Source organism: Parasteatoda tepidariorum, chromosome 5, assembly GCF_043381705.1.
Source record: "Parasteatoda tepidariorum isolate YZ-2023 chromosome 5, CAS_Ptep_4.0, whole genome shotgun sequence".
In the NCBI taxonomy this organism is placed as follows: domain Eukaryota; kingdom Metazoa; phylum Arthropoda; class Arachnida; order Araneae; family Theridiidae; genus Parasteatoda; species Parasteatoda tepidariorum.
The window spans coordinates 85,997,595-86,069,683 of record NC_092208.1 but is presented as its reverse complement, the minus strand read 5'-3'; the positions used below and the strand labels follow the sequence as shown (position 1 = coordinate 86,069,683).

At 30.8% G+C, this 72,089-nt stretch overlaps 1 protein-coding gene across 1 annotated transcript; it reads left to right on the top strand.

Annotated features, from left to right (window-relative positions):
* Positions 1–26,573: 26,573 nt before the first annotated feature.
* On the top strand, positions 26,574–54,086 carry LOC107457265 (ras-related and estrogen-regulated growth inhibitor-like protein). Its single transcript, XM_021145972.3, has 4 exons — positions 26,574–26,879; positions 46,647–46,703; positions 47,601–47,677; positions 50,084–54,086. The coding sequence occupies exons 1-4, from the start codon at positions 26,810–26,812 to the stop codon at positions 50,543–50,545; spliced, it is 666 nt and encodes a 221-aa protein (XP_021001631.1). The 5' UTR covers positions 26,574–26,809; the 3' UTR covers positions 50,546–54,086.
* Positions 54,087–72,089: the final 18,003 nt, after the last annotated feature.

Genomic DNA, 72,089 nt, shown 5'->3' with positions numbered 1-72,089 from the left:
GAACTAGCAATATCAGACAAATGAAGGAATTTACTATCTATGGAAGATAATATGAAGAGTAAACGTTTTTTTTTAAAGTAAACATAACAGTTGAGTGGAAACATTATCTTCGATGATTTATCTCTGGGTTTAATGTTGATATAAATAACGGAACAACAAACTGTGAAGCAACGAAAAAGAAGTTTCAAAATTAATTTGCTATTCTCAATGCAGCGGAACCTCCAGGATAGAGCACCTCTATGTAGCGATCACCTCGATTGACGACCACTTCTGGGAGGCAGGGAATTTTTTTCATAGACTTTGTGCTGAGGAAAACCTTTAAAAGTGACCATTAAAACCTCGCCCTGCGAACGGGCAAACATCTGCAAACACATGGGGTTACAAACTATCGCAAACACAAGATCAAAATATGAGAACACTTCTATGTTATCACTATGTAAACAATCTTTCTTTTAGCAACTTTTTTGTTTCTTTCTAGTTTTTGGAGATTTTTCATGGCAAAACTGTTGACACAATTTGTAAAATCGTGCTTGAACCATTTTAGAAATGTAAAATTCGGTAAAACAAAAATGACAAGATGAGTTTTAATACAAACAATTGTGAAATCACTTTATAGGATTGCTAATAATATCAAATGCATATAAATAAATATAATCCATATCGCCCCAAAATGGATAAGTACCCTAATATCATCATCCTACACATTCATGGCACTTAATGAACAACTTTATTTTTGTTATTATTTGTTACTCCGGTGTTGATTTATAGATGTATATACTATTAGATTTTCTATAACCTGAGTTAGAAGTTCAACTCATTAAAAGAAAGAAATATATAAGTATCACTTAAGAATTTTTAGTTTATTTAATTAGTTCTTGCTGAGTGTGGTGACCTGCCTACTACAACTCAACGCTGCCAGTCTCGTATCCCATAGCAACGAGGAACACAAAAAAAAAAAAAAAAGAAAAATAATGTTTTCTTTCTGCTGCTTAATAATTCTCCTGTTTTTAATATGTACGTTATTGTTATTATTCAAAGCTGTTAATATATTATATTTTATAATAAGAAGCGAGTCTACTTATTTCTCACAAAAAGTATTCCTTCACACAAACACGGGTAAAAGAGAATATAAGAAACACGTGATTTGAGATACTTCTTTTATATACTTTTGAAATAAGAATACGGTGACGTCACTACTAGGAGTTGAGTAAGAACGTGCGAAATTTTTTCTTTTTTTGTTTTGATTGGGTAGAGCTTCAAGCCAGCTTATCATTCATACTATAAAATATAGATTTAATCGAAAGAGTATCGAATCCTATGAAAATTTTTTCTTTCGAGAGCGCGGCAGAAAGTTTCAAAGTGGAAAATTAGATCAGCTATATTTTTGATCGCATTTATACCAAATTCGGTGCGGATTGGTGCAGAATTGCTGATTTGTATTGTATGAGGTACTTACTTACACATACACATAAACATTACAATAAGAAAACATATCTTATCTTATATTACAACAAGAAAACATACTTTATAATTACGCTAATGTTTTGATGCTGCCATCTATGATATAAATTCTGAACTCTAATTTTCATAATTTTTGAGTTTGCCATTTAATTTAACACGTTATAAATAAGAAAATATTTTTACAAGTGACATTGTAACACATATATTTGCCATAACAATAAATATGCAGATAATAATATGATAATACATGAGAAATGTAATATGTAGATAAATATTTAGATATAATGTACTGATAGATTATATGTTTCATTACCATAATCAATCTCCGAAGGTTTCTTTACAACTGTAATTTCACATTCCTCATAAAATTATAGATTTCATTGTACGATTTGTAAAACGAAAATTTCGAAGTGTTTAAAAAAAAATCCAAATTAAAAAGAAAAAAGGATTTATTTATCTTAGTGAAATGAACTAAAGAAAAACATCTATATTAGTGCTGCCATCTATCATTTAAAACTGGATTTCAAGTTGACAGAGGACGGAATGGCATCGTGTATTCTGGAAATATTGAACACATATTTCAATTGAAGTCTGTAATAAATTTAATTTTGTGTACATTTTTATTAAAATGAATGAAAAATTAATTGCGCCTTTTTTAAATGAAAATGAGGTATTTATTTATTACTTTTTACTGCTACTTTTTGAAAGAGTTATTAAAAAAAGTATGTATTATGTAATTAGTTTATTTATCATACAAAATGAAAATAAACGTCCAAATTTTAATAAAAAAAAAAGTCTAGATATGTTCTAAATAAACGTCAGTAACTTTTTTTGGGGAAATTTATAAAAACTGTCCCCACTTTACCCCTTCCCCTTGTTAATAACTATGAATAAGTGTTACATCTATATCAAAAGAACTTGTGATAGCAATATACAAGGATTAACCATATAAAGGAAATATAGGAGCAATTTTACATGGTTCTAATATAATGTTAAATTCTTTTTAATGAGACTTCATAATGCTATTTCATAATTTATTTCGATCAAGCAATCAAAATGATTTGTTTTATAAATGTTAAGATTTTCTTGTCAGTTAAAAATAAAATTCGGTAATTATGATGTTGTATTCTATTTTACTTATTTTTGTTGCTCCTTTGAATTAAAATGCAGCGATTTTCGAGAAACTTAAAAACGCTTATTTATTTAATTTAAGATTTAAAAGCGATGCAAAAAAANAAAAAAAAAAAAAAAAAAAAAAAAAAAAAAAAAAAAAAAAGACCTTGATAAAAATGCGAAGTTAAGAATTCAATTAAAATATTGCAAAAAATAATACTGCAAAAAAAAAATAAAAGCTATTCTATCCATGATGATAGCCCGTTGATGTAGAATTTTTATTAAACATATTTTTTCATACTTTTTTTTTCATTATTTTGCTCCAACTTAAGTAAAAATAAGTGAAAAATAATATGTTTTTTATTTTAATGATTGATGGTTATAAAATACAGCAAGAAACACCGGTAACTTTTTTTGCGTTATAGGTAAACTTTTCGAAACACGGACTCACTTTCAAACAATTTTTCAAATTTGCACTTATTTTCAGTTATTTAAATATAAGAGAAACAGTTATTCATAATTGAAATTTCTTTAATTTACAAAAACAATCATTGATAAACTTTTAAATATGAATGGGAAAGAAAATCAAACTACTTATTTGGATTTTATATTTTTGTACAAATATAATACCGATAATTTAACCTATTTTTTAAATAACTATCATAATGTCTTTTATAAAAATAAAAAAATTTTTTACTTGTAAATAGAGAGCAGAAAAATATATATTAAATGGTCACCGGTGTCCCATTTCGTCAAAATTTTAAAATGATCGAGTTGTCAAATAAATTAGATCGAGTAGAAAAAATAGTGCCACATGAATTAGCATCACAAAATGAAGTGGCTCTGTGGCCAAATTTGAGACATCCAAATAATTCTTCATTGGAATGCTTGTACAGTTTGAAGATTTCAAAAACTTTTGTCTTCATTATGCCAGTACAAGGGCCTTCATCTATAGGAGTGTCATAAAGTGCCGGTCCATCAAATTACATTGCATTGCAGGCCGCGATAGCCTGGTTGACAGGACGTTGGGCTCCTGTTCAGAAAATGAGTTCAAATCCAGCCGGTTGAAGAATCCCCATGCATTAAATGGTGACTGGTGCACGTTAAATCTGTCGGGGTCTCAAAGTCCTCCAAGTTCGGATAACAAACCAATACCTCTGGGGGTACTAAATCGAAGATGAATCGTTCTTTTGTTCAGGTCAAAATTTCGTTTTCTGCAAATGAATGATTGAAGTATGAATGGGTTCTCTCTGTAAAACGGGCTCTGACGTCTGTGTAGCTGAAATTGCATTCTTAATCATAGATGGCGCCACTGAAAAACAAGACATTTGCTTGGATTCCCATAGCAGGCTTGCTGATATTGGAAATTGGCATTATTAACAACAGCATTGTATTGCGACATTCAAGGCGCGGCATTTAGTGATAAAAAATTGGGTTCATAATTTCGCAAATCTTTGGCTAAAAAATATTTTTCTGGGTTTAAATATTATTCTGAAATGAAGTTTCTCATCTAAATGTTAGTCTAAACATTGTGTTGTTAACAGGTGACATTTCTGCACCATTGAGTGATTATATATTTATACTGGAAAATAAGCGATTTTAATAAGTACTATTTAGTTTTTTGATTATCTTTGTTTGTTATTAAATATTTTAAGTCTATCGCTTATCAAATGTGTTTTAAAAAATAGAAATGAATTGTATTGTTAAGATAGTAAACATAAAGTAAAACTGTAAACATTGCTTTGTATTTTAACTTAAAATTTATACTACTAAGTTTTGTATTTTTAACTAATGATGACGAAATGTACTCTTATAAATAGTATCGAAAACAGTATGCTTCAGAGAAACAAAAATTGTGTTATGTATATAAGTAACTGGGTGTAAATAGTTTTCTCAATATCACATTAATTTTAATTTCTGAATGGAGCATTTTAAGTAGATAAAATAATATTTTCTGTAAAATGCATTATTTATAATTTAGTAATAAGCGGTACTACAACTAATATTGTTGTGTCGCAACTTACAGAATAATGTTATGACATTAAATCTTTACATATCCGATACATATCCGTTCTTACGTTACATATCCGTTATATATGTAAATGTACCTACGTAGCTCTAGAGTTAACATGTTTTATATACTAGTGAATTGAAATTAATTAATTGTGGAGGTGCTCTTCAATCTGCTGCGGAAAATTTACTTTCTTAATTTTGTACGTAATAATCTTCAAATTTTGTATTTTTTATGAATTTTAATGTATTTTGAAACAATAAAGTTCCCGAGATTGGTGTATCTTTCATGTGGAAGATTCTCGTGCTGTTGTGCGTGTACACTCTGGATGTCAAGTCTTATTGGTCAGGGAGTCGTAAACAATTCTTTACCCAATGCAACTTTAGAATGTTGCCCAATTTTGTAGTTGTTATTGTCAGGCCCTGCTATAAAAAAGCAACTTATTAAAATCTCTAGGTGAGAAATGATGCAAAAATTACACCTCTCTCTCTTTTTTCAATTATTTTAATAATTTAGAAAATACACGATATTTGTAAACATTATTTGTGAACGTAAGTTATCTTTAATTTTACATGACTCACAGTAAATTCCTTAAAAAAATTTAAGTATGACAAAGATAATCCATTTAAAAATTCGTTCTTCTTCGTTGTCAGCGCAACAACCCTTTGCAGGCTTTGGCTGCCACAACAGCTGATAAATGTCAGCGCCTCCTATCCACAGACACTCCCTTCCAATTTTTAATCTTTAGTGTTTTCGGGCAATTTTCGATGTCGTTGAGCCATCTAGTATGGGTGTCCCACCTTTGGGACGTGACCACTCTGGGTTCTTAAAGGTGACAATTTTCATGGTGCTATTTTCTGGGGTTCTCCAAAGATGGCTCAGCCATCTCAGCCTATTACTGCGGATTATTTTTTTTTTTAATTACGTGGTGCTTATAGAGTCGGTAGAGCTCGAAGTTATATCTGGTTCGCCAGCATCCCCTTTCTTGAATTGTGCCGAAGATGGGATTGAGAATCTTTCTTTCAAAGGTGTCCAGTGACTGCTGTATATCTGAATTTAGGATCCAAGTTTCACTGCCGTAAAGCAGTATAGCAAATATTAGTGTCTTATAGAGCTTTAACTTTGTTTTTTGACTGAGAAGATTCGATCTTAGCTGTCTCCTCAGTCCAAAGAAACACTTATTAACCATTTGGATTCTATTGTTGATTTCCGCTCTAAGTATGTTTTGATCGTTAACAACAGTGCCAAGGTATTTGAATTCGTTAGCCCTTACAAAGGTATAACAATCAATACATAAAGGGGCACTGTAGTTTACAGTTGAGCATGTTGTAGTTTACAGTTGAGTTTACAGTTGACATTCCAAGAATTTCGTCTTTTCTTCGTTGATAGAAAGGCCCATATTTGTGACAGCAGCTTCGAGAGCTCGAAAAGCCTCTTTAAGATCCCTTTCTGACCTTCCAATCATATCGATGTCATCAGCGTAGGCCAAAACTTGAAGAGACCTATTCCAGAGAGTGCCTCTTCGGTCCAACGCACTATCTCTGATACGCTTCTCCAAAGCAATATTCCAAAGTAGGCAAGCAAAGGGAATCACCCTGTCGCAAGCCTCTTTCAGTTACAAAGGGTTCAGAAAGATGGTTTTGAATTATGGTTTGGAAATTCGTTATTAATGTGAAAAGTCATCATTTTACCAAAAACTATTTAAGAATGTTAAATAAAGTTTTGTTGCCTAGTTTACTTCTTTTGTTGTCTGGTTGCGAAGAAAAATAGTTGATAAAAACTTTTGGTCAAAAAAGTACGCAAGAAATACTGCTGGGCAATTCCACGGTAACTTACGTTACATTCACATAAACTTTTTTGCACTGAGAACTTAGAAGCGAACAAATAATACTAATACACATATTAAAATAAAGTGATTTCTTAAAATTACAATCAAAACCAAAAGGAACCTAATTGAAACAATTAATATTTCTCAATTTAAACAGTGTAAAAATGTAAAATTATTGTGGTAACTTACGTTACCGAAAAAGGAATGGCATAAATTTGCAATATGCTTGAAGGCAAAATTCTGTTCTTATACAAATGTTACATAATTAAGATTATATGTATCATTTTTCTGACATGTTTAAATATTTCTTATGACTAGATTTAAGATTTTATTTCAAAAGTTAAATTAAATATAATTTTTTAAATTGGTAACTTACGTTACGAAATTCACTTTGTATCAAACATTTATTCCAATAATGTAGAAATGCAAATTAAGATATTTAAACAGTATAGTGCAAGGGAGAAAAAGTGTACATGAAGTAAATTCAGAAACTTGTGATTTACACACTTGATTCACACATAACTACAAACTTATTAAGTCCTCTGTTATTAACTACTTGTAGTATAGGGGACTCAATTCTTTTCACCATGTTTTCCTTCTGATAAAATATTTCATTTCTTTTTTCTGGCCATTTACAATAAATTCTCACAGCAGCAATTACATTTACTTTAAATTCTTGCTCTTCAACAGCCATTGCCACATCAGGATATAACATGTCCTCGTATCTAACCATATACAAATCTCCAGCTTTTATCTTGGATTCATCATTTTGTTTTTCAACATCTTTCACGTAAAAAAACCCTTCTGGTATGCCTTCTTATACTCTTTAATAGTGGATCTGCTTAGTCTTTTTAATCTGTGGAACTTTAGAGAATAGACAATCCACTCATCTGTTACAGAGACTCGGTTTTTCTGAACATAAAATAAATTTCTAAGGAATTTCAAAAGATGGAACATTATGGAATTTGCTGAAGGCTTCCGTAGTCAATCCGAACTTTTCGTGATACTTACAAACACAAACATTTCTAGGAAGTTTGCTACTACTTTGGACGGTGACAAAGGTGACGGTGACGGTGACGGTGACGGTGACTTTGGCAAGACATACTTTGGACGGTGCTCAAAGAATTTAGTTTTTCCAATTTTGAATTCCATAAACATTTGATGCCTTTCTCGAACTGAATGAAGAAGATGTCATGCTTGTACTTTCTTTTTCCTACCATTAGCATCTCTAATTATAACTGCATCCGTAACTCCTGATGCGTGTCGAGAGATTTCATCCAATTTTAAAAACATATGAATCCTAACACCCAATTAAATAACTTAATGCAAAGATTTTCATTATAATTAATATCTTAAGGCAGTGATAATTTATTTAAACTTTGGTATTGTAACTGGATACATNAAAAATAATTGATAAAAACTTTAGGTCAAAAAAGTACGCAAGAAATACTGCTATCTCTTTTTTATAATTGCATTAAGTTTCAGAAACTGCAAAATCTTCACAAACATTGTTTGTAAATATTGTGGAGTTTTAACAAACATATAACCAAGCATTGCTTAGTAACAATAAAATGACTTAAAATAAGTAACTTTAAAATGACTGTTATAAATGTAAACAGTCATCATTTTATCAAATACAACTTAAGAATGTCGAATTAAAGTTTTGTTGCATAGTTTGTTATTATATTGTGGAGTTTTTAACAAACATATATTCAAGCATTGCTTCTAAACATTATTTACATAAATTGTTTGTAAATATTGAAAGTTTACTTCTGTCAACTAATTTGAATTTTACATGCTTCACTGTTAACACCTTAACAATTATGATGATAACTATCCTTTAAAATGTCTGTTATAAAAATAAGCAGTCATCATTTTATCAAATACAACTTAAGAATATTGAATAAAGTTTTGTTGCATAGTTTCTTATCTTATTTTTAGGTTTTTAACACGTTGAATGTCACGCTAATTTTATATGGCTTGCCCGTCTGGCCAAACGGTAATTAACTACAAACAAAATTTGCAAATATTAGACAGATTTTGCTGGTTTTTTTTCAAAGGTATTAGCATGACATAACTGAAGAAAGTGGTGAATTATATAAGCCTACGAATTGTTTAGAAATGGTGGTGAATAACAACCTACTCAATTGAATTTATTAAACCAAGAATCACAATTAATAAACTACCACTTGAAAATATTTATTCGTTGTCCGGAGCAAGTTGGCATCTTTGTGTATATAAATAAAACTATTTTTGTGTGTTCTATATTGCATTCATTTCTTCAAACCATTTTAGTAACGAAAATTTAAAAAAAAATTTACTCGAATTATTTGTTTCTAATAATCTTGGTTTCGCCGGTCACCGGTGACCCCCGTGGTGATGCGAACAAACTCAGTGACGGTCACCGGTGACCCCCATGGCATTCCATGTGTTAAAAAAATACTTATTAAAAACTTGAGGTGAAAAAAGTATGTTAGGATTGCAACTCTCCATTTCTTTTTTTAAAAATATATACATTTTATTTTTCATAAACTCCAGGTTATTTACAAATACTGTTTGTAAACATTGAAAGTTTACTTTTGTGAACTATTTTGAATTTTATGTGACTCACAATAGACTCCTTAACAATTGAGGTCAGATGGGCGACGCGAGAATTCTCGTTCAAGTGGTTCCTGAAGAGCGTCGTCCACTTTAACACACACCTTGAAATATCCATTTATAATCTCACTTCCTACCACAATTCTTTTATCACTACAGACATTTGACGTCGCCAAAAATCCTATGCCATCTATGGAACCTTCTTTTCAATTGGCGTCGCCAATGTGGAAAAAAAATTGTTTCTGATGAAAAAAAATGTCGAAGCAATTGACACCTTTTGCCTGATTCTCGTTGAAGAACAAGGAACAGTTCAAGGAAAGTGAAAGTGTTATGTTAAATATAGAACCAGAGACCACTTCAAAATCTGAGACGGGCAATTGGAAAAATACAAGAAAAAAAGAAGAAAGAAAGAAAGCAAGAAAAGAATAAATCACTTATCTGAGGTCACTATACTGTATTATTTGTTTATAGTTTTTATTAATGTCATAATTTTCGATTCATTCCAAAACAAAATGCATTATTTTCTTAAAGCAATATCTAATTTGAAAATTTTTTGTATCAATTTTTCTGAATGATATATATAAGTAGGGTTGGCACGGGCAACTAAAAATGCAAAAAGAGGTGATTCATAAAATTCAAATTTGTATTAAAATAGATAAAAATGAATAAATCTTTCAAGCATATTATTTTCAGTTTACTATTGAAAGTGACAAACTACAAAGATTTATTGGAATTACATGCATTTGCAGGCTTGTGTGCTCAATTTAGGCTTATAAACTTTTGTCAAATAAAAGGGTAACACGAAGTATATTTAAGGTAACAACGGGATTCGAACCTATTACCTGCACGCTTTACACAGCGCTTGGCAGACGACACCGCTCGGCCAGGTAAGCTCCCAGACTACAAATACCGGACGTTGGATATCATACCTGCCAACTTTTAATTCCTTCCATTATCATTTTTCCCAGTGGTATTAAAATGGAATTAAAACTTCAATTTCAAGCAAACAAATACGTTTGCATTTGAAAAAACTTAAGTTGACAACCATGACTGTAACGCATATTAATATATGTGCTTAATTTTAGTAAGAATAGTGGTGATCAATATCATTTAAAAATTATGATTATAAAAGGAAAAATAGTATATAATTACTAACACTTTAAATATGAAAATAAAATCTTCCGGAAAATCCGGAAGAGTTGGCAGGTATGCACAGGGATGCGGTGGACGACAAAAAATGTAAAAAGTGGTGGAAACTCATTTCATTTTTATTTATTTATCTCTTTAATTATTCAATCGTCACTACCAGTATGATTTACATTTCAAATTATTCATATTCAAAGCAAATCCTGCCTAGCTTTACGATTGGTCAATTTCATAACTTGTAAATACATGGTTAACAAGTTAAGATGAGTCGGTTGGGGGCGCTCCATGCCAAATACCGAGCTCCCACCACTGTGTGATGATTTTTTTTTTTGTATTTCCGTTAAAAGCTCTAGTTTTTTTATGCTAGTAGTACTGCACGCCTTCTGTGTCAGATTGGTCAATCGATGAAAAAATTTTAAAAAAATGTTTGAAAATGAATGAGAAAACTATCGGTAATAACTAATTTCCACCTACCTTTCTGTAAATTAAATGAGAGTTAATTAAATAAGTTAACTAAGTTAGATAACAAAACTGCCTCACTGAATGCTTAAAAATAAAGTGACATTAACTTCTTCAGACCTGATATGGCACGTTCCAAGCATAACCTGGAAGCTGAATTTGGAAAAATATAAATACTTTGTAGTATTTATATGTGCTAAAAATAATTTCATTTCGCTTATCGTTCTGTGAAAACTTCAAAACTGTAAATATATAAAAATGAAACACTTGTATGTTAACTTTATGAAACTTTAAGCAGTCTTGAGAAAAGTTTGTTACCACTCTTTACTTTTTGCAGGTAGAGGGTACTTCATAAATTGGTCATGTATCCTTACAGAATACCTTGAGGCTGAAGAGGTTAAAATAAAACTTCCATCTGCCTCATGAAACACCTGTTTCAACTTTTAACCTTTTCTGGAGTTGAATACCCGCCGGCCGAAGACTAATTATGTGTGCTAAATAGTGATTGGTTCACATTAAATCTGTCGGGTCACAAAGTTTTCCAAGTTCCCATAACATATAAATACCTCTTGGTGTACTGAATTGATCCTTCTTTGATTCAGTTCAAAATTATGATTTATGGATGAATGTATGAATGCGTCCGCCCTTTAAAATGGACAATGATATATGTGACTGAAATCGTATTCTTAAATAACGCACCTGAGAAACAAGAAAAGCAACTTCTGCTTTAAATTCGCTAGATTTCACCAATCAGACTTGCTGGTATTGGAAAGTGGTATTAGAAACTGCAGCAACATCTATAGATCCGAAGGTGGTGGATATGAAATTTTAATACGATAATGGAAGCTAATATTAAGAAAGTTTCAGCTTTTTTATAGCAAAATGTGATTAATTTTTTCAAGTGCGTACGAATCATAGTAAGTATATCAAAAAGTAGTCTATGCATAAAAACATCTGCATGAAGAAAAAGAGGTAGCATATATTGGTTTCATTTCGTTATTACCCATTTTAGTTTTAAAAATGCATTGTGGGTTGACTTCAGATCAGAATATGAACATTTATAATATTAATTTGTTATGGTAGACATAAGTTGGCCAGCACTATCCTCTAGCTGAAAAACTAGTTACAAAATTTCTAAAATAACATTCGAAAACTTAAAATTCTTTTTCCTTTTAAATTCTTTTTTATGTTAGAGAATCCTTGCGAGGGATCTCAGTTTTAAGAATATTATTTTGGAAAGATGAAGCACTAAATTTTCAAACATTTGTATCGAAATTTTACTGTAAGTTTTTTTACGATCTTGAGGACGATTTGTCAGCTTCGATAGGCAGAACTATCTTGTTTCAACAAAATCCTAATAATCAAACGCTAATGTTACCATTTTTTCCCTTCAATCGACCTTTCAGAATCAAAAGAAATCGACCTTTTAACCCATTCCGGAAATTAAAATTTCGATCGAAAATTCTAGTCAGGACATTGGCAAGTGCAACTTTACACTGTACATTCTAAGTGAAGTGCCATACTTTTGCTCTTTGTTGTTTAACCCTTTCCAAGGCCGTGGGAAGTATACTTTCCACCCCCATTTTACCACTTTTAATTTAGGTTTCCATTTGTTAATAACTTTAGTTTCCTTCATTCAGTGCGAACATTTTTGCCACCACAATGTAGCAAAATTTCAAAATGTTTTTAAACACAATGTATATATGTCACGATGTATGGGATGCCCAGTTCTTTTTAAATAAAGCAAAGCAAAGCATTCAGTGCGAACATACTACAACTTCAAAGATATTTAGGACCTCCCAGAATACGACAAAACAGAATCAATGAATCGGTTAGTGGCGCTTTGCGCCAAACGCTGAGATAACCCCAATATCCAGCATTCAGTGCATTTAAATAAAATTGGTAATCATTTCTTAGTTTAAGAAAACGTATGTAAGTTATAAGATATATAATTCCTTTTGAAGTTTGTAGCATTTATAAAGTTTATTTTATAAATAAAGAAAAATAAAAGTCAATAAGTTCCTACTAGGTCGTGTTAAATATATTTACCTAAAGAAAAGAGCATTTGTATAAACTAAATGAGTTTTTTTTCTCATATCAATTACTATTCTTAGAATAATTTCAATTCCAAAAATACTTTAATTTACCTTTACTAGAAAAGAAATGGTTCATTAAAGGGTTAAAGACTAGTGGTTGCAAAAACATTTAAAAGCAATAAGTTTAAGTTTTCTAGTGGCTTGTAACATTTGTTAAATTAGTGTTGCCAGACTGGCTACACTGCACAAGCGAAGGGTTAAAAGGACGTTAGGCAGAAATGGGTCAAAGTAGTATACCTTAATATGAGTTAATTTTAAAAAAAAGTATCATAAATCTTCCATCTTATCATAATGATTTGGTAACATATTCATAGAAATATCACATCTATGATGTAAGAATTTATTTAAATTTATATGGTTGCTAAGACAGGGAGATCTTTCACTTGCTTTGGTGATTGGTTTACTAGAAGTTGAATATTTTTGACCGATTACGAGGAGCACAGTGTCCCTTGAATTCTGAATTACTTCATGTCAATGTTTTAAACATTTTTGAATGTTTTCTTGCCCCAGTCCAGTCAGTCTTGTTTTAAATTCAAGACGCTAAGCAAATTCCTTTTTTTTTCAATGTATATGTATATCTGTATGAATCCTCTTCAATAAAATATTACCAAAAAGACTTTTCTTAAACCTTTTGGCAATGGCTTGAGTCCTTAAATAATGCACCCACCTCAGCTTTTGTATCCATTGTTCTAGAGATTTAAGGTTCGAATCTGTAAAAACAATATTTAGTTAAAGAGCAGTTTTCTAATAAATTCTAGAACCTTAAGTAAACGGTTGGAGAGCCAAGTTCTTGCGAAGGCGGAAAAACATCGGTAAAAAAAACTGAATTTTGAAGGTCAAATACCAAATGATAATTGATTTAAATGATACTTATTTTACTCTTCTCTCATTTGACAGAAGTTGGCTTCCAGTTCAGTGGCGCCGGACGGGGAGGACTTTATTTATACCAAGTGTCAGAAAGTTAATTTTTTGGTATCGCACCTTTACTAAGTAAATAAATAATGCGACTGTTTAACGTTCCTACTTGATTTTTAACACGTGTTAAAGCGAGAATTTGCTTGTGCGAAAGATACATGGATTTGGGTTTTCTTTTCAGCTTGGAGAAGGGTTGTTGGTGTTGAAAAGTGATGTTTACTAGGTCAATCCTTTTTTATGTGTCTTTCTTCAAATACATACATCAGCAAATGCATCAAATAGTCTACAAAGTTAAGATTTTAAACATAATGTTAAAAATAGCGGGGCTTTGAGAGATATGTTTATAAATTGCTACTTAGTTTTGATTTTCTTACTTCCGTGTCACCAGATATGTAGATCATGTAATGTTATAGGAGTAAATCTATGTAAAATTTTCACACACTTAACGGCATGTTACTAGAGTTATTTATGACCCCGGTAGCTGAAAACCTCCAGGACAGCAGCGGGCCTCGCATGTGCAGATAACTTTTCACTGCACAGAATCTGCAGATCACTTTTCACTGCTCAGAATCTGCAGATTTCTTTTCCATCTCAAGTTTTTTAAAAAACAGAAAGAAAATGAGAAAAAATCGCTGTTAAAAAAAGAACCGAGAACAAGTAAAAATTAAAGATAAAATGATAAAGAACAGACCGGTTGTATGGTGGTCAGGGAAATAAACTCATGTCAGATAAGACCCGGGTTCGATTCCCGGACAAGGCATGAGTGTTTTTTCCTTGTTTTGTCTGCACTATCTGCGCTTTTTTTTAAATGTGGGAGTAACATTGGACCACCTAATATGGCGTCCCTGAAAGAGTGATCAACAAATCTGCTCTTCTGATAACCGGCTATTAATATCAAGTTGGCATAAACAAAAAATGAAAACAAAAGATTTTCTATATCTTTTTCTTCACCATCTTTATTCAAGATATTGAAGAAAAATGAGATTTTTTCTTCCCTTTTTCAATTTTAAACCGAAAAAATACAATGCTCATTCTTCTGTTTATTATTTTATTTGACTGCAAAGTACCTGAGGTGGTATGGTAATGAATTTCATTAGAAGAAACTTTAAATAGGCAAAAATCAGAACACCAATTGGTAAGGTAATGAATTTCCTTAGAAGAAAATTTAAATAAACAAAACTCAGAACACCAAATGGTATGGGAATGAATTTTTTAGAAGAAACTTTAAATAGGCAAAAATCAAAACACCAAATTGTATGGTAATGGTATTTCATTGAAGAAACAATAAATAGACAAAAATCGGAACACCAAATGGTAAGGTAATGAATTTCATTAGAAGAAACTTTATATAGGAAAAAAATCAGAACATCAAAATTGCAATCCTATTGATTTTTTCCTTTGAAATGAAAAAAAAAATATCTTATAAAAGTTAAGCATTTGATTTCTTTATTGGGCTTAATATAAGTGTTCGTGTTTGCCTTTTGGGCAAAACTGAATCATATTTTTATGAAATGAAAAGTAAATTTAAACAATATAAAGTTTTTGTGTATTACTTTATTATATTTGATATATGTAAATTGAGCAAAATATACGTTAGATTAAGTTTAATTTTTAGAATAAGAATCTCTACCTGACCGCGTTGAAGACGCCGAGATATTTAAATCTTTAAAGGTAGTGGTGGAGATTAATTTTATAAATTCTGCTACCAGATTTAAGAAAAATTATTGTACTTTACATAGCTCCTAACTTTACGGGAAACGCAATAAACAAAATTTCATCAAATGCCAAAATTTCATCAAATGATATTATCAAATAATTATTTGACTTCTGCAGAGATGCCAACTGCTCCGGACACACCAAAATAATTAAAAAAACGGTAGATAATTACAAAGCAAATTTTGAAAATATATGACTATTATTGCTTGTTCTTAAAAAGGTGCAGCATGATATTAGCACAATAAAGTGGTGAATGATATAAACCTACGAATTATTAAGAAATAGTGGTGGATAAAAATCCACTAAACAGAATTTATTAAACCAAGAATTGCAATTGATAAACTACCACTTTAATATATATATTTGCTGTCCGGAGCAAGTTGGCATCTCTGCTTCTGGGATGTATCACCTATTTAAATGTCATTACGGTAATTAAAATTTTTTGAACTTAACCCTTTGCACTCGGAGTTTTTTTAAAAGTTGTCTGATCTAATATCAGCACAATAGCATAAGTGCCAACTTTTACGCATTTGGCGTAAAATTTTATTTCCATATTTATAGTGGTAGTAAAATGTATGCTTTCTATATATTTTTTGCATTTGAAAACTTCATTTACAATCTTTTTGATCCACCACTATTTTAAAAAAAATTAAGCATATATATTAATGTGTAAAACTATTATGGAAGTACGCATAAGCTTGATTTAAACACAGCGAATGTTTCTGTCCAAAATTGTAATTTAAAATCCATTTAACTACCTCTGGGGTAAATTATCCTTGAAAGGAAGGATTAAAAGTTGGCAGGTATGCAATAGCATTTAAAATACACAACATAGTATTATTATACAATTTTGAAATTCTTAAAATAATGTGGTTACTAATTATTAAGATATAAAATTTCTTAATTTTAACGTGGTGACTGCTGATGGTGCCTCCGTGGAGACATCGGAGTGCAAAGGGTTAAATTATAAAACCGAATATCAAACATTAAGCTTTTAGGAATGAGGGTTCAAATATAGATAAAATGTGACGAAAAGAGAAGTTTTTAGAGGACGTGAACATTGACAAATATAGGCATTGAAAAAATTCGCCTAGTGTTTAGTTTGGCATATTTAGCATACACTGACGTATAAAAAATATGTAATGATCAGATTGGCATTTCTTGGCCTATTCTTTCATTGGAAAAAACATACAGTTACAAACAAGGAATGAAAATAAAAGAAAAACTGAAATGCACCGACGTATGTAGTGAACAAATTGGCATTTTTGGCACATACTGGCATTGGAAAAATATGTGTAGTAATTAGTTTGGCATATTTAGCATAGACTGACGCATAAAAAAATATGTCATGATCAGATTGGCATTTTTTGGTCTGTACTGGCAATGGAAAAAACATACAGTTACATACTAGTAATAAAAATAAAAGAAAAACTAAAATGCACAATTTTTTGAAATACATAAATAAAGTGTATATTATTAACTGTGTCAAACTCTTCTAAGAAAATTGAGAAAAAAATTGACAACATATAAGGTATTCCTATCTTCTCGTATTTGGCCTCAATCGATTCAGCTTTAAAGATTAGATCGGAAATAATGTAACACTTGGCTATGTAGGGAATTTTCTTCACCCCTTATCACATCTCTTGAACAAATAAAAACAATTGAGAATTATCTTTACCGAAGAAAAAGTATAATTTTACTGAACTATGACTTTTCCCTTTTACCTTCTGCCCACAGTAATCTTATCTGAAGTTATATGGATAAAACCTCAGTCAGGAAAATTCGATTCTCAAAAACACATAAATCGGTATTGAATTATCAGATTTATAGGAAATTGTGTTCCATTCTTATAAACGCAGGAATTTACTTCTCTGAAACTCAGGTGTTCATTTCTCAGAATCACTAGAAATGACGTATGAAAATATAAGAATAGAACAGCAGGATAAAATTGTTTATCAAAAACAAAGGAATCGGTATGGAGTTATCAGACTTAGGAAATTGTGTTCCATTCTTATAAATGCAGGAATTTATAACTTCTCAGAAATTCAGCTATTTATTTCTCAGAATCACTGGGAATGACGTCTGAAGTTATAAGAATAGAACCGCAGGGAACGGAATTCTATATCAAAAGCACAGAAATCGGTATTGAATCATCAAACTTATAGGAAATTGTGTTACATTCTTATAAACGTAGGAATTGCTTACTTCTCAGAAACTCAGGTATTTATTTCTCAGAATTACTGGAAACGACGTCTGAAAATATAAGATTAGAGCAGCAGGAAACGATAAATTGTATATCAAAAACACAGAAATCGGTATTCAGTTATCAGAATTACTAGAAACTATGTTCCATTCTCAGAAAGGCAGGAATTCTTACTCACACCTCAAAAGGATGGAAACGACGTTCTAAACTAAAAAGCAATTGGTGTTCTCTTTCCAGAAACACCAGAATTTATATTCATTAAATACAAGAACTAGAATTACACGATTTAGAATTACAAAAATTGGTGCTCCCTACTCAGAATAGCTGAAAAATTCACTCCTTTTTCAGAAAAAGAACTCTCTTTTCGGGATATTAAGAAATGGTTTTCAGTTTTTTAGACTCACAGGAATTGGTGTTCTATTCTCAGAATCACAAGAACTGGTATTTACTCAATGAAATGTTCTCTGAATAAAAAGTCACTTGCTTTTAAGCTGCTAATTCATCTGTTATTTTAGCCAACGACTTTTTTCGTAATTAAAATTGCTTCCTTTCAAGTTATAGAAGCATAAAAATTTTAAAATGCGGACCTTCTTGTAAATAGATATGAGAACTTTGTATATAGAAATGCGATATGCCGGGTTAGCCTGGTTGGTTTCCGCGTTCTCACGAACACAAGTTCAAACCCAGCTGGACGAAAAGTTCCTGTGTATTAAATGGTGACTGGTTCACGTTAAATATGTCTGGATCACAATGCCCTCTAAGTTCAGATAGCAAATCAATACCTCTGGGGTTGCTGCGTCAGAGATTGATCGTTCTCTGGTTCAGGTAAAATCTTTGGATGAATGAATGGAGTATGATTGGGTTCTCCTTATGAAACTGGCTGCGTCGTGTGTATGGCTGAAGTCGTATTCTTGGCCATAGATGGCGCCACTAAAAGGACACCCAACACCCTTTGTTTTGCCTGATTTCGAACAGGCTTACTGGTATTGGTAAGTGGCATAAGTAACGACAACAACAGTAAAAAATAAGTGCAATATAAATCAAAAATAAGCATGTGCAGCTTATTAGCTAATTTTTGACTTTTCTAAATCGGATTATTTTGCTTTTATTGGAGTCATTTGTTATTTCTACTACGCATTTGTTATCATTACTACTCTATTATACCGGGTGCTTTTAATTCACTTTGTCTGTGTGAATTAATTCAGGTTTGCATACTCTCAAACATTTAGGCTGCGGTTATGAATTAAAGCAGAAATTTTTAATTAAAATAGAACTTTAATAAATTTTTCATTAGATCTTAAGATCATGACTTAAAGTATGCCTGACCTTTTATATGTCTGTTGAAATTACTTATATGTAGTGGTGAACAAAATTATTTTATTCTACTTTATTTATTATTTTTTCTTATTATTATTTTATTCTTTATTGAGTTTTTTCATTTTGAACGAACGTTTTTATTATTAATCAAAATATTAATATGTGACCTTTTCTACCACTGAGAAAAATATTTTTTGAAACTGCGGAGTTTTCGAGGTATTTAAAGGATTTTTCGGGTTTCAATAGTTTTCGCTTAATCAAAAAATTCGCTATATCAGAATTTGTTAGAGTGAAATTCCGAACGGAAACAAGAATGCATGTGAACGGAAATGAGTCTTTAGTTTAATTAAAACAAAAATTTAAAACCAAATAAATATGTTCGATATTTATCGACATTTTTAATTGTTTTTATCGAATTTATTTATCAAATAATAATTAAAAGTATCAGTATGTTTACATGTCATACGATTACATATTTTCAAAATGTTTTATTTTAAAAACTAAACATTGTTTTTAAACATTCTACTCGAGCCCAAGCAACGAAAGGTTAAAAGATAACTAGACTCGTTTATATTTTTTCATCCTTCCCAGAATTGCAAGGCGACGAACGAAAACGATTTATCATTCCAGAAATGAGTTTCGAAAGATATAGTGAATCTCGGCAAAAAAGAACTTTTGAAAATGGTTGTTTACGCTCGTTACACACTCGCCAGATCCGTTATGACGAAACGCCAACTTAAGGGCGCCAAGCTGATCACCCCAAGAACATTGCAAAACAAATCAACAGTGGCGAGAAGAGGTCTGCTTGGCTTGTTACTTCAACTGAGAATGTTTGTTGGCAAACTTCACTGAACTATGTTCGTGTTAAATGGCGTGAAAAAAAATGAAAAGAAAGCGTACTTTCAACTCTTGACAGCTGTTTGGTAAGGATATGCAAACGAACACTGTTTGTTCAGAATTGTCCATCGATAAAAAAAAAAGTTTACTTAGTTTAGAGTTATTGCCAGTTCAAGACGTTAACTTTCGAGATTGGAGACGTAAACTGATTTGACTCGTTTAATTAAATTTGGCTGTTATTTGGGAAGTTAAATTGAAAAGACAGAAGTCAGATCTGTTGTTGTATATTTCTTTCTAATTGATGACATAATGTACTGTATAATAAATGGTTCGCGTTGATAAATAAGGAACATACGCGTTGGAGCAATTTTTCAAGGGTAACAGGTTCTATAATGAGCAACTATCGCGTTGAACTGCTATTAATATTAAGCAAAAACAAAAAATATCAAATAAAAACTACTGTAAATAGAAGATTTCTTGTTCGAAGTGAAAGGAATTTTTACGTTTTGGTTAATAAAACGCAAAATTTGAAAGAAATCAGTTGAATACCTACCCCCCAGATAGTTGTTTTTAACACTGCTTTTAATAAAACTGTCATTTTGTTATGATATTTATGAAAAGTCTATATAAAAATAACAATTTATACGTTTTGCTATAACTTTAAGTAGTCAGAGAAAATCTCGCGTGTAAATCGATATTCGACAGTTATGGTTCCTAGAATTATTTGGTAATCGATAGATTTCGTGCTGCTTGGCCATGTTTAAGTTACTACCAAGGCTGAAATCTTCCTACATTATAAATCAGCTTCGAACTCAATGACTATAAAAGATGATTTTCCATTTGGCGGTGAAAAGTAAATCGTGGCAGCCCTTGATAAAAGCTATCCTCGAGTAAAGGAGGGTAAAAAAAAAGAAAATGATTTAGATTACCCACACGATCTAGAGTTTTATTTGCATAATACAGTGTGCTCTCGATATCTCGAACTTCGATGTATCGAAAACCTCGTTATATCAACAACAAAAATTTTCCCCTTGGCATTACATATCCACCTAATGTTAATTTGAATTTCTATGTCGAAGGGTTTCTTCTGAAAATTAGCTATGACGAATTTTTTTTTTCGAAATGGAAAAAGAATTTTTTCTCAAAAATAACAATGTAAGTTCGTTGTAAACCAATTATTTTCCATTTAATACATACTTATTTTCGTCTTATTTTTAAAAATACTTATGACTTATAGTCTAGTCAACTATCATTACATACATATTTAATAGTTATTTTTATGTTTCATGACTACTTTTTAGAGTAATATTTTAGAATATATTTTTCTACTTTTTAGAACAAATTCAGTTTTGAACTTGTTATCTCGAAAACTCGTTATCTCGAATTTTTCTTCGCCTCCCTTCAACTTTGAGATCCCGAGAGTATACTGTATATAAAAAAAAAAGGATTTCTTCTCCATTACACAGCAAGGTGGAGATTTATTTATGGAGAAGAAAGGTTTAGATAGAGTAGTAAACTTAACCTGACTTTTAACCCAGGCCACATGGAGACTACCTATTACCAAAAGGACTTGAAACCCATTTGCTGCCATTTACATAGATAACTAGTGAAATTCGTTGGATTTTCCAGCAATATATTGTTTCCATCGAGAAAGTTTTATAGTCGCAACATTATCTCGTATTTTTGACATTGCACGTTGTTTACAAACCACACCATAAAATTTTTGTAAACTGTAGAGAAAAAAAAACATGATGCTCCCGTTCCCCTGTTACTAGAGAATATACAGACTTCCGCTTTCATAGATAATAGAATATCCAGATATTTAATAGAGACGAAACAGGAGTGGGACAGAAATATGGAAACGCTTCTATACTAACTCTATATATACAATCTTTCTCTAAGCAGAAAATGTTTTTGAAGATTTTTCATGGCACAATTTGAATGAATCTTTCAAGAAAGTCGGTGTCCTTTTTATTCATGCAAAATTTGGTTAGATCCAATTGAGGAAAGGAAGTCAATGACTCTTTTTTTAGTTTTAATACCAGCTAGTTTGCAGTCATTCCAAGGATTGCAATATTTATATTAGAATGCTTCTTTAATTATAGTGACATTGAAAAAGGAAGGAATAATTTAACATTCTAAACTCACTTTGGTTTATGCAAATTATGTAAAGAGGACCTCATGTCTAAATCCCACAAAAAGGATCTTTCAAACTGTGCCTAAAATTTAGCCATGTAAATTCTTCCAAAACATTTGTTGCTGAAATATTGCTTACAAAAAAAATTGCCTACATAGAGTTAAAATAGAAGAGTTTCCATATTTTTTTTCAACTAATGTAGATGTTAATGATATTAATACATAATGGTGATTACGATTTTTTTTAAAAACTATCATCAAAAATGTAATAATTGATTCAGCAATTTTTTCAATTTGAAAAAAGCTAATGGAAACTTGGGTCTTTCATGGGTTAACAGAGCAGCAGTTGCAATCTGTAAAAAAATATATAGTGGTAGTAGGAATATTTCTCTGTTACCTCTTTATTCGGGAGGGACAGGAAAGTCTGTATCAACCATTTCTTCTGTTGAATTTATGATATACCAATAAAATTAGTTTAAATTTAACTCCAGGGCTGAAAGTTAGTCGGGAAAAAGGAGAAGCAGTCAGTAGAACCATTTTAAATATAACTAGTTTTTGGGTGGAGTAAATCTATTTATTTTTTCAAACTATTCAACTTCTGTAATAGTAAACATATTCGATAGCGAGGTAGTACCTCTTTTTCCTGGAAAAACGAAACGACATCTTCCTTTCTCCTCGGTAGATTAAAAACCTGCAAAAATTTTTTTTCAATGTTTGAGTTGGAAAAAAATAAATTACAACATCACGCGATTTGAATGCAAAGCCTAAATGGAACCATAAATGAAAGTGTGTGGTTACTCTTAGTTTGGCTACTTTTGGCTGTTTTTTCAACAGGATTTGGCAATTTATCGCAGTAGCCTTGAAAATCAAGTAATAGTACCCAAAAATTTTGTATTATAAACTGTTTAAACAGAATACGTGATAAATCAGTCAATTTTGTAAGTATTTATATGATTTGTCGTCTTGACTTATTAACACCTGACATTTTAATATTGTAATGCTATAAAAGTGAAAATTCAATGAATCTTAAATTAAATGGCTATTTTTTTAAGTTTGTTTCGATTTTTTTTTATTAATATTCCATAATTATATATTTGCAATTCTCTGTTGAGAAGGGTAACTACCTTCATAAAAAATGGATATTAATTAAAAGTAGATATTTTCTCATTAATTTTCAGCTTTAGTTTTTTAAAAAATCGCAGTCTAATGTGCTTTAAGATTAAAGTGACCACATTTTTTTGAGACAAAGCGGGACAAATATGGGATGAAATGAGAATTACAATTTAGTCAAACTTTCAACACGCACAATATATATATAAAAATACGAATAAATGTTTGCAAAAATATTTTCAACATCAACTGGAAGTAAGTCAGATGCTATTTGAATAGTATAGGTATAGAATGTGCGCTGCACAACTTACTCCAATATTTTTTTGCTTCAAATGTTCGTTAAGTTTCGTAAAAACGTTATTGATGCCTCTTCTAATCNTATTTTTTCAAACTATTCAACTTCTGTAATAGTAAACATATTCGATAGCGAGGTAGTACCTCTTTTTCCTGGAAAAACGAAACGACATCTTCCTTTCTCCTCGGTAGATTAAAAACCTGCAAATTTTTTTTTTCAATGTTTGAATTGGAAAAAAATAAATTACAACATCACGCGATTTGAATGCAAAGCGTAAATGGAACCATAAGTGAAAATATGTGGTTAGAGGATTTGGCGATTTATCGCAGTCGCAGTGTAAATCAAGTGATAGTATCCAAATATTTTGTATTATAAACAGTTTAACCCGTTTTGTCCCGAATTTATTTATTGAAATGATACAAAAAGTGGTTTTATGGATAAAGTGGTAGAATATATTATCGAAATTAATTGGTTTTTCTACTGTTAGGGCATTCAAAAAGTCATTGATAGATCAAAAAGTACTTGTTCCTTATAATTCTAGATCTAATCAGAAATAACTGAGTCATTGTGGTATCTGAGAATCTTTTAATTCACCCAGATAAATGAAAATGCTGAAAAAAGTTTCCCGCCACAATGAATGTCTTTGAAAAAAGGAACTGTCCTATATATATGACGCTGGGCGTTAACCGGTTAAGCAGAATACGTGATAAATCATTCAATTTTGTAAGCATTTATATGATTTGTGGTCTTAAATTATTAACATCTGGCATTTTAATATTGTAATGCTATGATAAAAAAGTGAAAATTCAATGAAGCTTAAATTAAATGGCTATTTTTTTAAGTTTGTTTCGATTTTTTTTAAAATTAATATTCCATAGTTATATATTTGCAATTCTCTGTTGAGAAGGGTAACTACCTTCATGAAAAAATGGATATTAATTAAAAGTAAATATTTTCTCATTAATACTTTAGTTTTTTTTAAAAATCGCAGTCTAATGTGCTTTAAGATCCATATAAAGATATTTTCACAGGGAAACCAACTGCTACGCTTTCTGCAAAGTTTTTTGAAAGTGATAAAGTGTTAAAAACTGAAACTTGCAGACATTTAGATTTTTTTAAACGTTTACATAAGATCATTATGAGATATTTTACGGAAATGTGCATTTTCTATGAACTGTTGAATTGTTTATACGTAATGGTGGGCAAAAAAACTTTTATTAAAATTTTCTAAGCAGAGAATAATACGAGGTTTACAGGAAATATCTGATCGCGAATGTGCACTCCTCATTTTACAGTTATGCAGAAGGTTCTTTTATAAAGGAAGTGGATTAAGTATTCGTCTATTTGGTTTTATATTTATCTGTTTAAATTATTTGCAGGATTATCGATTGCTACACTTTTTACAAAGTATTTTATAAAGTGATAGACATTTAAAAACCAAAGAACTTTTGCTAATTTTGGCAACATTTTAAAAGCCTCACTGCGATAGAGCTGGAACCAAATGACGTAACATGCGAACTTTTAAACTATTTATGTGTAGTACTGTGGAAAATAAGTTCAAATGAATAAATTCGTATAACATTATACTACATTAAACATTACATATAACATTATAATACATTGAACATTACATATAACATTATAGTACATTAAACATTACATGTAACATTATAATACAATAATGCATTAAAAGATAAATTTAGATGTTATTAGAATAATTTTTTACAAAAAGAGTAGAAAGTTGGCAGTCCCGTATTTGTGCTTAATGGTGGGCCTAATTCTTTTCTAATTCATAAAATTATAAATACACTACTCTTGCTACCACTATGAAAAATATTTTCTGAAGCTCCGGAAATTTCCTAGTAGTTGGAGCATCTGGGTGCCGGCAGTGGCAGGGTTGCCACTTTTCAGAAAAATGTAAAAAGTGGTAGCAAAATATCAAAGAATCAAAATATTTTAACTGATTATCATTGATTAAAAATATTCGAAAATTAAATATTTGTGTTACAACTGACAAACTGAATTCCTAAAATTGATTTGAAATTAAAGTAAAATTTGCAATAGTTTCTTAAAACCATTGTCACCATTTTTTAAATTCTTTCCAGACCGTGGCAAACCTGATCTGTAAATAAGCTACCGCTTTTTATTATTATTTTTTAAACGAACATGTTCCCCCTCACGCTGTGTGCATAGAAAGGGCCGAAAGGCCTCAGACGCCCAGTTCCATTAAAACGAACGAACGAACGATGGGTGCATTGATGATTAATATGATAAAATTAGAAATTTTATACTAATAATATATATGGGTAAACAGGCATTTTTTGTTTCTTCATTTTCAAAAATAACAACAAAATCGTTTTTATACCAATTTTTATTTTTCAGTAAAAAGAATTCGTAGGTTTTTTGGACAACGATGAGCAAATGTGAGACAGTTCTAAAAGTAGTAAAAATAAAACAAGTGGAAGTAAATGTTTAACTAAGTGTTTTGAATGGTTTATCATTTTGTTTATCAATTGAGGTTTAATCAGTTATTTAAGAAGAATAACAAACCTAAATTATTCAATGTTTCTATTTAAATAACTTATCTTTATATTTAATGTGAAAGAGATAAAAAAAGCAGCTATCAAAATACTTAATATAGTTTTCTATATTACCTCTTTCAATAACTGAATTTAGAGACGACAAATTATAGTTCTCAAAACATTCACAGTTTATTAGATAATTATTTCATCACCCTAGCTTGAAATTAACAATAAGTCTGTGATAAAGTTAAATGAAACGCTCTCCCAAAATAAACAAATCTTTTTCCCAAAATATAACATGCATAAGAAAAATATAATTTGCTTTAAAAAATACATATTTTTCTTTTTTTCAAAAGGCTCTATATTCAACTTTAACCTTGAAGCTCTCTAATATTTCATCGGATACAGATTATTTGTTGAGATCAGATTCCCATTAGTTGATAGCTTTTTATTAATGGGGAAAATAATATATAAGAATATATGGGAATGAAAAAAAATCATAACGATATTTGTCGCCTGCAATCAATCATAGACGCTTAACTCATAAGTATTATAGTCGCCAGCAAAATTAAACAAACGATTCTCGTCTCGCTTCACTTTACTTCGAAATGACCAACGGCAGACGATTCTGAAGAATCGATTCGGGGTCGATCACAAAGGCCTCTCTGTTTCACTCGCAGCCTTAACCGACGTGGGAAGAGATGTCGAGGGCGACGTCTGGCCCGACACCAGAAGCACGCGCCATGAAGTCGCCTTTACACCCTACCTCTCCTCTCTCCATCCCTTCTTCATCCTCATCTTCATCTTCTCACAATCCGGAGATCATTTCAGTCAGCTGTTTATCATCGTTCGCTGCAGACGATTATTCCCTCGTTTCGTGCTGACGATAATTTTTCCACATTGTGTCAATGCTGTATATTTCTTTGAAGGATAATATTTGGTTGTTTAGTGGCAACGTATTGTGAAATAGTTCGTTACATTCTTCCGTGGAAGTTATTGACTGTAATAGTGCGACTTTTTTATAGACCTTTTTACTTTTTTGCAAAATGATGCAAAAATCTCCTCCTCCTTGTATAAGAATTTTGGTTTTAGGGGCTCAAGAAGTTGGAAAATCTGGTATGTTTATTTTTGTTCACAAATTCTTATTTATTAACAATTTATAATAATGATTTATTCGTAAACATAAGAAGTCTCTTCTAAAATTCGATAAAACAGATGGAAGTATTACGTATCCAATATGTGTTATCTTTTCTTATTTAAAACTCAGACTAAGAAAAACTTTTTAATTTTTAAACTTACTTCTAGAGGAAATACCATAAGATATTTAAGAAATAAAAGGCATGTATACTGTTAGAAGTGGTAAATTTAGGCTAAAATATGTTACAACTACGTAATTTTTTATTTCTATCTTTAGCAATTTAACTGCAAATTTAAAATTGGTGAATATTTTCTTCTGTTATTTACCACTTTAATTGAACATTTAAAACCATTTCAAATTGCTATGATTCTTAAAATAATTTTATGCAATAAATATTAAAATCGAAACAGTAATAATTTGTCTTTTTTTTGTACTTTTCAATGTGTGCACCAAATGTTTATCTATTTGTGCTTAGCTTTCTTACGGGTGCAGTGCCTTTTGTCAAACGCAATGAATAAATGTTTTATTACTAATATTTATTTTTAAATAACAAGCTAGTTTTGTTCGCCCTGCTAGATTAATGGTATAAAGATTCATATTTTGGAAAGCATGATGCTTTTTTTAAATTTAACAGAAATAAATATCCATTTGCTATGAAAAATTATATAATATCTGTCATTTTCTTCACTTTCTGATTAAAAGTCTTTGCTATTTCTATATAGCATTTAAATTTACAATTGTAAGCAGGAATTTATAAGAACATTTAATAATTTTAAAGAATATTGTTAGGAATTTTGTATATTAATTTGAGATATATATGCAGTGATGGTCGAAATCATTATAATTCAACTTTGCTAAATGAAGATAAAAAATATTAATAAATATATTTCGTTACCACTTAAAAGTTACAAATAAAATCGTGGCTATAATTAGGAGATTTGACACTTTCTATTTTCACAGTTTCGAACTAACTCATTAAGCTTATTTTTTTTCCCGAAGATTTTATTTTCTTAGGTAAAGTGGTAGCTAAACTCATGTTATTTCCCTTAAACTTTTAGAATTATAATATTAATCATAAATGACTTAGACCACCACTATATAAATATAATTTCAACAAATATAAAATATAATAATATTAACTGAAATTTCAAGCTCGTTAAAATAAAAATATAATTTCGAATAAGATTGTTTTTCGGTAATTGCTTTACTACCATTTAGATAAACCGTTCTCGGAAAAAGTGTAAGTTGGCAGGTATGCGCTTTATTTTTTCTTAAGGTATTTTTTTTTTGCACAGAAAACTTTTTGTGACTGATCTTTCGAGGATTTAGCATGAGTTTTCGTAGTATGTATACAATAAAAGTCCGTTGTGTTGACAATCTGCAATAGCAGTTGGTAAAGTCGTTGTAAGAATCTGCACGCATTATAATGTTAAAATAGTAATTAAAAAGGTAGAGTATAACTGTGTGCAATAGTTTGTGATGTCACCGATAACACTGAATGTTGATTTCAATAGTTAGTCAAAGTGAGAAATTAAGGTAGATAAAAGTAAAAAAAAAGACACGCCTGTTTGAAGTGTGTGTCAGGACTTATTTCTTTAACACGTTGAATGCTAGGCTAATTTTCCACGGTTAATAACTATAAACTAATTTTGCTAATTTTTTAAGAGGTTAAGCATGACTTACCTAAAAAAAGCAGTGAATTATATAAGCCTACAAATTGTTTAGAAATAGTGGTGGATAAAAATCTACTAAATTGAATTTATTGAACCAAGAATCACAATTAATAAACTACTACTTGAAAATATTTATTCGCTGTCCACAGCAAGTTGGCATCTCTGTGAATATAAGAAAAACTATTTTTGTGTCTTCTATATTGTATTAATTTTTTCAAACCATTTTAGTAACAATAATAATATAAAAAAATTAAAAATTTATTCGAATTATGTGTTAATACTAATCTTGGCTTCGCCGGTCACCGGTGACCCCCCATGGCATTCAACGTGTTAATAAGAAAGAAGATAACATTAGCAGAAGGTAATCTAGATATATTTGCTTTATTAACATATGTATCTGGATTACCTTCTACCAATGATATCTTAGAAAGTAATCAAGATATATTTGCTTTATGAACATAAAGGATTATCGGAATAAGATTGAAAGAAGAAAATACGGCGAAATGATGTTCGTTTTTCACTTACATTAATTGATACTAGACATAAATAAAATCATTCATTTTGCCGTTTTTCGTCATATGAACAGCAATTTAATCATATGATATGAACAATCATATGAACAGCAAAGTAAAAAAATATATTTATATCAAAAATACTTTTGTTGTTATAGCGGAAAACTACTAAATTTGGAACTCGTATCTTTAATACTAACCCATAAATGCGTTTATATACGAAAAACTTTTATCTGAAAATCTGATAGTACATATTTGTTTTTACCTAGTGGGTATTTCTTTCTGTGTTTATACAATATGTTTTTATCTTCGGATCCAATTACAAATATTTGGGCTTCTCTGTCAGAGAGGAATCACCCACCATGCACTGAATGTAGAACGGTGCTAGTGGGTTCGAATCCCACTGTTACCCTAGATCAGTGATTCCCAAAGTGTACTACCAGGGGTACGGGAACAGTTTAGCGGGGGTACGCGTTCTTATGCGAAATATCGATCAACTAACGAAAATTTAAAAATTTTTTATTTAAAAGCAAAGCCATGAAAATTTACGATTACGAATTTTTCTATTGGCTTTTTTTTTGCAGAGTTAACAGTTAATAATTGGGGGTGTCAACAGCTAGTTGTGATTTTTAACTTCTGTGCAATTTTTTTATAGTAAAAAATACACTCATTTTTTTATTAGTGGTACACGAAGTTACGAAAAATTTAGAAAGGGTACACAACAGTCTTTAGTTTGGGAAACACCGCCCTAGATGTATCTTCGTGTTCGGGCTGTCTTTATCTGAAATTTGCTATCTGTTCTTTTACTTGACAAAAGTTTATAAGACTGAATTGAGCACACACGCAAAACGACTGCTTATTGTATCAATAACCAAAATAGAAATTTATGTTATTTTGAGGTTGACAGAATTATCTTACTTCTGCAAAATAAAATCCTATAAATAAAACACTTTTTGTACCACTTTAAAAAAAAAAAGCAAACATATTTTTACAGGTTTGACGTCTCCTACGCTTCTTGTAAAATATATTATAAGGTGTTAAGCATTTGAAACCCAAATCTTTCATAATTATTTGCCAACATATCTAAAGCTTCCCCTTGATAGAGCTGGAACAAAGTGGAATTACATATGAACTTTTGAATCATTTATGTGTATTGGAGTGGAAAAATAGCTTAAATGAATGTAAAATAATAGTTTAAACCTAAACATAGCCACCACTAGAATTAACTATTACAAAAAGCGTCGAAAGTTGGGCAGTCCTGCATTTAAAATGAGCTGAGCAAAACAGGATTTACGATTAAGCGGTGACTTAATAGCCCAGAGTAAAATTTTATTTAGTTCTTTCTGTATTTAAAATAGAAGATTTACTTTTCGATAAGCTTTAAGGGATACCAGTGATTGAGAACTGAAATTAGAATCTTTTTTACCTTAAATCATAGTTCTCTTTCCGTTTAAAAGAAAACCATTTTGATTATTTTTAACCAGGATGAATAATCAACTTGAAAAAATAGTAAGAATTAAAATATTAATAACAAAAGTTTAACATTAAGAGTGGTAGTTTTAAAATTTTAGTTATAAATGATATTGCTGCTATGCGATAGTCATGCAGGGATGCCAACCGCTCCGCTTTCTGGAATAGTTTTAATAAAGTGGTAGCAAATTATATAGTAAAATTCGTTAGTGATGGATAGTTACGCCTACTTTTTAGTGGAGTAACCAGTAGATTGTTGCTTTAACGTTGCATTTTATATGGTACACATAATTTTTGGTATTTAGTGGTGAAAAAATTACTTGAAATGAAAAATATTAAACTAAAAGTAACTTAAATTTCGCTACCACTAGAAAATACTATTTTACAGAGCGGAGCAAGTTGGCACCCCTGGTCATGGGTTTCCAGATTAATGAATAAGGGTAAACTTAAAAAGTTTGACTTTGCCTACAAACAAAATTATACCACACAATAAATCGTATGTTTTATTTGTTTGTGTGTAGTGGTGCAAAAAAACATTTAAAATTAAATTTATTAAATCTTAATTCATAAATTCGTTTGTTGTAGTGGAACTAGGTGTCTGAGGCCATACGACCCTTTTCCCATTCATCCTGAAATTAGACTAAGAAACATACATGACAAAAATAAAGTTTGGGGAGCAAAATGGAGTTCTTGAGAGAAAAAAAAAGCTTTTTTTGCCATTATTATGTAATAACAAATTTAAAAGTAATTAAAAAGTACATGAAAAAAGGTAAAATTAAAGTACAATGGGAAAATAAACACTAATAAATATTTACAGTTTGGGAATACATACAAAGGGGGGCGAGTTAAAGGAATGTGAGAATGTGTGTATTTGTGTAAGTGTGGCTCTGTTAAAGTACTAAAAAAGTACTTTAAATTAAAGTACTAGAGACCTGGCCGTCTTGGTAATTACCAATCCTGCCGGGTTGCTCTGAACACTTAAGTTACAGGAATTAGCTTACCCCTGATCAGACCCCGAGGGGGTTCTTAATTCATAAAAGTTGCTGTTTTTCTAAATATTTTGATAAAAATAGCGAAAAAGTTGGTAGGTATGAAATAGATGCAAGCATAATACTTTTATTTTTTATTTACAACAGTTAATTAAGATTCTGCCATTATTCAAAGTGTTTGTTTTCAGAAGAGTTTCGTAATATTTCTAAATTTATAAGTGTAACTAAAACATTTACGGGAATATTCTAAATTTAAAATCTCCGTTACTTCATTTAGACCCAAAATTTTCTTTGAATGTGCAACAAGTAAACGACTTGGGATGAATTTATTTTTGTCGAAGTCGTAACTCTTTAATATTCGAAAGGCATCGTTTTTATGGCACCTGTGCGACAATCCTCCTAAATTTACGTCATTTCTTCCTTCCTGTCTTTTGCGGAAGCTACTCGACCTTGGAAAATAAACTTTTTTTTTACATTCCCTTTCACTCTTTCATGACGTCATTAAAACTGGTTGGCGCCAGTTTAGTACCCTATTTTTTTAAACATTCATTTCTGAAGATATCTTTAAATTACTGTTAACTTTTCACGCCGTAAATGTAATGGACTGAGATTGCTTGACATATCCTTATCTGAATTCAATTACTTCTTCTTAACTAGTAAGAATAGCTCCACAGCGGAGTCAAAAGAGAATATGACCTCCTGTTAGAAAACAAGCGTATTTTCCACTTAAAAAAATTGACAGAATTTATAGTCCAAAAACGTACGATTTTAATCGAAAATTCTAAAATTTGCAAACGTCATCTGGATTATTTGAAAATATTGGCTTTTGTATAGGAGAGGAGATATCATTTATAGTAATCAGTGATATAGTAATGTTGTACTGAAGATCAATAAAATCACTACAATAAACAACAATAAACAAAATAAAATAAACAACTACAATAAAATAAAACTTTCGAAAATTGTAAAAAAAATTTTTAAAAAAATCGACAAAATTTATCGTCAGAAAACATACGTAAACAATTTTTACCAAATATACTAAAATTTGGAAATAGTCAACTGGGTTGCTTGAAATTTTTAGCCTTCTTATTGGGGGAATACTTACTTACTGTGTCTCTATTACTTACAGTAATTAGTGACACAGTAGTAGTGTACCGAAAATCATGATTATCGCAAATAACTTTAAAAATAACGAAAATCGTTAAAAAAAAATCGACAAAATTTATTGTAAAAAGACATGCATACAATTTATACCAAAAATACTAAAATTTGTAAATGTTATCTGAAATGCTTGTGAATTTTGACCGTGTTATTGGGGAGATTCTGTAGTCATTTACATTAATTAGTGACACAGTTGTTGTGGTGTACCGAAGATTATGGCTATAGTGAATTAGAGTTCTTTCAAATTATCCAAAATCGTTAAAAAAATTGACAAAATTTATCATTAAAAAACACACATACGAGTACATGCAAGTTTTATCGAAATTTTTAGAATTTGCACATGTCATCTTGATTATTTTAAAATTTTGGCCTTCCTATTGAGGAGATTCTGGTATCATTTTCAGTAATTAGTGGCACTGTAGTATTGTACATATACTCGTGTCTACAGTTAATTAGTGTTCTTATAAATAAAACTTTACTGAAAATATCAATATTTATTTAAGTTTTTCTGAATAAATTTCGAAGATGTCTAATTTACCCGGAACGGTATCGGGATTGTCAACCCATGTGCTTATTGTGAAGCTAATTACATAAAGTGAGAATTTTGCTGATAGTTGAGTCAAAATCAATGAGAAAAGAGGTTTTTTAAAAAGATTTTTCAAGAAACTCTAGGTATTTAAAATTAACTAAAAGGTTAGTATATAGCATTCATTATTTCAATATATAAAAGGCATATGTAAAGCGCAAATTTGAATTTTCTCAATCTTTAAGATAATCTCTATGCATGAAGACTAAAATATGTTCTTATTTTACTTGTTAAAATATGTTCTTTACCAACTAAAATATGTTCTTAAGTTTATATCATGTAGTAAACTTCTCAAAAAATTAAATTGCAAAAATTAGTATTCAATTATGACTCTAGTGTTTTTAGTTGAGCAATTTAGTTGAGCAAACTCTTTGGTTTGATGTCAATTTTTGACTGAAGGTTATACAATATAATAAAATATTACGTATAAATTATTCTGTATCTCTTGCATAGTGGTCAAAAGTTTCAGAAATTTTAGGAGAGTCAAAGGAACCAACGCTTATATTACGTTTGTGGTTTTAAAAATCTTCTTAATATCTCAAATTGTTTAGAAATATCACTTTGCTTGTAGATGCTTTATTTTAAAGAAATGGGAGGTAACAAAAATGGACAAAACAAAACCAGTGTCACATTTATAATTGTTTTTAAACAGGTTTTTTCTTTTGTTTTTAATATGTTATACGAATCCTAATGATAAGGAAAGCATGGATGTTGTTCGGCCTTACAGGGAACTTACTTGTCTAAATATACCTGTAATAACCGTCTATCTAATTCTATTATACAGCATCTTTAATAATTAAATGTTCCTCAGCAGAGGACGCTGTCGTAAAAATGGAAATATCTAATGAAAGTTTCTAGTAAGACCGAACATATGTATTTTTTTTTACCATTCCTGAAATAGAAAAAAATATATATATAATTGACAGATTTTTCACTTTGTTTCTTTTGTGTTTATGTTATGCGAATCTTAATGATAAGGAATGCACGGATGCAGTTTTTTAGTCTTCCTGAAATAGAAAATATACGTGATTCACGTGATTCTGAAAACTTTCATACCTGGTAGTTTTCACGAGAAGGGTTAAGACATCTAAGAATAACTGAGGTAAGTTGAAATTCGTCAATCGAAACTCCGAACTGTACGCGTCATTTTTGAGTAACATCGTTGATGAAAAAATCATGGCCCGTTTTTGTAAGAAAGGGAAAAGAGAATGCGCTGAGTTTGGGCTTCTTCATTTTTTTTTTCCTTCAATGCCCAGAAAATATCATATCGTGTCTGGTGAGGGGCCAATTTATTCTCAAGTAGTTGAGCTTGCATCTGCTTTCGAAAAAAAAAGTCGCGGTTCTGGAAAGATTCAGGAATTTCACAAAGATTTCGTTACCCGTATGATTAATGACTTACAACAACTTACAAGCGATATTTTTTTAACCCATTCATTGAAATCGTTTGAGTAGAAAAGTTCCTTCGGAATTTCTTAAAAATATTTGTTGCTTAAAATGATTCGTATTTTCTAAGAGGGTGTATCTTTTTAATGTCTGATTTTTTATTTAGAGTAGATAAAATAATTCTAATAAAACTTTGTTTTTTAATAAATCCTGCAATGTTTGTAATGCGAAATGTTTTATATGCATAGATAACTAAGGCTTACATTGAATGGCACGATTAAATTATTTACATAAGAATGGTCATTTCGAGTTCTCAGTGGTGAGAAAAATTTAATTTTGCTTTTAAAATGTATTTGCTACCATGATATTTTTATATAAAAAAAATCATTTTAACTTGTTTTGCTATATGAAGATTAATACGAGTAAATAGCATGACCATTATTTAACTTCCGACGGTATGTGAATTTAGTCATCATTTAAACAGGAGCAATTATTTTCAAAGAGTTGCTTAGTGCTAATCGCATGATTTCTTAAGTAACAAAACATTTGTGTCTGAACGTATGTATTTATAGTGAAAATCAATATATTTTTTATGAAATCAACATCCTGCTCTTTTTCTTAAAAAAAAAAAAAGAAAAAGTGCTGACTAGTGAAATTTAAAATTTTATTAAAGGAAACTAAATCTTATTATAATATATTTTTTTCAGTTAACTATTGAAAGTGAACACAAAGAATATTTTGTTTATAATTAAATAATAATTTTAATTGTAAGTCCTAGTGGTATTTACGATTGAATAATTAAGGAAATAATAAATAAATGCAAGTGAATTGAGTTTCTACCACTTTTTGCATTCATGGTCGTGTGTGGCATGCCTGAACTGAGAGGCATTTTCATTTGGTTTATAAATGTCTCATAAGTTTTTAATAAGAGTTCTTTTAGTGAGATTTGAAAATTAAGTGCTAAATAAAGTTCCACGGTCTGAAATTTTTTTAAAAGTGGTAGCAAAAGTGTTTATATGTTATATTAAACATATATATGTTATTCATGTTAATGTTTTAAGAGCTATCAATAAATATTTAATATAAAGGAAATATGTGGGTGCAAAACATAACTCGGGAATAATTTTGTAATTATTCTAAAATGAAAGATTAAGTAAGTATTTATGCCACATTTAATCCCTTCCATTATGATTTTTCCCAGTGGTATTAAAAAGGAATTAAAATTTTAATTTTAAGCAAAAAATACGTTGTTTTTGAAAAAGCTTAAGCTGACAACTATGATAATAACACATATTAATATATATGGTTAATGTTTTTAAGAATATTGGTGATCAAAACTATTTAAAAATTAAGTTTATAAAAGAAAAATTAGTATATATTTACTACCACTTTAAATATGAAAATAAAATTTTACGCCAAATGCGTAAAAGTTGGCAGGTATGGATTATAAGTAGTAGATAAAATAAATAGTTTTAAGGTTTTTCTGTAGTCTTAAAATACATTTTGCTGTTCGTGAGTGCCCTGTTAAAGGTTTAAAGTAGATTGTAGTTTTTTTTTAGCTTATGTTACTTGGCTTGGCAGTTGTTATTAATTTGAAAATAAAAATTAATTTCACATTTTTTAATAAAAGATTGATAACTAAATTGTTTCATTGTTGGTATTTAACTTGGAGAAACACCACATTTCAACCAATTGCAATAAAATATCTAAGACGAGATCTAAAACCATATGAAACTCTGATTTTTCAAGAAAAAAATGTTTGCTTACGTGAAAAATATAGCTTTCAATAACTGAGTCAGAAAGGAAAATTAACATAACTTTTTCAAAAAAGGCATATTTTTTGTTGCTATTCCATAACAAAAAGGTTAAAATAACTAATTAGATGATTTTTCTAGAAAAACTATTGAATCGGTTGTCAATTTTTTTTTTTACATAATCGTAGATTCGGGAAAATTTCCGCATTGTGATCTGTCGGGCCATCCGCAATCGCCAAGTTGCCAAATAAATTTTAAATTTACAATTAAAAGAAGAAGAAAAAACATGCTATAACATTTATTATTAGTGATTAACGGTATTTCGTATGGTACGATTTCAAACTAAACTAAAACATAAACATTATTATGTAAGGAGGGTTTAGAAGTTCAAACTGTCGCACTTCGTAAAAATTTATGACTAGGAAGTTTACTTTTGTAGAACAACAATACGTGGATATTAAAAGTGTTCCAGGTAATGTGGATATTTGTCAGCCCCCGGGGTCGATGAACGTTGAAGAGGAGTAATTCCGAATGGTATGCGCCATCACTTACTATCTCCTCATACTCTCTTTTAAAACAAATCTGCGGAGGATATTTTTTTCTTTCTTTTCGAACGAGAGAAAAAAGAAATCTCCTTGGGGATGGAGTTTTTACATAAAATAAAAAATAGGAAGCATAACAGCGGTTAATCATCCATCTTGTTTTTCCGAAAAAAGCATACAATAATGAAAACATGTAAACATGAATCGGGGGCTATATATATATGTTACCGTGAACAACCGAAATCACGAGAATGTCGACATTTTCACCGGTAAATGTCAACAATCACAAAGTCGCTTTGGTGAATTTCCGAAATATTTGTTATATCTGATATTCATTGATATTGATTCATTGATCGTCTGAGGATAGATTAGAAGAAAGATTAGGTATGGATTTTGAGGATAGATTAGGCATGATTGCGGCAGTATGTTCATCATTCTGTGCAAGCCGCATTTATTTTTTATACCCGTTGATTTAAAGCTAAGTAATTTCAAACCATCACCGAGGATCGAACCCCTGTCCCACATAATGATAATTCATAATGCGCCTTTAAGCACTGAGACGATCATAATCAACAATAGCTAGTATCTAATACTGTAAAATCGCAAGTGTTATGGATAACAATAATTATCGAATACGGAACCGTAATGTCACAGGGGATAGAGCACTCGTCTTCGAATGAGTTGACCCGGGCTCGATTCCCAGCGATGGCTGGTAGATACGCACCCACTTCGCACAGACCACAGTGGTGACGTAAAATATCCTCAATGGTTAGAGTGCCCTTGAAGTCAGGCAACCGATGTATGAGATTTTCGTTGTTTTCCACTCCACGTAACGCAAATGCGAATTATTTCCATCAAATAGTCCTCCTTATTTCTCCCAAAACTTTATCAGGAGTTCACCTATCTTTTGGATTGGGTTCAAAATTATTATTTGATCATCGGTAGTCGTAAACTTAAAATTGGTCCGACTGTTCAACGACGGTCATAAAATTATAAATTATAAAATTATCTAATACGATATTATCGTAAGTGTTGATCAATTTACATTGGAAATTGAAAATATTAATTATTGTAAAAATAATTTGAATAAGCTAAATATGATATATCTATCGACAAATCTATTGACGTATCATGAGACATTAACACATGCGTTATTAAAGTTAAAATATCGCCCAGTACTATTAGCAATTTTGACAACATCTTCCCGATAAACGTGAGTGCATTTAATATTTACTGTATACACATCCCCTAAGTTTCTAAGAAAAACCCTGTTACTGGGAACGTTTGTTTTGAAAGCCCTGATTTTTTTTTGTTGTCTTTTTTGTTTCTAGCTTTTTTGACTTCCAAGTTGTTGTTTTTTTTCCAAAGGAAATAATTTTTTTACTTTCAGTGTTTTTTACTTACTTTCTGGTTGGAATTTCTAAACACAACGACCTTCAAATAATAGTGAAGGAAAAAAAAATATCCATGTCATTGGAAGCTATCTATATCTGCGCTTTTAGCTCCTGAAAGCTTTGTGGTTGGAGCTTTTGACTCTTGATGTTTTGTTTGCAAATTCCTTTTTATTGTTTTTTTTACCTTTCTGAAACTGTTTTCAAAATTTTTCTTTCATTTTATTTTACAAACTTATCAAAGAATTTCAGTTCATTAGTTAGTGATATGAAAACAAACGAAATGCAAAACAGTATGTTAAATGTATCGTTCCTTAATTGCAAGTTTTTGATTTTTCTTGCCATTTTGAGAATTTTTTCTAATTTTCGTTTTATAAGTGTTAAGTGATTCAAAATAACATAGGCTATTAATTTTTATTTTTTAATTTTTACCTGTAAGTTTAAATAGTAAAAATCAATAAAATTCAATCTGAAGAACTTGAGTTGTTAATAAAGTAGAAGTACAGTCAGAAAACAACACATTGTGACAACTCAACCATTTGAAAATTTATTAAATATTATAGAATTTTAATCGTAATTTTTCTAAAAATTAAATTTGAATTGAAACTGAAATAAAACTATTACGTTAACCATTTTCATATTTTTCATACCCATTTAAAATTTTCAGGTGTCTAGTTCTTTTGTTTTATTTTTTCTTCAGTTGAATACGTTAGCGAAATTATAAAATCATTTATTATCTTCTGTTATATATTCAAACTCCTGGTACAGTGAAACCTCTTGGGAAAGACCACTCTTTGTTCCTCAGTAAAATGGTCGTTAATGGAGATTGGACGTGCTTAGGGGTTAGTTCCATTGACTTCAAAATGTTATCGAAGGTACATGATTTTTCGCAAGCGATTTTTATTTTACTCCGTGCGGAAACGCCACTTATTTTCTTGGTGCGGAAACGCCACTTGTGTTGGAGTCATGAAAACCTGATCGATTAATTAATTTTACCATCAATAAAAATGACCCTTTCTGGTAATAATTATGTGTAAAAACAAATTTACCGATTATGAATGATAGAACTATTTTAATTAAATAGATACATATGTTTTTTATTTGAGTTTACATTTAATTTTATACCATAAAAATTAGTTTACAAAATGAGAGGTTTATTTGTTAGAGATGCATAGTTCTTTTTTTAAAAATAACTTATTTTTCTAATTTAACTTTATAACTAAATCTCTGATAGCTTCGTCTTTATCTGTAACATGAAATTATCAATTTCTTTCAGCAATCTTCAAGAAGCGCTCAATAGATAAGAGTCACCCACAAACATTTTGAATTAATTTGAATGGTCTCTCCTCCTCCCGGTGGTCGATGGTCTCTCGTAAAAATTTTCTTCAATAAAAAGTTTATGGAAAAAATTCCGTGCCTCCCCAAAGTGGTCGGTAATTGGTCACTGCACAGAGGTGGTCTTTCCCGTAGGTCTCTCTGTATTTTTAAGATAATACACGAAAATTCAATTGTATTTATTGCAGAACTAAGTAGTTTATCGATATTAATAAACTTAAAAATAAGTTTATTATCGAACGATTTTTTTCCCCACTGTTGCTTTAAAACTTGCCCTAGCGTTAGAATTTTTAGTGAGAACATTTCCTGTCTCATTGCTCGTTTTCATTTTATCCCGGAAAAACAATAAACTCGGGATAAATTTATCTCTCTCACGTGATCCGTATTGTCCTCCCTGGTCACTTAAAGCCCACTTGAACTGGCCATTTCATTATGTCCTTTTGAGAAGCGTTTTCGTAATTGGAACAAATAATCCGGAATGAAATGGCGACGTCTGGTGCCAGCGCCTTTTGCGTCATCAACTTCGAGTGAATCCCCTTATTATAGAAATAATTCGAATGTAAGGCATGTTGTTTTAAATATCCCGCGGATATCGAGTCACATGGGTGCTGAAACAAAGACATCTAGTGACAATTTTTTTTTTTTAGTATCGTTTAGAAAACTTGTAGATAATGAGAATTTTTTTTTTGTAACAACTGACGCAATTCAGTGGAAGGAAAATTTGAATTCCATGAGAAGTCAAATTTCCTTTTTATTATCTTTATCAGAGATGTCATCTGCTCCTGATTTCTGTAAAAGTTTTTATAAATTGGTAGCGAATTAAATAGTAAAACTTGTAGAATAAGGGAAATTATGCCTACTTTTTATAAGTGTCACTCGTACTTTTTATAAGTGTTAGATAAATCTGTTGCCAAAACCAAAACAATTGGCAACCCCTGAATAAATTTTAATATTTTAATTGATGCTAATGTTTTGCGTATCCAACATAAATTTTAACCGTGAAATAGTTGAGTTACCAGTCTTTATCATTTGTTAAAAAAAAAAACATGTTTAAAAAAATACGTTTGTGATGCACATGTGTTGAAATGATAATTTAAAAGAAAAAATGTTTTTTTTTTAACACATATTGAATCAATTCGAAGTTTTCGTACGGTTTCCATTTTGTGGACAAATTACTAATTTTTTTTAAATATTTTCTTAGCTACCAATATTTTTAAATTTTTCTTTTCAATGATTCTAAATTTTTGTTATTATCATGAAAAATTATATACTGCAAAAAGCTTGTAAGACGGTACTTAAAATAACGGCTTGGAATTTATATATTAGCTGATTTAATTAGAATTTGACTCTTCTTCCATGCACAAAAAGATTCTACAAGATGTTTTATTTTAAGAATTTCAATCCATTTCGCACTTTTCCTTATTCCTACTTCTAATTATAATTTTCGAGAGGGTGTTACAAGTCTGTATCCCACGCATGCCTCTTCTGCAACCACTTAACTATCGAATTTAACATCTCTTGCGTTTATGATTGTTATTAAAACATGTCGCAATGAAATTTCCTTTCCTTAGCTTGGGAAATGTTCTGTTTAACAAAGGTCTTCCTTTAGTCTTCGACGCTATTTTCAAGAGAACAATCGAGCTTCAAAAATCGTTTGCTTATTTAGGTTCGTCTGCTCATTAACAGAGAATTTCATATGTTGCCATACGATGCAATTAATATTCGAAATAATGTTAAGATAAAGTGCTTTGTGATATTTTAAGTGGAAGAAAAGATAGGAGTAAAGGAATTTCTCGTACGGTTTCTAGAATGAACTGAAATGAATAAATTGCAACTGAATGTTATAAAAAATTCAATTAGTTAACGCTCTTAAAATTCTGTTTAATGAATATGGAGATCATTAAGATGCTTTAATGGTTTCAGGACGAATAATTACGTTATTACCGTTTATCGTTCAAGTTCCGGATTTACTTCTCCTTGATGAAAATGCTTTTAAAAATGGTCGTAACTGATATTGTTAAGGATTTTATATTTAATTATTCAGTTATCAAATTAGTTATCATTCAGTTTTCAAATCTACAAAATTTAAGCACTATAATATATATTAACTGCCATTTTGCTTTTCTTTTTTTTTTTTGTTCAAATGTATTTCTTAATTTTCTACTCAATTTCGTTTACCAGTCTTAAAATTGGAGAAAACAATTGTGTATACCGGAGAATTATATATTTATGCCCCGCGTCCGACTAATGAGACGATTCCTTTTTACGAAAAAAAAAAGGAATTAGTGGTAATTTAAGTTGTTCAATATTGGCGTTTTGAGCCGTGGTGGTAGATAGATAGAGTGCTGACGTCCTAATGAGGTGACCCGGGTTCGAACCCCAGTGGTAGGTGGTCAATACGAATACCGCACCGATGACGGTGCTATCGTAAAATATCTTTAATGACCGACGGATCATGAGTTAGCGCCCCTTTCTGTCAAGCTAACCGCAGGAGATGTTTGTGGTTTTCCTTTCCATGTAACGCAATGACTGGTTAGTTCCATCGAAAATTCCTTCACGAAGGCAAATTTCTCCCAGTACTTGATCCAGGACTTCCCTTGTCTTCTGGATTAGGTTCGAATGAGAAGGTTACGGAACTGAGCATTAGAAGTTGGGTCGGCTGTTCAACCTATGGATATAAAATTAAAAATTATTAGAATTTCTTTTGTAGTTTTTTAAAAAAAGTTCCATTTACCATAATAACTAATAATATAAATATTTATATTTGGATCTGAAGTAAAATACCCTTCGAAGTCTAGGCAGGAAGTTTTTTCATGAAGACACTTGATTTAAAAATTTATTAAACATTTAATTTAATGAGCTTTCTTTAACCTTTTCGGAACGGGCAAATCATAAATGTAGTCGTATGGACTCAGGATAGTAAAAAATAAAAAGCGGTAGCTTAAGTTTTGGGCATACCTAATTTGACAGACTTACTTTTTCTTTCACTATAGATCTAACCTATATTAATATTTAAATCTATTTAAATCCAACCTATAACTCATTAATGATTAGAGGTCTAGTAGAGTTTTCATGCAGATATATTGGATCATACAAATCAAAAATGAATTAGCTGATCAAGCTTTGTTTCTTTTTGTTATTATTTTTAAGAATTTTTAAGTCCTTTGATAAACTTTAAATGAGAAAAAAAGTCAAACTCAGAATGAATAATCAAAGTTAAGTTACATAAAAATTACTGAAATTAACTAAATGCATAACTCATTAAATATTTTTTTAAATCAATTGATTTTTTAATTGATTAATCAATTGACTAAAAAGGTCGCATCAATAATTGGTAAGAAGTTTAAAGCACAATCATCTCAACAACCCACCGACGGTGTACGAGTGTTCCGGATAACCGAGATTTTGCTCTATTTCTACTTTTTCCAATGAACTTTTTGTAATATTCCTTCGATTCCTTATTATTTTCTTATTTAGCAATCGTTGCCATTGACAAATTAAATGTTTTCTTTCATTGTGCTATTCAAAGTCTCTTAAGTTGAAAAAAAAAAGTTTTGATATTGAAGTGATTCAGTCTTGATACTTTATGTCTTCAGGTTGTCAGTTTTATTTGGAAATTGTCACGAAACAGTCTTTTAAAAACCTGTCAAAGGGAAATGATCCCATACTGGAGCAAGGTCCCGAAATCCTTGCATAAAACATTTCAATTTAATCCAATTTGAACTCGAGAGATTTACTAAAGAGGGTCAGGGATTGCGTTCAACAGTAGACGTTACCTTCAGATAAAGCACCTAGAGTGACAACATCTCTTTTATCGACTGTTTTATGCAAAGGCTGTCGGTCAGGCGGAGAGATTTGATTTCCTGCCAGACCCCAATTTTGCTCCATACCCACCGCATAAACAAACCAGGTATTACGCTTTAACCTCATTTTGTTACCTGTGAGGGTCTTTGGCTATTTTCACCTAGCATGCTCCATATTATAGTGAATGAGTCGCGTGTTATCTCCACCCTTGAGTGTTGTCGTCTGTTCGTGATTCTGGTTTTAACAGACGGTTATGAGTAAGACTATATTTATAGACGCCATTGTTGAAAAATCTTTCGGGAATTTTTGGAATGCTTGTGATTTAGTTTTTGCAAACGATTAAGGGACGATAGATAGTAACACTCTATATTAAATTCTAGGATCCAAATGGGGGTACGCAAATTATAAATTGAAAATATTTAATGAAAATCCTTTACTGCTGCTGTAAATGACTTGTAGTAGATTGTTGTTTATACACACGCTATGGTTAAATTTAGTTCCCAGGAAATGTTGTCTCATTTAAGAATAAAAAAGGTAAAGGGTTATTTAATTCTTACTTTCTCTAGTTATTTTCTCATATCTTATGGGATAAAAAAAATATGGTGACAGAAATATTTCAAGCACGAACTAGGTATTTTCATTATAAATATTTATCTTCAGAAGATATATGTGATGTTTTTTTTCTCTCCATAAACTGATTAAAAAAGAATGAAATTTCAAACGGCTTTTAACTTCCAGGAACATAAAAATGATTCCCGCTTAGAGGTTATTTTAATTAATTCAAATATTTGGCTTCGTCAAATTAATTCATTCAAGAAAATACTATTTCTTTCAAGGAACAACAAACATTCATTACCAGCCATGATTGGCGCGTTTATGGATAAACAAATAAAATCCGACACATTCTTCTGCTAATTAGCATATGATTGGATTATTGCCTTACAAGCAACCGTTGCCAACGCAACAAACTCCGAAACGTAATTCTGAATAAATATAAATCAGGTATCACATATAATTGTCTTCATCACTGATGCTTGTTATTCTGGTTGACTTGGCTGTCTGGATTAATCTCAATATCGCCATCATCTTTTCTGATAAAAGAAACGAGACTTAGACAGAACGCGCTGCACTATTCTAAGGAAATGAAATGCCAAGAATGTTTTACGGGTTCTATTCTTGGATAAAATTCTTGCTCACTAGCTCGGAACTGCAGTTGATGTGTTATTAAAATTTAATTTATGCATTAATTAATTACTAGAATCTTCGAATTAGTTTTACTGTAAATATGATAGGGTTTTATATTAAGTGCACTTTTTCAGATTTACTTCATCCTTAGTTCCAATATTTTTTTTACTATGTTGATAATTGTTTTTGAGCTCTCTCAATTATTTAGGATTTTCAGATGGAAAGAAAGAAAATACGATGGAAAGGGATATTAAGAAAGAAAAAAATTCTTTCAGAAGATTTTTTCTTGTCCTTTTTTTCATGATAAATTAAAAGTATAATGATCAGGCTTAAAGCTAGCCTTTGTTTCTGAATTTTCTTAAGCAAAATATAATACACATTTGGATGCTATAAGAATTTAGTCGACAGCACTAACCATTTATAATTACTAGTATTTAAATTGTCCAGAACGAGTAATTAATTCTAATATTATTTTGTTCGAAAATTTATAAATATTTGATTTTATTACATAGTAGGTAGGGAAATATTTGATTGGTGAAACCCTTTATTTCAGTACCCCACGAGAAAGTAAAGAGAACTTTCTGCGCAACACAGAAATTCGAATTTTGAAAACTTGTTTAATTAATTTCTTTAATTGCAAATGCGTTGTTAATATTTTTTGTACATATTTCGAATTTTGAAGAATATACAATAATGCGTTTTTATGTGTGTTTTGCCTCCTTACTGTGATCTGAACAAATAAGATTTGCATTTCTTTTAACATATATTCAATTGAAAAGAGTTTTTTTTCCCCACCTTAATATACGAGGGCCCATTAAAATTGGTATTCACTTTTTTTAACTCTCTTTTCTTACGTTTTCAACTTTTGTTATATAAGGGGTGTTTAGGTCTAGTAAAATAAAGCGCTTGCAGCGCCACACAGTGTAAAATACGGAGTTATTGCTCCTATTTAGAAAACGATTCCAAGTAAGGAACTAGTAACCAGTCGTACTAAATTAGTTGTACTGTACCTATGATGACTTATAACTTTGGCAGATAACTTCTGCCTATCTTGTACCATTTTCGAGATTAGAAATCTAACTCCGAAATTTTGTACTAGGTGGTGAGGAAAGTGTTTTTTTAATGTAGAACATGGATATTTTAGTGTACCTAAACATCACTTTAATAGCTAAAGCCGCTAAAAATTTAAGAAGGACGGATTTCAGCGTGGCAGCCAGTATCTAACTGACATTTATCAATGTTTAGTAATACATTAATGTTAAGTTGTAAGATATTTCAAAATTTTTATGAAAACATTCCTTCCAATAACTACGGAATTTCCGCAGTTTCCGAAAATATATTTCCTTGTGGCAACCAGGGTATTGCATTAATATTTTATTAGAATTTTGCCGACAACTACTACGCTTTTAGCAAAATATTTCATAGAGTGACAGACATTTAAAAACCAAAGCTTTCAGAATTTTTCGCAATTTTGCGAACATTTTAAAAGCCTCACCGCTACAGAGCTGGAACAAAGTGGCGTTGCATGTGAACTTTTAAATCATTTACGTGTAGTGGTGTGGAAAATAAGTTCAAATGAATAAAAAATAATACATTAAAATATAAACTTAGATATTATAATATATTTTTACAAAAAGCATAGAAAGCTGGTAACCCTGCATGTAAATACTAATACAAAGAGATAGATAAAAGGTCAGCGAGTCAAATGATCATCTTCTTAGATTATGATAAAAGTTTTATGAATAATTCTATTTGTTTAAAAAAAAAAACTTCTGCTTTAGTTCAGTTGAATATTGAAAAATATTTCGTTAGGACCTCGAACGTTGGATAATATATATGAAATGTATTTTTATGTTAATTATTAGTAATATGTTAATTAATATTGTGTTATAGTTATGTTAGTTATAAGTATGATTATTTAATTGGTTTGTGATCTAATTATCTTTCTTTTTCTTTGTAGCTGTGACCGTTCGTTTCCTGACTCAGAGGTTTATAGGGGAGTACAGTTCACAAAAAGGTTAGATTTCAAACTCATAAATTTTTCTTTCTTTTGGTTTTGACACTAATTAATCCATCTAAATATACATACATGGTGATTGAAACAAATTTTAACACGCAACAACTCATATGCGATGACATATTGCTTTTATTCGTTTCCGAAATATATAAGGTTTTACGAAGAGAAACTAATAACAACACAATACAAAAAAACCATCATTATAAATTAATGAACCACCAATGAAACTCGATTAACCTTAATTTATATAAAAAAAAATAGTTTAAAATCTCAGCAAATGTCAATAAAAGAATGGGTGCTGTTATTAGTTCTTTAAAATGAAGAAAAGTTCAATAGAATGAGTGAAGTTAAGCAGAAAGATAAAGGTAATTAATTGAAAATCAATAATTGTAAATTAAACGGAAAAGATAAAGTTAATTAAAAGTTATGTTAATTGAAAAATTAAAGCTGCTGCTATATGGAGCTTTACATAAAGAACAAAACTTTTTCTTTACATAAAGAAAAAGTTGTAAATTTTTATGTAAATTAAGTAAACATTTGCTAGTGTTTATTATATATATGTCGCTTATGTTTTGCTTTACAATTTTTGCTTTTAAAATTTTAAAAAAACACTATAAGGATAGAATTTGAGCCTTTGCATTAAAATTACTTTTTAATTTAGTTATTATGAAAGTGATGTGATGCATGAAAAAAAAAGATTAATTCTGAATTGGAGTTAGCGGTTTCAATAGTAAATAGTGAAAAAAAATGGTGTATTTAAAATGATTTTTCTTTTAATTTCAGATTTATATTTTTCTTTCTTTCACTTTTAGATTTATACTTTTCTTTCTTTCAATTTTAGATTCATATTTTTCTTTCTTTTAATTTTTAATTTATATTTTTTTCTTTTAATTTTAGATTTACTTTATTGTTCCCAGACCCTAGTCACAGGATCTCCAATTGATGTCGAAGTACTAGACACCACTAAAGACCAAGTTAGTAATCAAGATTTTAACTAGTTAAATCTAATTTATAACGAGTTTTTTTCGATCATTGGGTCTATGGATCTAAGACAACTACTATAACATCAAGGAAAAGGATACAAACCTCGATCATTTAATTTAATGCATTTATGGCTAACGCCATCTGTTATTTTGTAAATATTTTGCACAAAGAATTGCCTCTAAACGGTTAAGTAGTATCTTAAAAAATTAAAAGCCCTTCTAGATTCAACGTAATTTTACATTATGATCAAACCAGTAGGAGCCCTTTTTAGAGGCTTTATACATATCCAAATTCTTATTAAAAAAACTGTATCCGCTATATAAATTAAAATCAGAAAAAAATTCGACGAACTAAGTCAAAAATGTCAAAGGGGGGGGGGCGGTTTAGTTATTATTGCATATTTAGGATTTTTTTTCATATTATCCGTGCATGAGTTATGATAAATTATTGACATCTTATTCACAATTATTATTACACAATAATTTTTTATGGTTTGCCCCTACATACGCACACGTAAGAAGACATTAATTAAAAATGATTGCATAAGCTTTTCTGTTGTTTTAATCATTCATAAATGTGCATTCATAAATGTTCATTTATGTGCTTAAAAATAAATTAATGCGAAAAACATAAAATATTCTAAGACGTCATTCTGCAAAGTTAATAAAATTGAACCAAATAACGAGATTTAAAGCCACTTAAAATGTCTGTACGAACTTAGTAGTCGTTAATGGGATTGTCTATTCTAAAAATGAACCAGTTGTAAAACAGTCAAATCTTCAAAGAAGTCTTCACCAGAAGTACATAAAACAGAACTGAATTACGGGACAAACAGTATTTTTAGCTTCTCAAAAGAAACAGTTAAGTAAATTGTGCGTGAAATATATTTGCCCAACCCTTAATGGAACACATAATTTGTCTGTAACACCATCGACCCAATTAGGCGTACTCTTCCCTTCGTGAAACAGCGTTTAAAGAGGGCGTAGACAATAAGGTTTTTACGAACTCGTCCATCATAACTCGTTGGGAAGAAATAAGGACAAAAACTTGCCGGATCGTCTCGATATTTCGGATCGTAAAAGAAGGAGTTTTCTGAAGAATTTTAAACGAAATTTTTGGCAAATATCATTCAGCAAAGAACAAAAGTGAAACGAAACGGCGTGAGGTACTGGCTGCTGTCCAAAAGTCGCGAGTTGGATCGAAACGTGTCCAATCGCTGTGATCTCTGTCATTTATTTTACTCCGCCATGCTTCTTTTTTGGATTTATTCCAGTTGGTGAGAGCTAACCTGGGCATTCTGCGGTTAATGTACGTTTTGTATCGTGGTTACGTTCTTACCTCCTGCCTGTGAGAGGATTGAATATCAGTTTCTTTAACATGCTTTTGAATGGGAATAGGCATTAAGCTTACGTTGCGTCTTCCTATCGGAAAGAAACTTGTCGTTAGGTTTGAAGAATATAAATAATCCTTTCAGTGAAATTTTTTAAGATGTCGTAATATATTGCAATATCAAATGTTTATTTAATCCGCCATATTTGCACCTAAGCCAGGGTCGCAGCTTTGTATCTTACGAAGAGCAATAAATTAATTTTTGAAGGAAATAAGCATTTAATTTACGTTTTTAATGCTGTTGGATATTTTTGAATATCGTCGACAAAGATTCAAAAAATATTTCGTTCGTCATAGAGAAGAGTAAAAAATGAACTGCTGACCCATCAACTGAAATTGATTGCTTCGTGTGTTTCAATGCAACCTACGCTTCCTGCGATAAACCTTTTCCCTTATAAGACTACCCACGGCAAGAAAAACATATTTTGTTTAGCAAAACAGCAAAGCAAAAGAGAAAATAAAATCGCAACTAATAATTTTTAGTTTGTAGCATTTGAACTTTCCACGCCTTTTTACTTTAAGGATTTACATAAAAAGAAATAGGAAGGGTTTCCCTTTTGTCTAAATTCCTAAATATTTAGCATTTATCTGTAGATATAAATCATAGTTTATTACGTATATGTACGTAAAGTTACATGAATCGAGTTAGGTATTATCGAGTGCGTATTACCATCGAAATATGAAAGCCTAAAAGTTTAGGGAGAATTTTATCATTGCTATAAATAGTACCAGAATTTCCCAGGACTATTTAAAGTAATAATGTCTTATAAATTTAAAAATTTATTCTAATTTTCGAAAGAGATCGATAATCAATATTAGTAACTAGCGGTTTTAAAGGAATTTCCCATTTGTATACGCTACAACATGATAGAAGAATTAAAGGAAAATTTCTAATTATGTTTATGCCATGTCAAATATATAAAGATTTGCTCAGATTTGGAAATATTTTAAATTGTTTTTATCTTTATTTGAGGCATTATCTAATACCTCTTGCTTTATTTTTTTAGACGGACACTATTCCATTAGAAAAGCTAAATTGGAGCTCTGTGTATGTTGTTGTATACAGCATATCTAGTCGAAGTAGTTTCCTAGTAGCTGCAGACTGTGTTCGAAATTTACTCCCTAGAGGACTGCCTATTCTACTGTTGGCTAACAAGAATGATTTGGAACATATCAGAGAAGTTTCGACCGAAGAAGGTGAATCTTTAGCTAAAGAACTGGGCAGTGTGTCCTTTGCTGAAGTGTCAGCGGCCGAAGGATATGCTGAAGTAGCTGAAGCATTCCGCCCCATTCTTGCAAATCTTTACCCTTCAATACCAAAATCATCCAACTCTTCACCCACAAATACCTCGAGTCGAAGAAAGATATCAGTTGTGTCTGTCTCCAAAATTATCAGCGCCATGTTTGGACGTAGCGGATCCATGATGGCTGATCATAGTCACAAGAAAAGGCCTTCCTTATCTTTATGAGATTCGGCTTCTGGCGAGTCCTCGAAGGACAAGTAGTCGAGTAGTTATTGCACAAAACTCGGCAGATGAGTATTTAACTAAGTCAAACAAGATATCGTTTCCATGGATATGGAAATTTTAAGACACCTACGACATGGTCCACCATAATTTTGGTATTGGTAATCAAAAGGAATCAAATACATCTAGGACTACTTTTTTAATTGCACTCATAAGCACATTAATTTGTAATTAGGGTTGAATCTGTATTTTTAACAATTTGAGTTAAATCTTGAATAGTTTGAATAACCATTCAAAAATATAAATTTTGACCTTCATGCACTTTTCAAATTACCATAGTGTTATGGCGTTGTTTGTTAGTTGTAACTTAAGGTCATTAAAAATTAAAGGTATTGTAGAAATTAAAAAGAATAGTTATACTTTTAAATGAAGTTATAACCACAGTATTTTAATAATTCTGTTTCACTTTTCGTACTGATATATGGTGGCTTTGGGTGTCGAGATTTTAATTCATTGAAATCAGGCCACAAAAATAGTAAATACACGACAAGCACCTTAAAAAAATAATAAAAAAATAAAATGTTTGTCGTGACTTAAGTTCCATGACTGTCTCGTTAAAAAGTTTTTAAAACGTATAAAAAAGGGACAACATTGTTTCCTCATTAAAAAACACAACATTTATAAAATGCTCAATTTGTTTATTAAATGTTAAACCATGTGTTGGAGTGAATCGTATGAAAAGATTCCTAGATGTATTTCGAAATTATCAATAAATGCAGGGATGACAGCTGCTTCCCGCTCAGTAGTTTTTTTAAGTGGTAAAGAACTAAAAACTAAAACATATAGCGTTAGGGTCAATTATGTTAAATTTTTAAAAGACACATCACAAATTTGCTGTAACAATCAATGGAAGAATCTTACTTTAACAGTTAGCAATCCGAGTACTTCAAAATACTGTTAGCAAAAAAAGTAATGTAAGCTCTAAATAATTTATACTACATAATACAGTATTTTTTATATAGTTTTATACTTCTTGAAATAATGTGTAATGTGTACTAATTATTTTAGTATAAAAAGTTTTAATTTAAGAGAAGTAACTGTAGATGGCGCCTCAGAGGCGACATCGGAGTACAAAGGGTTAAAGTATAAATTTTGCTTTTTTTCGAGAAAAAATTAGCTAATAAAATGAAGCAAGTTGGCATCTCTGTGAATGTATAATTTATAGACAATCCCTTTTTATAATTTCCCTTATATTTGATACCTTTTTAGTACTTTTCTGTATTGAAATGTTTTTTTTTAAACTTTTGAATACATTCTATAATATCTGAAGTTTGAAGTAAAGTAATGTTTCTTAAAAAAGTAAAGTCTTAAGTAAAGTAATGCTAAATATCTGCAATTACTTTAGAGTGCTTACAAAAAATGCATAGTTTATATGAAGTATACATGCAGAGTTCCTTCTATGACAATATTGATGATAGACTTTAAATGTGTTTGCAAAAAGTAACTTGCACTGTCCTGGTAGTTCAAGTACAGCATTAAGCAAATTGGCTCGTTCGAGCGATTAAACATGAGAGCTAAAAAATCTGATTTAAATGTACAAAATAAACCAATCTAAAAATACACTTTTTTTAAATGTTTGTACATAAATATTCTATGAACCTGTGATCCTATAATTTTATTACCGATAATCTAAATGAAGTGCTTAAATGTTTTTACCCAGTGTTTTGATAAATGTTTACTAGGAATATAAAGTAATATTGTTATTTTTATAACAATCTAGACTTTTGTGATTGAAGTAATTGATGTTTAATTTTGTAATTGCCCGTCGTTAGGTTGTTAATTAAATAAAAAAGAAATATACTAAAAGTAAGAAAATATATGTACTTTCTCAAAAAAAAGTCCAAGTATAGATTTTTTTTTGTGCAACAGCAAGTGAAAAAAAAATTGGAAACTAGTCTTAATTAAATTTACTCAATGCAAAAATTGCTTAAAAGCTGTAATACTCTATTACCGAGAGGCAACTATTTAACCTACATGTTTACTGCAAGCATTAAACATTGCAAAATAATGTACTCGCATAATGTTGGTACTCACTGATTTCGAAATAGTTTGATTACACAAAATTGTGACAACTCTCAAGTTCAAGATAACCTTAAAAAAATTATGCATTGTAGACATATTTATAAATTATAGAAATTTCATCTCTTTATTTTACTGTTTGGTATCTCCTTCAAATGACTACGAAATGTACTTTGAGCAAAATAAAAAACGGACTACTCTGAATCTAATGATCGGTTCTTCACGTTCTAGGACTCAACATTTACATTCAATGGGGTGACCTCAAAAGTAATTAGATTAAATTCGCATGTACTACAAAAATTAAAATTGCTTACTTTTTCGGTTTTTACTAAATAAAATAATAAATATCTTATTTACTAAAATTTGTATTTCACATGGATTTTATAATTGTGGACAAAAATTTTTTAAATTCGCTTAAAAAGTTCCCCAGAATTGGTGAAATAAGCAAAAAATAAAGTTAACATCAATCTGACCAAAGTATTGGGGTCATATATCCCATATTGAAGCTACCCTTTATATTTCGGGGGTCAATTATTCCGAGTTTGTCTAAAAAAAAGTTTATTCAGAGATAGTATATTTTGAGGTCTGATTTTGTAGCTTAAAATGTTGTTTGCATTAATTAATTAGCATATTTGATGTCAGCTCCTGAAATTATTAAGATTGAGCCCTAGAATATGAAGATCCGATCATTAGGTTGGTCAGCGCACTGTACGTAGTATGTCAACATCTTGAGCTCAAAATAATTACTAAGAAATTTATGTATTGTAAACATATTTAAAAATTATGGAGCTTACCAGAATTTATTTTAGAAAATGTTATTTGGTATATTTTGGCAAGATTTCACAGAACTCTGAAACAATTATTGTATTGTATCTCAATATTCTAAGTTTAATATAAGGCTCAAAAAATTATGCACATCAAACTTGTTTATAAATTACTGAACTTTCGTACATTTATTGTAGTATTTTATATCTGTTAACTGTTTAGTGTAATAACATAAATTCTGAAGCATTCATTGTTAGACGGACGTACGTCAACTTTCTGCATTTTTAAACTTGAAATTTTTTTTTTATAGTTATCACGTTTTTATCGAAATTTGATGTATTTATTTTAATGCATGCTATTCGGTATTTTTTGTTTAACATAACTGTAACTGTCAATTGAAGATGAAAATATGTTAATATTTTTTTAATTTAGGTGAATAATCAAAATATTCTCGTATTGTAAACAATTTTGTCTAAATTATTGAACTTTCATGTTATTGGGCTGCTTTTATCAAATGAACTCTGTGATTTCTGTCATTGCATAGTTGTGAGTGATATCCTTGAACTGCAACATTGTGTACATAATTGTGAGTGAATTGATTCCCTGAGTGGAAGTTATGTCTTTCATTTGTTGCGCTCAAGGATCTTATTGTAAATATGTTAAATAAATGTTATAGAAATAAATATGAATTTTTATGAAATTTCAATTGAACTGTTTTTATCCACAAAAGTCTTACATTATTGACTCAAACAGGTTCGGAGGAAAATTTTGTTAATTAATCCATTTATGCAGACATTTTTATAATTTGGCCTTGCTGATTGAGCGTCAATTTAAAAGATATTCAATATCAATCTTCGGGACGGGCGATTCGTGGAAACATTCGTAACAGGAAGGAAAAAAAAATTCCTTCCTGATTCGTATTCGGAACAACGGTAGGAATTTAATTAAAATTCCCTTTGAACAGTGAATTGCTTAACATAATTTATTCTATTGTGAGTGAATATTTATATCTTATAGCTGCTGCTTAAAACTTCTTTCAAAGGAACCTTCAAAAAATATTGTATCCACATTAAAATTTTATTTGAAACATAGTAGGGTGGATATGAATGCTTAACCTTTTGGGGACGGGTGATTCAGAAAAGCATTCGTACAAAATCATAATCAGGATGTAATTAAATAAAAAATGGTAACTTAAATGTAGTCGTTTCTAATTTGAAAGACTTACTTTGCTTTTATTTTAATTATTGTTAGTTTCACACATATAATTAATGTTAATTCAAAGTATAACTAAATTGTTTTATTTTGAACAAAGTAATGGTGAATTAAATAAATCAAACAATTATAACTCCGTCCACAGATAAACTGCTAAAGAATTACTTTGATTACCAGTTGTATCTTTTTACCCTGATTGATACGGTTTTATGCTGGCACATATTTGTGACAGTTGGTGCGAAAGGGTTAACTGCCAACATTCGCACTTTTTTGAGAAATTTTTTTAGTGCTATTGAAGTAGTAATTACAAAGAACTTTTGTGGCTTCTCCAGAAGATTTAATTTCAATATTTAAAGTGTTAACTCACAGACCTGTCAACTACTACGCTTCTTGAAAAATATTTTATACAGTGGCAGACATATAAAAGCCAAAGATTTCAGAGTTTTTGGTAATTTTGCTAGCATTTTAGAAGCCTAACCACTTTAGAGCTGGGACAAAGTGGCGTTGCATATGAACTTTTAAATAATTGATGTGAAGTGGTGCGGAAAATAAGTAAACGAATAAAAAATATTACATTAAAAAAGCGTAGAAAGTTGGCAGCTCTGAACTCATGTCATTCCATTAAATTTTTTGAATTATAAATTACTCTGACTACCACTACCTATAAATAATTACAGCGAATATATAAAAGTTTTTTCGCCCTTATGACATACCTGCCAACTTTTAATCCCTTCATTTATCATTTTTCCCAGTGGTATTAAAAGGGAATTAAAACTTCAACTTTAGGCAAACAAATACGTTGTATTTGAGAAAACTTAAGTTGACAACCATGTTAGTAACGCATATTAATATATCTGCTTAATTTTTTTAAGAATAGTGGTGATTAAAATCTTTAAAAAATTAAGTTTATAAAAGAAAAAATAGTATATATTTACTACCACTTTAAATATGAAAATAAAATTTTCCGGAAAATCCGGAAGAGTTGGCAGGTATGCCTTATGATAGCGAAATTCAACGTCACCCCGTCAAAATATAAATATATTTATGAGTTGGATTGTATTTCGAAAATTGTTTTTCCACCACTTTGAAAACCCACTCACGTGTATATCATTTATAATGTGGGTATCTCAATCCGGTTTGGTTGTTGTAACGTGGCATTTGCTTACGTTACCAACTGTTCCTTCCATTCTATTTCGAGTTAGTCAAGCCGACCAAGTACCAATTCTCTTAAGAGACATAGCCTTTATTCTTTCACAAAGATTTGAATTCTACCACTGTATATTTACACAAAGACTCAACAAAAAGACAAGCACATGGCCATGTGGAGCATAAACAAACTTATTGTGCATCGAAGTTGACAAGTACACAAAACAAAAATGTATCGTGGTAACAATAAAATACATAAACAAATAATAAACCTAAGTAAAATAAAAGAAGTAGACTAGAAAGAATTATATTTCAACTAATTCGATAAAATTATACTTAATCATACTAAAAATTAGACAACAAATAAATTAAATAATAATAAATTATAATATTAATTATAGAACAAAGAGGGATTAGTTACGCTAAAATCAATCTGAAAATTAAAACAATTCCATGAGTTGGCTTATGTTAAAAGTAAAATTAAAGCTGTTTAAAAATTGAAGTGTCGTAATTAGTTATAAGGGATTCGTCTTGAAAATAAGTAAAGTGAAAGCAAAAACGACTAATTACTTAACATAACTTAACCATTATCTTATTTATTCTACTATTTTATACTCTTTGTTTTGATTGCCACCTTTCTGCATATGTGTTGTTGCTGCACGCCCCCATTGGCCAGCAGTGCTAGACCAGGTCCATGACGTTATACACCCTCAAAAAATCCAACACCCTCAATGGATCACCTACTAAATCCTGTTTGGTGAGCCCCAGGCACGCGAGGATGTGGCGAGGCAAAGCCTGGTCTGCAGAACAGTTGGTGCAAATTTCAAAGTTCTTGGATCCTTCCGAAAATTTCATTGATTTAAGGTGACCACTTTGAAAGCGGGCAAGAGTAGTTTGTTCCTGTCGATTAAAACCTTGGGCCAGGGAGCCCCCCTGGTCGAGAACACTGGTACCACGGGTCCTTTGGGGGGACATTCCAAGTGGTCTTGTTTTTGCGTTTTATTTTTGAGAAGATTTCCAAAAAGGTGTGGGGTGCCGATGGCACAGAGGCTATTGGACTTTGTTGAGAGCAAATCAGACTGAAAGTCACGTAGAACAAATTGAAAACTTAACTTTTATTTACATCAAAAAGAATATAAAAAACAAGAAGATGTTGCCAGCACAGGAAACTCAAATTATCTAACTAATCTCGAACTCAAACCTCAACATCCTCCCCACCCTGGTCGACCTGAGGGGGATGACTAGAGCTACCGGACGGGTTATATTGTGACCATTAACTTTCAGCTCACAGGATCTTATTTTTCCATCTCGTCCTTCATGCAAGTTCACCACTCTAGCTTTCTTCCACATGTGCCGTGGTCGGATATCTTCTTGTAGGAGTACAATATCGCCAATTCGGATGTTAATGATATTGTCCTGATTACGAACTTGATGAAATGACCGCAATTGAAGCAAATATTCCTTAAACCATTTTTTCCAAAAGCAGTCGAATAAGTCCTGTTGCTGCTTGTAGATCTTTCTTAGCTTTGTGTTATTATTTGGGCTGGATGGAATGGCTGTTAGTTTTCGTCCTGTCAAGAAATGGCTTGGTGTTAAGGCTGTGAAACTGTCATCTTTTCCATCTTCGTATACCAATGGTCGGCTGTTCAGAGCGGCTTCTATTCCAATGAGGGCCGTGGACAGACCTTCCTCGTCAAGAAGTGCTCGTCCGAGTACCTTTCGTANAGGTCTCGCAAGCACCAGCTTTAGCCAAAGTGTCCGCAATCTCGTTTCCTTCAAGGTAAACGTAAGAAGGAATCCCCTGCAGATGAATCTGATGTGAAATGGAAAGTCGTTTTAACTTTTTGAGTATTGACACTCCAGCACTATCTCTCACGCTTTGCTAATTGGTAAAGTGCTGTATTGCATTTCTGCTATCAGACAGAATATATCTCGTTTCCACGGGGAAGAAACACACGAGAGTCAAGGGTTTCATCAATGGCTTTCTGCATACGTATGTTTAAGCTATTAGCTCTACTGAAAAACTATGCCTTACTAAACAAGGATGTAAAAGGCGCCTTTATAAAAAAGAGAGGTAGGGCATTTATACTTAAATGCATAATATCAGATGTACTGCTTAGATCTGCCGGATACATTCGTCACAAGTTTGAATATACATACTTGCCAACTTGTACCGTCGTTGAAGAAGATTTTACTAACTTTTGGTAAAACAACAAGTAAGTTCTACAAACAAAACTATTAAGACATCTATAAGCATAACTTGCCAACAAGTAGATCTTATCTACATATTTTTTTTCAATTATTGATTTGTCATGGTAATTTAAATTTTTTTTTAAAATTTTAAACTTCAATATTTAATAGGCCAAAACATTAATGTTGCTACCAGTAAGAAAGTTATTTCTCAACAGCCGTACAAGTTGGCAGCTATGCAACAATTAAGTTCGGAAAAATTTTCTAGTTGGCAGCTATCAGAGACAGTAGTGTTCAAATCCAGTTTTTACGACACCAAACCATATGCAGGGTTGCCAACTTTTTGTAAAACTTTATTCCAGTGGTAGCAACCTGCTACAGATTTTTAAGCTATGTTTAGAAAAAAATGCAAAACATGCATATTGATCAAAACATGCATATATATTTGATCAAATCCTTCCAATCAAATCAAGGCCTGACTTTCTATGACCAAAAAAGTAGGCAGCTATCAGAAATGTGCCATGGCAGTAAATTTAAAGAACTTTTACAAAACAAAACGGGACATATTAAAAATATTTGTTGCAAAATAACAGTTCTCGGAATATTTTGTCATTTGCTTGTTATTCACAAGTTTTAATAGATTATAGATTGATTGTTAAAATTCTTTTCAAATAGCAACTGAGCCATATTTTTCCCGCTACAGATTTTTTAACAATGTTCAGAAAAAAATGCAAAAATATAAAACATAAATTTTGCTACCACATTCAGTTAAAAAAGTTTTTCGGAATGTCCAGAAAAGTTGGCAGCTATCAGAGATGTGCCATGATAGCAAATTTCAGGTAATATGTAACAACTTTTACAATACAAAACGTCATTTGGTCGTAATTTGGCGTAATTAAGCGCAATTTGGGTCGAATGCACCAATACAGATTAAAATAGATGCAAATTTTATGGAAATGTTAAAAGAAACTTTTATGTCCTTCATAAAAATCCTTTAACCCCTTTGGGGACGGGTGATTCAGAAAAGCATTCGTACAAAATCAGAATCAGGATGTAATTAAATAAAAAACGGTGACTTAAATGTAGTCGTTTCTAATTTGACAGACTTACTTTGCTTTTACTTTAATTATTGTTAGTTTAATCATACATATAATCAATGTTAATTCAAAGTGCAACAAAATAGTTTCATTTTGAACAAAGTAAAGGTGAATAAAATAAATCAAACAATTATAACTCCGCCCACAAATAAATTGCTAAAGAATTGCTTTGATTACCAGTTTTATCTTTTTACCCTGGTTGATACGGTTTCATGCTGTCACGTATTTGTGACAGTCGGCGCGAAAGGGTTTAAAAAAAATCCTCCAATTAAAAAACCCAATTCAAAATACGATTTCTATAAAAAAATTATCGATTCTTATTAAAAATAAATTTTTAGGAAAAATTGTTTCTAGTGAAAGAATTCAAAACATTTTGAGCCGGGTATGTAGTTTTTTTATTATATGATATCCTTTTAATCAGCATGAAATATATTTCAAGGAAAATAAAATGTTTCTTTTTTCATGATATTTTAAAATAAAAATGCTATAATTGACTCGATTTTTTTACTGCCACAGGTTGATGTTGTTGTTGACTTATGCCTGTTATGGCAGAGGGGGTGCGATTGTACTTGTTTTCCAGTGGCGCCATCTATGGCCAAGAATTCGACTCCTGCCACACCGATACGTCACACCCGTTTATAGGGCGGACCCATTCGTTCATCCATTCATTCATCCACATATCGTAATTTTGACCTGAATCAGAGAACGATCAATCTGCGATTCAGTACCCCCAGAGGTACTGATTTGTTATGGGAACATGGAGGACAGTGCGACTCGACAGATTTAACGTGCACCACTTCGACCGGCGGGGTTTGAACCCACGAATTCTCGGATATGGACCCTGAGCCCTACCAACCAGGCAATCCCGTGATGGACCTATATATACAATTTTCGCCCACAGGTTGATAAGGGGATTTTTTTACTGGGCCATGATTACTGATTCATGATGGCCGTGAAACATTGAAATATTTAATGCCCTTATTTTTAATTTTGGGCCTACTACATAAACATATAAACAAACTAAAATTTTATTTTGTTAAAAGTTTTCTTGGAGCAAAAGTTAGCTTTAGTCAAAACGAAGATTTCAGTCCCTAAGAGAAAATAAATTGTTCCGTAGAAAGTAGGGAATGAGATTAAGTAATAGCAATCGATAAATTTGCTTTACTCATCCAAAAGCTTAAATCCTGTTATTGAAAAGAAAAATAAATTATTTATACTTTCGTCTTTTTATTTAATCATTTTCTTTGCTCTTAATCCTTTTCTGCTCTTCAAATGTTAAACATTTCAAGAGCCGTGACAGATGGACTTTAAAAAAGCGAAAATGGATCGATTTAAAATCGATGTTTTTAAAATATATAAAAGTGGAAAATGTCCTAATTGTGTATGCGACGTTGCATAACGTAGTTTCATACTACGTGGCGTAATAAATTTTTATAAGACGAAAGAGGATCGATTTACAATCGATTTTTTTAAATGATATATATGACAGGCAAAGTGGAAAATGTCGGAAATGTGTACAATGAAAAATTATGAAGTATGAGAAGAATTACACATTTTACAAAGGTATTATGTACAATTCTTATGAATTGTATACAAATGCTTGATTGGTTGCTTTTAGGTAAATGCTTTTAGGTGAAGCAAGATAACAAGGATTGATGAAAGTTAATAACAGTTAAAGAATCAGAGAATATATATTTTGCACTTTTTTTTTTAATTTAAGAAAGTTTAAGTTGAACATTTTCTTTATTCAATAGTTAACTAGCTTTTTCATGACATCCAAATTTTACTTTTCTAGTATTAATAATCTGATTACAAAAAACAAAAAAAGTAGAAAATACAGAGCAAATGCCTTTAAAGAAAAACTTTAATATACAATATACCAGGCAGGAGTATAACGAGTAGTGGATCTTTTCCTTGAAAATCATTAGTGCAGGGAATGTTCTTTACCGTAGAAGCAAGTATAGAAATGTGACAGGATAGGAGCCGCCATGGCTCAGGAGATAGAGCGCTCACCTCCCAATGATCGTTCAATCTCGAATGCTGGTCGACACGAATTCCGCACCCAGCTCGCACTGACCACAATGCTGACCTTCAGTGGTAGACGGATTATGGATTGAGTCCCTTTGTAGTCATGCTAACAGTTTTAAGTTAGTGGAAAGTTTTCGTGGTTTCACTCTCCATGTAATGCAAATGCTGGTCAGTTCCGTCAAAAAGTTCTCCAAGAAGGCAAATTTCTCCAAATATCCAATCCTCTTGTCTTCTGGATTGTGTTCAAATTTAGAAGGCTAGGTGTTGCAGCGTGAGCCTTCTAGTGGCAGAACAAGGAGATGACGAGAGAGTTTTTTTTTAAAAAAAAGCAGGAGTTGTAGAAAAGAAAACGCGGAATGCGCCTTGTCGAACTATCTCACTAAAAACTTCTCATTAGCTATTATCTATCATATTCCATTAATGTAAATACATCATCCTCATGTTTTGTTAATCAATCCAATAAATGTTTTATAGTTCAAATCGATGATCGTTATAGATATTTATGGTTAAATATATTATATGCCAAGCCCGGAAACAAAAGAGTAAGGTTGGTCCTTACTGCTTCTAATCAATCAGAACAACACAGCAAGGTAAGTGATTCATTTTTTGGAAGTAGTGACGCCTCCAGTATAGAATACTAGGAGTTGAACATTAGTAGTCGTAAAATCTAAAATTGGTTCGGCTGTTCAACGACGGTTATAAAATAAAAAAAAGTCTACAGGTATACAATTATTTAAATTTAACTCGGTGTTAAATTACAATTTTTATATCTTAATAATTAGTAACTTCGTCATTTTATGATTATTGATTATTATATAAAACTTCAATATGTATTGCAAATAATGAAGTTTCTACACCAGTTTAAATAGTATTTGAAAATACTCGGAGTGCAAAGGGTTTTTAACCCCTTAACGATCGGTTAATTTTCAAGAAAACGGTCATAAATGTGCCTATATTTTCCACTTTTGTATTTGTATTTGATTACTGCAGACATTTACAGAGATGCCAACTGCTCCGGACGCGCCAAAATAAATAAAAAAACGGTAAACAACTACAAAGTAAATTTTGCAAATATTTGACTATTTTTGCTTACGTTTTAAAAGGTATAGCATGACGTAAGTATCATACCTGCCAACTTTTACGCATTTGGCGTAAAATTTTATTTTCATATTTAAAGTGGTAGTAAATATATACTATTTTTTTCTTTCATAAACTTAAATGATTATTAAATGATTTTGATCACCACTATTCTTAAAAAAATTAAGCACATACTATCATGGCTGTCAGCTTAATTTTTTCCTAATACAACGCATTATTTTGCTTACAATTGAAATTTTAAATCCATTTTAATACCACTGAGAAAAATGATAATGAAAGGGATTAAAAGTTGGCAGGTCTGAAGTATCATAAAGTGGTTAATTATATAACCCTACAAATTATTTCAAAAGAGTGGTGGACAAAAATCTACTATCTACTAATTGAATTGATTAAACGAAAAATCACAATTGATAAACTACCACTTTGAAATATACATTTGCTGTCCGGAGCAAATTGGCATCTCTGCATTTAGTTCAAAATAAACTAATTATCTACAATTACCTTAAAAATATCCTGATACTGCCATCTTGTGTAAAATGAGAAATAAAATGTTTTCCGGGCAAAAAGAAATGAATTAGTTTTATTCTTATTTGCGCATTACTACTGATCACTCCAGCCCGTCAATATCACGGGAGCGAGAAATAGAGAGTGAAAATTCACCCCTTCATTTTCACCAGAGCGAAAATGAAGGGGACGAAATTAAAGAAATCTCATTTAACTTGATATTTCCTTACCAATTTAAGCATTGGAAGAAGCTGATTATTACCCCTACCGAATTAAATTATTTCCCATTCATTCCAATGTTAAAATTTTCAAGAAAATTTTGGTTACTGCGAAATTAGATCCATTAAAAAATCAGAAATTTGTAGGGTAGATGGAGACTAGCATGGAAAACTTTTATTAATTAGCAACAAAAAAAAAATCTAATCTTTGTCGGGCTGCCAGATTTCTGAGAAAATTTCTTCAAGTAGTAGTAAAGTTTACGTTTTATTGTATGATTCCTTTTTTAGTAAATTAGATTTAAAGTTATTTTCCACACCACTATTTTTGAATGATTCGAAAGTTATTTTGTTCGAGAACAGTTATTTTGTTCGAGAACAGTTATTTTCAGAAATGCAAACTTGCTCCGAGCTGCGGAGAAATATTTTCAAGTGGTAGTTTTTTAATCTGCGATTCTTGTTTTAGTAAATTCGATTTACAGGGAATTTTACTCACTACTACTTCTAAATAATTCAAAGGCTTATTTATAACGCCAATTTGTTACAAGTACATACCTGCCAACTTTTAATCCTTTCGAGGATGATTTTCCCCAGTGGTAGTAAAATGTTATTTAAATAACAATTTTAGGCAGAAATATAAACTGTATTTTGGAAGAGCTGATACAAACTTCCAAGTCAGTATTACATATTTATATATATGCTTAATTATATTAAAAATAGTGGTGGTCAAAAAGATTAAAAATTAAGTTTATAAATGTAATAAAAGCATACAGTTTACTACCACTTTAAAGATAGAAATAAAATTTTACGCCAAATGCGTAAAAGTTGGCAGGTATGCAAGTAAGACGGGTTGAGCCTTTTAAAAAAATTAACCGAAAATATGTGAATTTTAGTTTCTTGTTTTCTACCGTTTCTTAAAAAAAAAATTCCAATCCGAAGAAGTTGAAATCTCTGCAATTTTACCCTACTGCATACAATTATACAGTCAGAACTCAATGATCCACAAGTTTTTGATCACCTACCACTCTATTAAATATTTTGCCCATAGCGTGGTAGTTGACAGCCCTGCGTTATTTTTAACATATCTTGCATTCTTTTTACAATAAAATTTGAATGCTTATCTTCATTTTGAATAACACATGAGCTAATGGGAATTGTAATGTATCTTCCACAACGAAAATATAATTCCAACATATTAACTTAATTATAACATATTAACTTAACATACCTGCCAACTTTTCCAGATTTTATTTTCATATTTAAAGTGGTAGTAATTACATACTATTTTTTCTTTTAAAAACTTAATTTTTAAATGATTTTGATCACCACTATTCTTACAAAAATTAAGCACATATATCAATATTGATTACTATCATGGTTATCAACTAAGTTTTCTCAAATACAACGTATTTGTTTGCTTAAAATTGAAGTTTTAATACCACTGGGAAAAATGATAATGGAAGGGATTAAAAGTTAACAGGTATGACTTAATTCCATCTACTTTCAATTTCAGATTATCAGCACCACAAGGAAACACCTCAAGGATCCCATCTCACGATGAAGGGGTAAAGGGTCGTTCCGGCCTCAGGCACCCCGACCAACCAACAAGACCAGACCAGACTTAATTCTATGCCGGAGTACCTTTTCGTAGATGAAGGTTGACATTGTCGATAATTACCAACCCCACATTGGTGACCATCGAACGTGACGTGAACATGCTTACCTAGACAGTAACGCCCACTACGTTTTGAACACGCTTTTTTCGATGGATGGTCCACATTGATCAGTTGACTTGTGACTGCGACATTATCCACCTCCTCGCGCTGTTGCCACTCAATCTCGATCACACACAACGTACACACTCGACTGCTGAAGGCGATCACGACCTTGAACTTAATACAACTCTCACGATCAGTTCTCAAAATGTACGGCGCTCCCGGCTTCTCAAGAAACAGCAATGAGTCAACTAGTGGTATCCGTTCATAGAATTCTATCACTGATATAATTCTGGTGGGGGAGAACTGTATTGTATCTAACACTACAAAATATATAATTCCAATTCACTAGTATATAAGACATATTACCTCAATTATAAGTTGGGGTACCTTTTCATAGATGAAGGTTGACATTGTCGTTAGCTACCATTCCCACAGGAATGTATACTGTTTTAATATTTTTTTAAAATTTTTTTTTGTTCACAGAGTGGTCTAATGTAGACGCGTCTTATAACTTATCATTTAATCTATTGGTGGTGGTGTCGTGTCCACGGACGATCAAATATACTCATGGGTTTGAAGCACACAGGCAGCAATCTCGGTGATCTTATTCGAGTAGAATCACTCTACGTCAAAGGACGTAAAATTGCAGGGCATCAAACCTACGACTTCTACAACTGAAAGCCTCAGCACGGTGTTTTATGCGTAGTCCGATCAGACCACTATGAAGGTAAACTAGTTTACGAAAGAGTCCATTAATAGAAAATCTAGTAAAAATAGGAAAGTGGTAGCAAATATATGTCTAAAAATTTGTTTAATTTATGAATATGTTTGTTTTGTCTTATTTACTTGTCTACCACTACAGATTCAATTCTCAAATATATATGACAAATTTCTCTCAATCACTTTCAATGTACAAGAGCATCCCCTCGGCATACCTGCCAACTTTTAATCCCTTCCATTATCATTTTTCCCAGTGGTATTAAAATGGAAATAAAACTTCAATTTTAAGCAAACAAATACGTTTGCATTTGAAAAAACTTAAGCTGACAACCATGATAGTACCGCATATTAAAATATGTGCTTAATTTTTGAAAGAATAGTGGTGATCAAAATCATTTAAAAATTAACTTTATAAAAGAAAAATAGTATATATTTACTATCACTTTAAATATGAAAATAAAATCTTCCGGAAAATCCGGAAGAGTTGACAGGTATGCCTCGGGGTCTGATCAGAGGTAAGCTATTTCCTGTAACTTAAGTGTAGAGTGCCCCTTTTGTATATATTCCCAAACTGTGAATATTCATTAGTGTTTATTTTCCCATTATGCTTTAATTTTACCTTTTTTCATGTACATATTTATTACTTGTAATTTTGTTATTGCCTAATAATGGCAAAGTGCCATTTTTCTTCTATCAAGAACTGCATTTACTCCCCAAACTTTAATTTTGTCATGTATGTTTCGTAGTTTAATTTCAGGATGAATGGGAAAAGGGCCGTAAGGCCTCAGACGCCCAGTTCCACTACAACGAACTGACTTTCAATATACATATCAGTCACACCAGAGACCCTGTATACAAACTGTTTATATTTTTTAATTTGTCTGTAATTTCACGATGAATGGGATATGGGTCTTCTGCGGTGCCCAGCTTTTGTTAAATAAAGTACTTTCAATATACAGTTTCGGTTAGTGCGCACAACTNGGTTACCACAATGTATTCGAATGAACTTCAATGTATGTCACAATTAAATATGTGCTAGTTAAAATATAGAAATTTAATTAGTGAAATATGTATCAATTTATGTTATTATTTATTTATGTCAACTTATGTATATATATGTCAAATTATGTTTATATTTATATATATCAACTTAGATTCGATGAATCAGATATTCAAATGTTATATTTACTCAAGCAAAGTGCTTGTTTTTCTATTAGCTACCACATCGACTGCTAAATTCAAAATGTTATTACTATAAATTATCTGTAAATTTCTAGATGTATGGGATAGGGGCCGCTAAGTGGCCCAGGTGCCCAATTTTTGTAAATAAAGTAAGTAAGTAAGTAACTAGGTACTCCGCTTAAGCGCTTTCACAATACAGTGTATGTTTCGGCCTAAAATTGTAATTTAAATTTCATTTTACTACCACTGAGGAAAAGCATCCTCGAAAGAATTAAAAGTTGGCAGTTATGTATACATATCAGTCACCCCAGAGACCCTGTATACAAACTGTTTATATTTTTTAATTTGTTTGTAATTTCACGATGAATGGGATATGGGTCTTCTGCGGTGCCCAGCTTTTGTTAAATAAAGTAAGTAAAGTACTTTCGATATGCAGTTTCGGTTAATACGCACAACTACTTATAAAATATCGTGTATATGCTCACTGTTGTAGGAGGTGATGGTGGCTTATCTGGGCAATTGTTGCAAGGTCGAAAAGTTCTTACTTCATCTCCGTTGATTTTCATGTCCGGATCTTAAACGGGTGATAATTTTTATAAGATCACTTTTGGCACTGATTTCGCAGATCTGCAAGTCTTCTTTTAAAAAGTCATTTCCTTTAAAATGGTGACTGGCGATTGCATTCGCATCCTGGAGAGTAGTCTGGCTAAAGTTATTGTAGATTCTATGGTAGATTCCTTCCTTCTTTATTACAGCTATCAAAGCTTTTAGTTACCTTTTTTTTCTCCTATATAAAACTAAAATTAATTAATTAAATTTTATTAATGAATTAATATTTGGAAGAAAAAAAACTGTATTAACATCAAGCTTTATCCACTACAAAGTTTAAAAAAATGTATATGAACTTGAGTGGACGAATAAAAAGTATTTTATGAACGATTGGAAATTTGAAGATATATAAATATATATAGGGTGAATGTGAACTAATAGTAGGTGTTAAAAACAGAATACCATTTTCTTTTGCTAGAAAACGAACCAATAGATGGCGCCACGAGATTTAGAACTCTCCAAGAACAACAATTTTTTAGTTAGTTTGATTATATTACTGCTTGGGGAGATCATGTTTTTTTTTGTAGTGCTTAGTGCTGTTAATATACATATGTTAACCATTTCGTAGGAGTACTTTATTCAGTTTGTGGTCACTGATATGATTTATTTAGGTACGTACCGACCCGAGTAGAAGAACAAGGTAAAAAACCCTTTAGTTGATACCTGTTCTATTGAAGTAGATAAAGAAATAAGTTATCTTTTTTAACAGTAGGAATTAAAACGTGATATAAAACTCTATTCATTTTAAATTTTTCTATAATATCCTTAATTATTCAATCTTAACTACCACTATGACTTAAATTTTAAATTATTCATTTTTAAAATAAAATAGTGATATGCACTATGCCTTCAAAAGTAAAATAAAATGAATGAAGTTGATTATTTTAATTTCTTTCAATAAGATTTAGAATTTTATTAGTTAGGGATGCAACGAAAAATTTAAGTAGTGGTGGAACCTAAATTCGCTTTTTATTATTTTATCGTCACTACCACCATGATTTACATTGCAAATTATTCATATTTGAAACGAAAACAATCTTACCTTTATATAGTAAACTGAAAGAAGCATGCAAGAAGAAGTTGTTTATTTTGATCTCTTTTAACCCTCTTGACGGCCGTGGTAAGTATACTTACCACCACGTTTTACCACTTTTAATTTAGGTTTCCATTTTTCAATGACTTCAGCTTTCTTGAAGTGAGTTTGAATAAAATTTGTAAATTATTTGTCACTTTTGAAAAACGTATAAAAGTTATAAAATATATAATTCCTTTTGAAGTTTGTAGCATTTAAGAAATTTATTTTATAAATAAAGAAAAATAAAAGTCAGTAAGTTCCTAATAGGTCATGTTAAATATATTTACCACCAAAAAAATGGCATTTTTATAAACTAAATGAGTTTTTTTTTTATATCAATTACTGTTCTTAAAACAATTTCAATTCCAAAAATACTTTAATTTACTTTTACTAGAAATAAAGCGCCCATTTAAGGGTTAAAAGATTTTTGCTTTTTATTATTTACCACTTTTCACGTTTTTACTTTACACATTCGAACTATGCTACTCATTTTTACAAAGGGCACATTTTTACATATAACTACTCTTTATTATTCTTTCAGATAGGTACTTAACACTTTCGCAAAATTAGTATTTTTCCCAGATAGGTCTTATCGCGTTTATACAATTTCTGCTTGAGTACAGCGCAATACGCAGTAATATCTTATAGACAAATGGAAATCGTAAAGTTCCCCCCCTCCGAAAAAAAAATTCCTGAACACTAGTAAAATGTGGCTTATCGTTATATTGAATTGAGCTTTTAAAATGGGCAGTGTGTTTATGAAATTCTTATTTATTATAATATGAACCAACTTGTAGGTAATTATTAAAATTTAATAATTTTGCATCTTCTTATTTTACTTTATTGGTGTTATACAAAATTCAATGTTGTAATAATAATTAATTTTTAAATTTTCTACCCTGTTATTTTTAAGTTCGAGTCTTTTCTTACTAAGAATTATTGTCTGAAATACGTAAATATTTAAAAATATCCTAGAGCAAAAATAGAAATGAATGTCACAATAAATTTTTACGTTCCTATGATATATATTAGGCTTTGAAACTTGAAACTAAAGCGATTTTTATAATCTTATTATAGACTTATCTCTGTGACAGATAATTCAAGAAAAAAAAGCTTCTAAAAATTTCTGTATATTCAATAAGTAGTTAAGGATCATCCAAAACAGAGATGGCAACACTCATTAGGAGATAATAAGAAGACAAAAATCTGTTTTTTCCTACCATGTCTTCAAGGTAAAGCCATCAAATCTCATCAGAGTTTTTCAACCTTGGTTCCCATTTTGAAATCTTGAACTAAAACAATCGCAAAAAAAGAGAAACTGTAAACAGTTTCAAACTGCGGAAGATATTTGTAAGTAAGCCGAGTCTAATTGGTGGTGACATTTGTGAGTTTCATTTTTTTTTCTTCATCCACAAAAGCTAAACTTCTCCGGACTGGTTCATCAGTCTTGAAGGCTTCTGACATTAATAAATGTAGAATAGTTGGAATATTCTTGATGCTTCCATACCTTCTTTATAAAAATACTTGACTCATCGTATTGCTGCAGAGAAGGAAGTAAAAATCTAACTTTAAAAAAAAAATATTTCAAGGGTTTTATAATTACTTCCTGGCTTGTTAAGGAGTATGTCAACAAATACCACGTTATGTTTATTTTCGAAATATTTTAGTTTAATTTCTTTTTCACTTCCCTTTAAAATTAACTGGATGTCAGAACTCGGCCTTTGCCTATTCATAGTATCGGTAACAGTCAGTGAGACGGTAAAGGTAAAAGGTTACAGGTAAAAGGTTTACAGGTAACAGGTAAAGGTACAGGTAAATTTTCTAAGCATTTTAGTTTAACACTAGGTTTACGGGACGCATCATTTTGACGCATTTCAAATTTTATAAGGTAAATTACAAAACCCGTTTGCATTTTTATTTTATCTCTTGTAATGACTTTTATCCATTGATCGAGGTAAATATATATTGAAGTCTATTTTCTTCAAAAGCGTTGAAACAATGAAATTCTCTTTGTGGTATAACTATCTCTACGGATATGCGTCCATTAGACGCGATCGTAAGGTAGACAAAATTTCGAGTAAACATGCAAACATCACATCATTAATAAATAAGAATGTACCGACAGTACTTCGATCCGTTATCCGATATCGCTATCTCATTTGAAACAAGTTATAAACAACTGTTGCCGATAAGCAATAATAGAAAGAATAAACGCAAAATGTCAATTGATGTAAGAGTGTCAGATTATGAAGGTTTAGATTTAAGTTGCTTAGTTCGAGTATTGAAAAATAAACTAGTAGAATATTTCATAAATATATATCTCATATTTTCCCCTTATAGTATATAATTACATAGCTTTCTAAGTGCAGAGGGGCCAACTGCGCCGGGCACGCCAGAATAATTAAAAAACCGGTGAATAACTACTAAGAAAATTTTGCAAATATGAAGTGGTGAATTATATAAGCCTACTAATTATTTAGAAATAGTGGTGGATAAAATTCTACTAAATAGAATTTATTAAACCAGGAATCACAATTGATAAATTACCACTTTAAAATATATATTTGCTGTCTTGTGCAAGTTGGCATCTCTATAAGTGCAGTAATATGTATTCGTTCATGCTTCAAATTGACGCGTGTTGGTAGAGATAGGAATATAAGAAACGTCCGTAAACCTAGTGTTAAAATATACTTTTGGAGAGGATGAGTTGATGATAATTAAGAAAACCAGGGGTTTAAACTAATTCCATGCAAAAGTTAGCAGTTTTCAGGAAAACAGGAACAAAGAGACTGTTCTTATATTTGTATGAATTATTTTAATGCTTTGGTGGGTAAAATATCCTTCCATCAAATTAACTAAAACAAGAACCTGAAATTAAAACTCAAAAAAGTTTTAAAACAAAGCACAGAAAGTTGATAGTTGACGTCTTTGTATTATCTTAAAACTTAAATATTGAATAGTCATATTTAAAGCTTTTCGAAGTTTAAGTTCTTCTTTCTCATGAAAATTTGCATCCACCAAAATTAGCTTAGGAAGTTAATTATTACTTTTATAATACCACTGTAATTAAAATAAACATTTGTATAAATAATTGCAACAATGCTATTACAATGATTTTAAAATTTCTGATGTTAAAGCTAGAAATAATGGAATATATATATGTGTAGCTGAATAGTTGCAAATTATTACACCTTAGAATCATTTATCTTAACGCTTTCGTGTCCGGTGACACCAACGTGTTGTCACGTGAAAACCTAACGTTAGCTGCCGGTGACAACACGTTGGTGCCATACGCAAGCCATACACTAACAGCCGGGGACAACACGTTGGTGCCATGTCCAAGCCAAACGTTAGTGGCCGGTGACAACACATAAATGTAGCGCGTTGCAACTTGATATTCATGTGACATTTTGTCAAGGGACAATAGAGTACAGGGATGCCAACTGCTCCGCTTTCTGGAATAGTTTTAATGAAGTGGTAGCAAATTATATAGTAAAATTCGTTAAAGAAAGATAGTTACGCCTACTTTTTAATATAGTAACCAGTAGTTTGATGCTTTACCGTTGCATTTTATATCATACTTATATTTTTTTATATTTAGTGGGTAAAATTTCTTATAATGAAAAATACTAAACTAAAAGTAACTTAAATTTCGCTACCACTAGAAAATATTATTTTACAAAGCCGAGCAAGTTACACGGAACCGGTTACATGGTAAACTTATCACTAAATATATGCGGACCGCATAGTGTTAATAATTGCAAAAATTATAATATCCTGAAACAGATTAAAATTAAAGCACTTGTTTTTTATATGCAAATAATTTTTTCAACAAAAAAGGTTCAGAGACATTCTGAATAGATATGTATACTTTGGGGGTTAAATAGAGTGCGTCGAGTGTCGAATTCG

Excerpts from the sequence above, each read along its gene's own strand:
- LOC107457265 (XM_021145972.3), top strand. The coding sequence starts at position 26,810 with ATGATGCAAAAATCTCCTCCTCCTTGTATAAGAATTTTGGTTTTAGGG. Across the intron at positions 46,704-47,600 it reads GGAGTACAGTTCACAAAAAG|ATTTACTTTATTGTTCCCAG; the intron begins GTTAGATTTCAA and ends TTTTAATTTTAG. Across the intron at positions 47,678-50,083 it reads TAGACACCACTAAAGACCAA|ACGGACACTATTCCATTAGA; the intron begins GTTAGTAATCAA and ends TTATTTTTTTAG.